Source organism: Sturnus vulgaris, chromosome 3, assembly GCF_052056855.1.
Source record: "Sturnus vulgaris isolate bStuVul1 chromosome 3, bStuVul1.hap1, whole genome shotgun sequence".
NCBI lineage: Eukaryota > Metazoa > Chordata > Aves > Passeriformes > Sturnidae > Sturnus > Sturnus vulgaris.
Window position 1 is genome coordinate 106447550 of NC_142245.1, and position 72089 is coordinate 106519638.

At 37.2% G+C, this 72089-nt stretch overlaps 1 long non-coding RNA gene across 1 annotated transcript; it reads left to right on the forward strand.

The window, feature by feature from the left end:
- The first annotated feature begins 21999 nt into the window (after positions 1 to 21999).
- On the forward strand, positions 22000 to 36074 carry LOC148224520 (uncharacterized). The gene is made up of 3 exons (XR_015802920.1): positions 22000 to 22060; positions 35640 to 35688; positions 35956 to 36074. It is a non-coding gene; the product is annotated as an uncharacterized LOC148224520 (long non-coding RNA).
- Positions 36075 to 72089: the final 36015 nt, after the last annotated feature.

Consider the following 72089-nt stretch of genomic DNA (forward strand, 5'->3'; position numbering starts at 1 on the left):
TAATGAAAGGGTGTTCTTTCATTATGTTGTTTCCAGTATAACAAACACATGCCTAATAACCAGATTTTGCTCTCAGTTTAGTATATTGAGCAGAAAAGAAGAAATCAAGTAAATGATGGTGAGAGAGAGAAAGAGATACAGGGAGAGAAATATGTATGAAAGCAGCAATGGAAAGAAATTCATGTACTAGGTGTTGTCTTCTGAATTTTACATTTGGGAAAAATATTTCTGTGGTATGAATTCGCAATTTCATTGTCAAGACATGAACTGTAGAAAGGTCTTGCTTCAGAAAGTACACAGTGTTTCAGGTTATGGAAGTATTTCACTATATCTTACAGGGAATTTAAAGCCATAAGGGACAGGACAAGAAATATGTCCCCATACTGAACTCAGTAACCTCAGTTATAAGCTAAGGCACTTAATTCTCTGTAGATATAAATATGGATGCACCACAGGTGAAGATCAAGTGGAATTGAAATAGCAGTGCTGGAGGCCAGAGCAATGGCAGGGAATCCATTGGATAAATTATACCATATGAGCATACAGTGCACATGTACCCTGTTCTACTGTGTCCCCACCAACCTCACCTAAGGGAAATTCCTTACTGACACGAAATCTGGAAATATTTGGAACTGGGCACAAGAGTAAGAGACAGTACTCAAGAATATAAGAAAAAAAAAGTTAATTTCACTGCAGAAATAAACCCAACTTCTGTCACATTTCTATCTGCCAAATATTTCTGATGGGAAAATGATTTAATTGTTATATAACTACTTATTGCCCTTGAGTACATATATAGGGAAAATGATACACATATATAATTTAGGCTATAGCAACCCAGCTTTGGGTGCAGGGGGGACAAATGAAGAGGGAATTCCCAGTATTATGCCACAGAGCCCTTCTTATAATGAGTGTCTTGAGGGCTATGAGTTTGTTTAACAAGAGGATGCTGATACATTCCTGTTCTCCCAGTAGACAACAGATGAAAGAAATTAAATATTCACAGATTCTAAATAAGACCTCATTCACTGACTGTCTCCTTTTGTTGCTCAGAGGGTGCCAGTGTTGCAGTAGGGAATATGAGTGGGAAGAAGCATGTAGGATAAAACAATTATAAGACAGTAAAGCTCTTCCTTGACCTCATTGCTGGGTCAGGGTGTGGAGCCCAAACTCCATAGCAAAGGCAGTGTGGATGCCCATTAATTTTGGCTGCCTGAAGAAATCTTTCTCTCTCAGTCTTGCCAGCAAGGCTGTTTCAACTGCATTATGATAACACTGCATTAGTTTTCACAATATTCTGCCAACTCACAAATATGGCTCGCCTTCCTGGCAGGAGAGCAGAGTCCTGCTTCCTCAGCTCCAAGCCTGTGCTCTCAGTAGAGAAAGCTTTATCTGGGCAGGACCATGGGGGAGCTTAGGCTGCTCTAAACCTGTGCCTCCTCCTGGGAAAGACCTGGGCATGGACTGTGTCCAGGCTGCCTACACAGGAACTGACTGCATCCCTGAAAATCGTTGGGAAAGAAAGCCCTTTCCAAGCGTTTTGCTAACAGTTTAGCAGATACCCTGGCTTCCCCTGGGACTCTGAACCTGCCACAGCAGTCACCCCAGCAAGGGAGTGGGGTGGGTGAATGTACGTGCCTTTGGTGGGAGAACACATGGCTCCTACACACTGGAAGGCTGTGGATTAAGGAGGTATAAACTCACAGGAGGAGACTGTGCTTCAAGCCATTAGTGAATTTCTTACTATATTTTTAAAATCAGTTTTATCAATTTCTGCTACAAGTCAGAATTAATAATTTATTGTGAACTTGTTGAATTATAACTCCCTTAACTTGTGAAGAGAGAAAAGAAGAATATCTTCTCTCTAGGGCAAAATCCCCTTCTTCTTTTGAGTCTGTTTCCTGGTCAGTTGAACAGTTTTTCTCTGATTTTTTTACCTGTGTGAGACTTATTTATTAATCCCGTGTGGACCATGGGGAGGCATTTTATAAATTATTCAATAGGATGTGTTGAGTAGGAATGGTGTCCATGTGAGTTTCAGCATTCTCTAGGGAGTGGTCTACAAAAAGAGGAAGATCTGATAATAAAAATAATTATGACCCTTCCAGGCCTTACTTACCTGGCTTAGTTACAATATTTCAGACAACTTTTAATGTGATTTAATCAATTTTTATGGTTTTCTTTGGATTTTTTATTGAAACCCTTTAATTAATATTTTTTTTCATCAGGAAATGTGCATTATTGACAGAATTCTTTGTAAGAACATGAATGATTGTGTATTTGGAGGAAAAAGAGAAAAAAACCACCTTCTGCCTAAATTCAATTGGTGGGGAAAAATGTTCCTGACCATTGCTGGTCTAATACTACCCAAAGCAAGACCAAACTCCCACAGCCCTTAAATATTTGACACTGAATTCTTTGTTACTTACTGTGTCCTCAGTAATTGATAACTGTCAATTTTCATCTCACTGTGGACGATTTTAAATAATTTGAATCAGTTTTGACCTTTGTGGTTTTGCACTTAAGGTCTTTGCTTGCCTTTTAGTTTGAGAAGGATAAGACTTTCACATTGCTTTTCAGTTAAGATAAACCCAAGGTGCACCAGCAAAGGATGGGGGCTGACCTGCTGGAAAGCAGCTCTGTGGAGAAGGACCTGGGTGTCCTGGGGGACAACAAGCTGTCCATGACCCAGCAGTGCCTGGTGGCCAGGAAGGACAAAGGTATCCTGGTGTGCACTGGGAAGAGCACTGCCAGCAGGGACAGGGAGCTGATCCTGCCCCTCTACTCAGCCCTGGTGGGGCACTCCAGGAGTGCTGGGTTCAGTTCTGGGCTCCTACATACAAAAAAACCGTGGAGCTCCTGGGGTGGGTCCAGTGGAGGGTGACAAAGGTGATAAAGGGACTTGAGCAACTCTTGCAAGGCAAAGCTGAGGGAGCTGGGACTGTTCAGCTTTAAGAAGTGAGGACTGAGTGGGCACCTTATAAAAAACTATCAGTATCTGAATGGAGATCCAAGAGGATGGACCAGGCTCTGCTTGGTGGTGCCCAGCAATACGACATGAGGTATCAGGCAGAAACTGATGCACAGGAAGTTCACTTGAACATAAGAACTTCTTTACAGTGCAGGTGAACATGCACTGGAACAGATTGCCCGGAAAAGTAATGAAATCTCCTTCCCTGGATATAATCAAGAACCATCTGGGCACAATCCTGTGCCATGAGCTCTAGGATGACCCTGCTTGAGCAGGAGTGTTGGACCAGATGTGGTCCCAACCTTACCCATTATGTGATTCTGTGAAAATATCAAAGCAAAGCCCACCTGATGCAGATAAAAATCCTTCTGTGCAGAAATCAAACAAAACCTGTTGTATTTCATGTGGTTTGTTCGAACTGCTGTCTTTGTCCTTCTCTGGCACCTGGAAGTGACTCAGATCTCAGTTTGAGTTTGTGGAGAGCCTCATGAACCTGAACCTGAACACACCTATCAGTGAACATGTCCTCACTTTAAGGTTCATAGCAAAGCCAATATTATGCATAGCTACTTTTGAAATGTCATTATGAAAGAAAGTACTCTGGCCCTTTTTTAGTTGTTTAAAAGATCACTCGTTCTAATTTTTTTTAATGACATATGCAAGAAAAAAAGCTTTCCCAGAGAGATCCTACCAGGTATGAATATATATGCTTGCTCTGATGAAATTGGAAAATGTTTATTCCTCTTTGGCTCAGCTGCAGAAACTTCCAGGTATCTACAGGAGGATGTCATCCTACAAGTAATGCTTCATTCACTTGGGCTTAAGAAATTTTTATTTATAATGCACTATAAATGCATTTATTCATTTATTTGCATTTCCCCAAACTGAAAGTTGTTTAAAATACATAACATGGAGAGTGTGGAAGACAGTGAGATATGCATCTTTGGTGCTCATCCAGACATCGTGCTTCATCCCAGTGATGGTGACATTTGCCACCATAGATTAATAATTATGAAGTGCTTGGAGATCCCTTGACATAAAAGCCTTAATGTAAAAAATGCAGAAAGTTATTACTGATAATGTGGTCTTCCTGAATACTTGCTCCGCATCAGCAGCATTATATTGAAAAAAGATGTTCTAAAATTTGGCTTAATGTAAGAATTAATTAGCTTTCAAAATCAGTTTCTGGCCAAGGCGAACACTTGGGGGTTGCAGGTAGGATCACTTGCTGGAGACTGGCAAAGAGGCTCCCTATAAGCTTAATTAGAAATGCTTTGCCAACTCATTGCTATTTGCCCATTATGCTCTGGCTGAAAAAGCAGAGCAGGAGAGCTGTCAAAACACAAACACTTTTATATCCAAGCCAGTTACTATATTTTAGAGTGAGGCTAGTCAGGAGGAGAGAGTTCATGACCTCACAATAAATAGCTTATAGGAACAAGCCTAATTGTTTGTTTCCCTTACCCTGCCAGCACTGAGTCTCAGTCTGGATGTCACTTTGGAGAACGCTGAATTTTATTAACAGAATAGATAAAATCAAATAAAAAATCTGTTTATAGTATGCAGGGATTTTTTCCCACTCCTTGAGTTGTAGTGTAATCTGTGTACTGGTCTATTCACAGCTTGTATTTGAATCAGTAACAAAGGCAAATGATGTAGGAATTTGCCCTTGATATTATTCACTAGTATATTTGATATATTTGCACTTGATATGATGCAGGGGTTGATTTGAGCATTTTCCATTGTTGTTAATGGAAATGATGTTCATAAATCACCCACACATAAATGGGGAAGCAACTACTTGAGTCTACCAAGTCTGTAATGTGTCCAAATCTGATATTTTAATATTTCAAGAGTTACTTATTCCTCTTAAATATAACAATCACGAATGATTCGTCCATTTATGGTCAGTTTGGTGCAGTTTCTATTGGGAGATGGATTGAGCTTGTTTGTTTTGTGTTATGCTTTTCTTTAGCCAAACTCTCGAAAGATCTTTTAAGGGACCCTACTGAATGTCTGGAAGACTCTGGCTACAACTGTGTAAAAAAAAGTAAAGAAAAGCAAGCTGGTAACTTCTCAGACACTGCAGTTTATTTATGTCTGCTGTTAAATAGTCAGGAAGGTTTCTGGCATGCTGGAAGCTTGTGTCACCTGGCACTCTACCAAATAATTTGTGGTCTTATTTTGAGAATTAGCATGAGCTGAGGGCCATTCTCAAACAGTTGCCTGGGTGCAAACATTTTGTTCTGAAGAACAGGAGAGTTTAATAATATTGACTCAGGCTATTTCTTGTCAAGTGAATGATCTGGAGAAAATTAAATTTTACTCACATCGACTTAGTCTCTTTGTGTATTGTGTCACCTGTGTAATTCCTAAGCTTTGCAAGACTGAGTGCATCCTGTTGCCATTAATGATGTCTCCATTTGAGAACCTTTTACAGAGTCTGAAAATGTCTTTCCAGAAAAAATACAAGTAGGAATGGAGCCATAGTTATTACAGGCTCTTTGCTGTACTAAATCTCCTTCCCAAACCCCCATATGACCAATTAGTGATAATGTTATGGGGGGATGAAGTGGATACTTTTCTATTAGATATTAGCTTGAGAAAAGCAATGCATTTCAGTCCCACACTCAAGTGTCACAGAAGGATGGAATTCTGTATAACTGATGGATAGACAACACTTCCTTTAAATTAATGTCTTGAATTTGTGTATTGGATGAACCATTAAGATGATTTTTTTTTCTGTGTACAGCAATATCCATGTTTGCTTTCAAATCACTGACTAAGACATAATCGATTTTGTTATCCCCAAAGTAATTTATTGTCTATATTACCCATTTTAGCAAAACTTCAAATTATGTGAAGGCTTGGCTACCACTGATAGTTTGGGAGATTCTGGTTTTGGACTCTAGGGAACGCATCTGGTGTTCTTGCTGCTAATTTATTTATTAATGCTTTAGTCACAACGGGGACTAAATATTTAAAGTTTGTGACCTGCTCCATCTCCAGCAGCTTGAAGCTTTTAATTCTATTGTTATTTTCCACATATTGCAGAAAAAGAAAGTACACTTTTAAATAGTTTTTTTCCTCTCCCTTTTGCCCCTCTGTGGTTCTCCAAAAGGTTAGGTTTGACAATAGGAATATAGTCACAGATACTCTAGGCAACAAATGAGAAATGTTCTTTTGTGACCTTAATGTTGGCAAGTGATAATAACCAGTGAACCATGAAATACTGCTGCAATATTGTTCATGACTTTTCTGTTTTCTAAGATTAATTTTATGCTCTGAAATAAAGTGACAATCATTGATTATTCTGTTTTACATAGCTTCCACTGGGAAGCAAATATGAAAAACTTAATTTTCTAGTCCACTTGCAGCAGTGTTCCTAGAGAAGGATCACATATGTGTGTGTATATATATGTATGTATAAGTATTTCTTGGTTAATGTATAAAATACAATCCCTTTGTCTAGCCTAGGTCAGAAATGTCTGGGTTAGCATAGAATCATCTAATGTTTAAAAGTAGAAACTATTTTTCTCTCCTAGGGGTTAAATACTTATAGTACAAATTATTAATACACTATGGGTGTGAACTATGCAAGAATATTTAATTTTGAGCTACTGTTTTCTGAGAACATATCATGCTTTCCTAAAGAAGCATTTTCCTTTTTCTCTCTAAAATGTAGCAAACAGGAATTTAGCCACCAAAACCTTCATGCTGCCAGCTATTTCTATTCAACAACTAGATTAGAATAACATTTTCATCAGAGGATGCTTTTATATTTCTTGTATGAAGCCCAGTTCACCTTCCCATGTAAACCATTATCTTTCTCTCCATAGGCTGTTGGTAAGCAAACAATTTTAGGGCTTGATAGTGCAAGTCTTCCTCATCTTGAGTAGCACTTACCCATACCAATGCTTCTATTGACTTCAGTAATATTGCTGCTGTGAAATACATCAGGTGAGTAAAGCCAAGAAAAAGAAGTGTCTTTAATTTCAAGGTCAAATGGATGAGGGAAAGTAGATAGCAATATTTTTAAAGTCATTGTGGTCTAGGTTTATTTTCCTTTAAAACATACATGTGGTTATGCATTAGGATTTAATAATTTAACTAATTGAGGGCCAGAATCTCAGAGAAGGTGAATAAGAATAATTTTTACGTTATATTTCTCAGTAAGGTATTTCAAGAAGATATCACTGGTCAGGGATTGTTTATCTTGGAGTGGAATCTATTGTGAACATGATGTGTATCCCTTTCTCTGGAAAACTAATGAGTTTCCAAACCTTGGGGCATAAAATTACATTCTAGATCTTTTGTTGGGTCATCTCAGCTAATAGAGGCTTGTTTCAAGAAAGGGTGGATTAATTCAAAAGTAAATTTCTACACTTCTGAATATCAGACCAGAACTAATGGAATTACTTAAGGAGAAGATTAGGTGCCTGGCATCAACGACTTCCAGCAATAAAAATACTGATCTATCTACATTTGAATTAGGGGCCAAAGACCCGGGGCTTTGGTGCATCCATATGGAACATTGTGCTCCCAGTGTCTCTCACACTGACAGGTATTAACTGGTGGATCAAATAATTGCTAACAATTCTGGAGTCTTAAAGCAAGTAGATTAAAAGGAAATCCTCTGTGTTAATATTCAAGTAAGTAGCCTGAACTCTAATGTGATGTGCTGTACCATGGCTCAGTTGGGTTCCAGCTGTTCACACATGGCAGCCTGTTGTTTCCTGGTTTAACAGTAATGCCTTTTCTGGAGTGTCCTGATTAGATAATTGTTAAAAGCAAGAGTGAAATGTTGGTTATTAGTTACCAAAGTCTTGGCTGTCAGGAATTAGATGCAGTGCTGCTGCTACTAGATGTGCAATAAATAGTGTTTGTGTTAAGAGTCAGAGATTACTTTTGTTCAAGACATCCCTACTTATTATATCTCTACTTGAGGAGCTTTCTTGAAGATTCACAGTAAAGCCCAAGCTAAGAGTAAATATAAAACCAGCATCCTTGTGGGATTTAAAACAAATAGAAGATAAAATACTCTTTTTTCTGTTTTGTTTTTTATCTACTGAAATGGCCACAACTTGAAGTGGATAATTTACTGAATTGCATTTCATTTCCTTGTAATATAGTACATGACATAAAAGCAAGATTAGGTGCTGGGATTCAGAAGCAATGAAACAGAAGTCTGTGGGTGCTCAGTGGATATTTATACACTTCTTTAAAACATGCTTTATCCAAGGAAATTCAAAAGGAGGCTGTAGGCTGTTATTCAGAAAACAGTTTTATGGCGTTATCATGGATTATGCAATCACAACATGCAGTGGTTATATGTGAACTACTCAAGTTTTACTATGTAATTCAGCAAGTCTTCATAGTGGAGGTGTATACAAGAGAGACTAGTAAATGTATTTCCTGTATGGAGAATAAAGAATTTTGCCTTAAAGCTATTAAAATTGACATAGATAAAAGCACATTGCACAGACAGTTTTGGAGGCTGAGAGCTCAGTAAGAAAGAGACATGAATCAAAAAAGAGAGAAATATTTGCTTATCTATTTACATTATCCAATTCATATTAAGATAATGTTCTTTGTTTTTGTGTTTTGTGACAATTTATGTTGCCATAAAAGCTCCCGGGTGTTTGCCACAGGATGTGTGCAGAATTTGACCAACTGCCTCAAGAGAAACTTTCAGGTTAAAGTCATGGATGTACATTTATCTCAAAGTGTTTACATCTTCAGGCATGTTTTCAAATGTCTCCAGTAAACTCAAACCCTGTTCTGGGCCCCATGTCCATTTAGGGGTGGGTTTAGCCCTTCAGCTGCTAATTCCTTTGGACACTGAAGCTTTCATCCTGCAGTGCTGTCTAACAGCCATCCACATCCATTATCCTCCAGCTCACAGATTTCAGCAGGAATTTTGGAATTATGTACTCGCAAGTAATAACAACCTTCAGTGGTAGAACACTTAAAGAATACAAATATCATTTAAGTGTTTGTGGATGGAAAATAAGACCCTGAACAAGTGTATCAAAGAAAATATAGTACCATTTTTGTTTGAAAATCTATTTCTTTGTTCCTGATAGTAACCTGTTCTGCACTGTACATTCTCTATATGAAAACTCCCACTCCTAGCAAACAGGAGATAAAAACTAATTAAAGGATAGATTTCTTGCTCAAATTTTAATGATTCATATAGATTTTTTTCTGGTATATAAGGAAGTTGTTCCTAGACCTGAACAAAAATGAAGTAAAATCAGGAAATTATTACATTTCCTCAGCTAGAGGTCTTTTCTTTCTCCTAGGAAGAAAGAAGTTCTATTTTGCTGGAAACAACCAGATTTCTCTGAGTGGCAAATGAAACTTGTTAGTCACAGCAGAGGGCAGAGCTGAAGGTCAGAGCAGAAACTCTGGCTGCTGTGACACATTTTCATGAGCTGGATCATCTCTCTGTGATTGACAAAGCTGACACTTGCAAGAAAAGGAGTGAAGGTGAAGGGGCAGCAGATTTCCTCATGGTTCTGGGGAGGGGGGAAGGTAAAAAGGGACTGATAGTAAGGCCCTCTAAGCATGAATATAACATCATAAAAAATAAATATCTGGCTAAGTGGCAGAGTCCAAGGTTGAGCCCTTAGAGGGGCAGGTAGAGGAACAGATGCTTTCCAATGGATTTTAATCATCTCCTGCCCCAATGGCTTTCTCTGCCACCTGCTGAGGTTCAGGGCATTTGTTTCAATGGAAATACAAGGGAATTAAAGAGGCTTGTGGTGTCTGGGAAGGAAGGAGAGGAGTTTTTGCCTTTAAAATAATTATATATTAAGAAAAGATGTTGCAATCAGGTTTGCCATAAGACAAGAATATTGCAGCAGTATGAAATGAACTTCCAGTGTACCCTGGAATCATCAAGCACTGTCTTGAATGATCAGTTTCTTTGCGTTTCTTTGATTTCACCATGAGATTTTCATTTCTCCTTCTGGTGATATGTCTTCCTGCCATAAATTTATGTCCATGTTTTTCTCACAGCTTCAGCCCATTCTATATTGGGAACAGAATCAGCAGAATTCTCCTGTTTAAACGTTGTCATTTAGGTTTTTTTTCTACATGCCAGTTTTATATGCAGGCTGGAGAAATATGACCTAGTATAAATTACTAAATGTTTGATGAATATGTGTTTGTAAAAGTGCAAGCAGACAGTAGTCAGTGTCTCATTTTCTGCAACCATGCATGTAGGTAAGAAGGTGGGAGATGGTGTAAGCACAGTGAAGGACAGAATTGGGTTCAAAATTGTTACGCACACACGCACACACACAGACACAGACACACAGATGTGCATTTGCTAGGATTTATTTCCACTTCCTTCTTTCCATGATCTCATGTGCTGACATACAACAGTTACAAGCCCTTTTTCCACAGGCATCAACTCTCAAGTATGTGGCCTTACCTGTCACTGTTACTCTTTCTTTCAAGAGGGAGAGCTGCGTCTTCTCCCAGGTCTCCCAGTTCCATCATTCTCAAATTCAATTACTACCCACTATCATTTTTATGAAAACTATAAATCACTTTTAACCTTAAATTTTTGTTTCTTTAAGGATACCAAGGAAGAAGATCTACAGAGTGTTGCAGAGGGAGGTAGATATTGTTTTCATTTTCCACGTGACATCTTTTTCTGTAGTATTATTTGAATGAGTTTCCCTACTGTATCTTTGGTTCTGTATGAGTAATTCTCTGGAACAGGGGAGAGTATAGAAACCTTCATTTTCAGAGGGCTGGGGGATATTTTTGAGATCCACCTGGCAGGAGGGGCTAAGGATTTAGAGTGAAGACTGACATGATTTTCAGTCTCAGCGAGCTCCACTCATCCAAGGTCTCTCACATTTGCTCCTACAGTTGTGTGAGGAGTTTCTTGAGCTCGACTTACACATCCTTTCTCCTTCAGTGGGGTTTGATTCAGGCTAGTGCAATTTTCAGCTTGGTACCTTTCTAGATTATTCTCTAGTTTTTCTTGTTATTCTCAGCTCATTTTTTGTCACTGTTGTTTATCATTATCTATAAGCCCTAAGAAACACAATTTCAGCAAAATAAGACAAACTTCTAAGACCTGGAGCTGGCTGTCTGGTGCAAATTCGGTTGAGAAATATGCTACTGCTGCTCACCAATCTCAGACTCCTCCTGTAAATCTTAATAAAGTCGCAAATTTGGCAAGGAGGGATACCCTTGGGATAGCTTTAATGATTTGACAGCACTAAACATGTAGAGGACAAGTAGGATGCTTTGTCTCCAGACTTGCAAAATGTAAAGCGTTATGGAGCCTTGTCAAGTTGCAGATTTTAGATGCTATAAATAAGGATAATGAGGCATTGAAAACAGAAGTGGAGAACTTCAAAACTCTTTTTCATCAAGGCAAATATTTTTTATATAATTAACCTAAAATTTCACAGAATGAAAATAGATCAGAAAATCTACAAGTCATAGGATTGAAATAAGGGGAGGAAAAGTAAGGACTTGGTTGGCAGATTTACTTGCATTTTGGTTTTGCAGGGACAACAGTGAACTTCTACATCATGAACGAACTCAAGATTTGCATGCATATCAGAGATTATTTTTCTTTTTTCACTTGTCGATTTGTTTCGCAAACAATATAGATAACAATATCACCTGTGTGCTTCCTGGTGAATTCCCTTTTTATTACTTTTTATTTTTAATTATTTCATAAGGACCTTGTTTTGTCATAATTTAGTCTTTTTGTCAAAATACTTATGTATGTTTTTCAAACAGCTTCTCTTTGCAACTCTGCCTCTTCATTGCAATTGCCATAGCCATAAAATAGAATTTTCTAAAACTGGAGAACAAGCTGATATGCTTCATCCAGCAGAGCTGCAGGCTATTTTTCATGATTGTACATATATTGTGTTGATTATGATGAATCCAAACGATTTTTAAATAGGAAGCAAAAAGCGGGGAGAGGGGGAAATAGTCTGCCTTCTGCCAGCCTGCAGAAGCTTGTGAAAGAGATTAAAGATGAATATGTCGTATGAAATTGTTACTACTCTGACTTATACTGAGGTGGGTAAGCATTTTCCCTCTTTTACTGGGCAATGGCTTTAATATTTTCTTTAAAAAATTGTTAAAAATGCATTTGTATTGCAAAATATTGAACATTTTAAAGCATGTTGCTATTTTTGTATATTCAAATTACTTATTATGGAAAATTACTGCACTGTAGCTACTGCAAATGGAGCTTATTAAACAACACTTGCCATTCTGAGCTGTCCTATTATAATGGCTCGGTAAGACGGGAGCACGTACACCACTGCATCAGAAACAAAGGGGAAAAGATGTTGTTCAGCAAACTAGAGGTAGAATAAATGAAAGAAGAGAGCTCTCATGTCTTTAAAGACAAGGACATTCCTATTTCTTAAAGGGATTGATGCATTTGCTTGTACTTAATTTCCTTTGGGATTATCATTACAAGCAATTTATGCAGATGCCACAGACAAACAATTGTGTAACCACAGGGCTTTGTGGTCTTTATGTTGTTGGTGCTTTGTGTCTACAGGCTTGGCCACAGTGAGAAAGGCTGGCTGCAAGCTACAGCAGCACGTAGCATATCCTGATGTCCTGGGGTTCAGAGAATATTATTATGGAACAGAATTCAGCTGTTGAAACTGCTACTCATTATTCCATCAGATTGTTTAATTTCTCCAGCCTCCATTTGCTGCAGCTAGCATTTAGCAAGAAAGATTTCCCACTGCCACTAGCCTTCAAGAGAACTTTATACAAGGAAACTACTGGTGGTTGCTGCACAAGCAGAACCCAAAGAAGATACTGGGAATTTAAATTTCTGGCAGGAGTTTTTAAAATAGATCTCATTTACAGTGAATAACCCCAACATTAACATGACTCAGCTTTTAAAGTGATTCCATTAAATTACATTAAATTCAATAGCTAACATCCTTTCTGAGAATAAAAATATATTAGTTTTAATTAGCTTTCTGCCAAAAATGAAATAAAATAAATAGAAACAAGTCGACTTTTATTCTTCCTAGGAGTGCTCACAAATGCACATCAGCTAATCCGCTTTCAAGTCACACTTTTGGTTAAGTCAGGTTCATTTTCCTGATTGCCCCTATTTAGACAGGTCTTTGGAAATGGGCTCCAGTTGCAAACCTCAGGTTAGGATGTGAATATAAATCAGTGAACTCTAAGCCTGCTATTGGGATACTGCCTGGGTCAGACCAACATAGCTTTGCCCAGTTAACCTCTTTTACCCTTCAGCAATGCCTTTAGCATCATTTTACTATTATTAATGCTGCCCCTTTCTGTAACTTTTCAAGCAAAAAGACACTGGACTCTTCTGAGGTAAAGCCCAGCTGTGGCTAATAGCAGGGCTAGTGGTACTGCTGCTGAGGAAAATAGCAGTGACAGCAAGAAACACAGATAAAATTGACACTGAGACTCTGACACAGTAAAGATTAGCTTCCAGTGAAAATTACTCCCTCGTGTAAACCAGCAGCGAGACCATCAGAGGGATCATGCCACCAGCATCTCCCCCATAGAAAGAGAAATCAAGAAATTTTTTTTTTTTTTTTTTTTTTTTTAGAAGGAAGCTGATAGTCTGCCTCCACCCCCCAGAGGCTCAAATCTGACATTTTAAATCCTTGTTTTCATTGCTGCAGACACATCCAGCAAATGCACATCACTAGTGGCAGCAGCACCTTGCTCTGTCTCAGAAACACCTCTGCACTTTCAGACAGGCAGATTTCATGCCCTGGGAGTGCCTGTTGCCAGTCTGTGAGCCAAGACACCTCCTTGCCTGCACTCAGTCCTGGCTCAGCTTTTGTTCTCTGTGTGCAGCATGCCAAAAGCAGAGTTTTCCAACAGAAAAAACCGTCTGGGGGACAGGACATGGATAATAGGGAGGTCTGAGGCTGTGCAAGCAAGTGCATGGGGATGGGAAAGAAATAGCATAAGGATTCATCTCAGCTTGGAAAGGGAAAAAGTTGAATGGTACAATGGGATTTTGTGTTTTCCATGAGAAAGAGAAAAAGGGGCATTGCTGCTGGGCATCTGACGAATTTCTAGACTTCTGGTGTAGAGGAGGATTTTATTCTCATTTCTGGCCTACAAGAATTCAGGGTTGAAAAGGTAATAGATGACTTCAGGCCAAAGCTGTTTTCTCCAGAGATAATAGAGGCTGAGCTCAAACAGAGATGTCTTCCAATCTCAAATTCCACACAACTGCAACCAATTCCTCTGACCAAGTGTAGACTTCTCCAACAGACCATCTGAATAACCCCCTAACAGTGCTGTTTGTCCTCATTTGATATAAAAGGGATTTAGGATGACTAGTTTATATCCAGGCACAGATACTGCAGGCAAGATGACTCATACTGCCTATCATTAACTCCACAGACGTAGAAAGATCTAACCAATTCCCAGATTTGCTCTGAGGACAAGAATAACAGTGGTGAGTCCTGTGGGATCACACATGCTTAGGGTTACACAAGTACAGCACTACTTACTCCCACCATTGCAGATCTGTGTATGGAAAGTCCACACAAGTATCAATAAGAATGACAAGTGGGAATAGCTTTAAATTGAAAGAGGGCAGGTCTAGATTAAAAATTAGGAAGAAATTCTTTACTGTGAAGGTGCTGAGGCACTGGCACACATTGCCCAGAGAAGCTGTGGATGCCCTATACCTGGGGCTCCATCAAGGGCAAGCTGGACTGGGCTTTGAGCAACTTGGTCTATGAAGGTCCCTTACAACCCAAACCATTCTATGATTCTATGATTAAAGGATTTTTCCAACCAAAAAAATGCGATTCTATTATGTTTTGTTATTTCATGTGAAGAGAGCCCCTGAGCTCAGTTTGTTACACTCCTTGAGCTCAGTTTGATGATGGTACAGACCAGACCCGTGATGTCACCACTGTAACTCCTTCATTTTCCTTGCATAAATGCTGCTTTAGATCAGTGTCAAATGTTCTTTTGCAATGAGCATCTTTATTTGTCATGATGTGCCTGGTTCGTGGTTGCAGCTCTGAAAGAATAAGGAACTGCGTGAGATCTGAGGTTATTACGACTGTGAGAAGCTTGTGATAGAGTCTGAAAATTTGTAATCGCTAATTAGTTCCTGTTCTGATGACCCTGAAGCTGAAACTTTTAAAAAATAAATCACAGTTATGTAGCTGATACATTTCAGTGTTAATAGTAAATGTCATTCCTGCTCAAAATAAAAAAAAAACACAATAGATTTTGCAAACCTGTCCAAATATCTTTGTATTACAATAATATGCATAACTGCTTTCAGAGAAGAAATTAATGTGGTTTAGTCTCTGGAGCCTACAGCATGGCCTAGTCAGGTTGAGTGATATACATAAATAGTGCAGATACATAAATGCAAGCACAGTTATTGACACGTTCCCTGCTTGCTCTCAGGGGTGAGGTAACTGGGTTTTGACACTAATCTTTTTTTTTTCTTTTTTTTTTTTTTTTTCTCAAGCAACAGTCTAATTACATGTATTTTATTCAGTTCATCGGTGGATATGCTATTAAATTTCAGATTCCTTTCATATAGTCTCTCAATTTGAACTTATTCCACTATGCATTGCATACTGACATGAAGACAAGTTTGCTTTTGCTGCTGCTGTTTGCTTCACTGGATTTAGCCCTCTGAATTTCATACCAAAAGTTACAGAAATTATGGATGCAGAAGCTGATTTCAAGAACACATGGGCAAAAATACATAACATAATTGCACTGATAAAAAAAGATGTAAAACAAAGCTAAAAGAAATTCTGAGAGATGTTCCTAGATATGCTATAAAATAGGATGGAAATTGATACTTAATGTATAAGAATCTCATTAAAATTTTATTTTTTAATTTGAAAAATGAATGCATTTTTTTCTGGTATTTTAGGCTTTCAAGCTTTCAGTGGTTGGACCTTGACAGATTTAAAAGCAAGATTTGTGCAAACAGACCAGATATTTTTAAGTATGTTCTGAAATTCAGGATGGTCTTGTGCTTTACTTACTAAATCCTCAGTGCTCAGCAGAGCTTCTGTTCAGTTGCAAATTTCCTCTTCAGAACTAATTTAAAATTTTTCTGCTTCTCTATCTGATTGTTGTTGTTGTTGTTGTTGTTGTTGTTGTTGTTGTTGTTGTTGTTTTAAGTACAGAAACAAAACTTATTTCTCACCTTCTTTTTAAGTCTTCAGTTCTTCTGGAGAAAAACGGAAAAGATGGTTTCTGTTCCCTCCACAAAGACTCAAAAATAAAAACGAATTTGAACGGATTCCTGAAATATAATTTTCTAGATCTCATTTTTCTCTATAACTTCAGACTCCACCTCTCTTAATTCTTATCTGTCAGTCAAATGTATCTTCTCTTTCTTACCTAATTCTGTGAGGAACTGAAATATACAGTCAAAGCATAGTAAGTCAGATTTTTTTGCATTTCTCTCTTCAGAAAGATTTATAGTTCAGTACTTCCTCTCAGAGAGCAGCTGAATTTGCCTTTTCCTACACCATACATACTTATTGTGCACTTATTGGAGTGTTTTCCATGTGTAAATTCAACAATGTTTTTCATGGCAGTTGTTTTGTGAAAAACTACACATATATGTGTTTATATATTTATATAATTGATGTAAACCAAAATCTAAGAGTTTTTCATGTTTGCTATGATATTAAACACATGCAGAACATTAATCTGATTACTATTTGTTTTGACTTTGCTTTGTGAGAATAAACTTCTGACAGTAGCTGTTGCATCTTCCTGACTCAGTGATTTAACATCTCAGGAAATATTTGCATAAGAACCTGTGTTGTTGGCTACCTGGAACTGATGGTACCTTGGAATGAAACATCATAGGTGACATCCTTTCCTGTGAAAAGCACAAAGTAAAGCAAATAATCCAGCTGAAATGTAGGATAAGTTAAAAAATTATTTATTCTCTTTTTCTATGAAATGGCTGCAATATGCTGCCTTGCTCTCCTGTGGTTTATCGAGTGTGTGTCATGAAGGAGGAGGCAGATATGAAAGTGACACTGAAATCCCAGGTTAGGAGTAGTGAAGGTAAGAGTGATTTGTGATTGTTAGTTCTCATATCCCAGCTCTAATTCTTGGGGAAAAAAGTTACCCATATGTACTTTCTACCAAAAACAAACCTCATTTCAGAAGTCAGACTTCTTCTTTTTTTTCAATTCCTTTTTTTTCGGACAGGCCCATCTGTTTAAACATATTTCCAGTGACCACAAAAAATTTCCTGAGCCTTCACTTGATACCTCAATCAATTTCTAGCTCTTCTCCAAAGGGTTAATGACGACTCCACTTTGGCTTTAGAACTGCTGATGTCTCTTTGACAAGACAAAAAAAAAATAATTTTACAGCCAGGAAATAAAAGCTGTCACTGAACATGAATGCAAAGTGGGAAGTTAATATTCAACTACTAAGAAATCATTTACCTATTGTGACTGAAGCACTCTATGAGGAGTGGTAGGGCATAGTTCAAACCTTGGTACATAACCTTTTATGCAATGAAAATATATGTTTCATAAAACAGACATTTTGAGAACTCATCTTTAAACACTTAAAGACTTACTATGAGAACAATATGTGAACCTCACTCTTGATGGAGAACATGGACAATGAGATCCAATTAATTTTGGGATGATGGCAGTTTTGGACTGCTGGGATTGAGGGACAGCACAATAACAATACAAGAATAAAATTCATGTAAATAATTCTCAGGGGAGCTTTTGGCTTATCATTTTGAGGATTCGAGCAGCAAAAAAAGAAAAATATACAGTGCTAGCCATGGCCATCATTCAGTACCACTATCAGCATAGAAAATCCCTTTCATTCATTTTGAAGCAGTTGCCATTCTTCTTTAAAACTGGTTTCTCATGATAGAGAAGAAGATCGAGGACTTGATTTGCAGAAAGATGTGCACATAATTTCAGGAATAAAAAGGCCATCCATTTTAGCACTTTATACAGACATGGCCATATGGTTGCATTGTCAGCATGGTGAACTGCATCTGGAACTGAAAGAAGCCTCTGCCCAGCTGCCCTACACATACATGTGCAACACCTGCATTTGTATTCATCAGTAACAGAAGAGTGTGTATATCTATAAAAGCTGTGACTGTATATTTATAAGATCTATGTTGGCATTTCTGAGTTATGGCTCCTGTATCACCTTTAGGCCTCTTTAGATGTATTAGCAATAATATTTGAGTCCTAACTGACTTGCAGCTATGTCAGAAGGCATAGAAAAATAAGGCAAACACCAACTTGTGTATAAAGCTATCTGATAAATTGTCTTCATTTTTTTGGCCTTCTTTTCTATCATAGTAATCGGATCTTTGAAATTAGATTAACCATTCTTAAACAGAGTTAATGTTTATTTCCAGATTTATCCAGTTCTTTACTGCAGAATTAAAGCTTAACTTGAATGACAGAGGATTTTACCTGGCAAAGTTTCTCAGAAAACTTCTATCAACATTGAGATCGCTTGCTTAGACTATAGATTTTCTCTCTGAAATTATACAGCTGTATACCAGTCCATTCCAATAACTCAGATGTGTGAGCACTAAGTTGTGAAGCAGACAATTGAGATCTCAGAGGCAAAAATGAGAATCCCTAACAGTGTTTCTGAGGTGTTAAAAAGAGATTTTCTTTGATGGCATACATGTTGTCCTACGGATAAAGTGTTGATATCTCTTCACTTGTACTTAAAGTTTGTAGGTTGTCTTCCAACCGTGCTTTGCTGTAAATTCAACCGAAAAAGATAAAGAACAATTTTTTTGTCCTAACCATGTATCACTGCATTCAAAGATTTGCAGGTATTGAACTTCTATGCCCAAATATCCAAAGGAGTGTGCCAAATGTCGCATTTGGTGCCTTGGCTGGGAAATTCAAATTAAACTAAGACATATAGTAACCAAATGTAAAATTTTATTCCTACAGTCTCTTTTTGTTATTGAAAAGTAGATACTAAAACATAAATAAGAAGAAATCAGGCCTTCCCCCCCCCCCCCCCCCCCCCATGGAACAGGTTAGCAATGAAGGACAACAAAAAAAGAATTTGATTTTTGTCTGAGGTCCCATTTATTTTGGGGGAATGAAGTTATCCTTGTTGTCAAGCAGCTAGTTTTTCTGGTTATTTTAATTAATCTAAAACCTAAAAGCCTAGTGCATATGTCTATTTTATATCATTACTAGTTTCCCTCAAGTTTTTCTCAAAGTGATCTCTAGATGCCTAAATGCATCTCTTACTGATAGGAGTTTCAGTGGTTTTTCACATAGATCACTCAGCAGCATTGAACCCAACTTGGAAGCTTAGAGTCTCTCATTGATGGCTTTTTCTCCATATGTCAAATTGATCCATTGAGTTGGTTTTCTGTGGCCTTGCCATTTTCTAAAAATACAGCACATTCCAGCTGTGAGAGCAAAATCCCTGTCCCAGTGGAGTTAATTTTTGTCTTTTTAACAGCCTATTGTAAAGAGACTGTATCAAAGGCTTCCAGGAGGTTCCAGTAAACTATTTTAACTGGCTCTTCTTCACTGACTCTTTTGTTAATGCAATAAAAGAATTCTGGTATATATAGGGCAGGACTTGCTTTTCTCCAAACTGTATTAATCCCTGCTAACTGCTGTTCATGTGTGCAGTTTGGTTACTCTATCTAGCTTTAATTAGTATTTCAGCTATTTTACCAGGTACTAAGGAAAATCTATTCTGACTGCAATTGCTTGAATCTATTCTTCTTTCGATCTGGATACATCATTTACTACTTCCCAGTCGTCTCCAGTAGAGCTGATTTTAATGAGCAGCTGCTTGTGGTTAGCGTATCCTAAGACAATACTTTGTGTTTATTTCAGCTATTCCCTGCCCCCTGGAGAGACTTAATCTTCACTTAAGACTGAATGAATATAAATGTGATTGATTAAGTGGACAATTAGTGTTGTTTATGAAATTATTTATCAAGTGCTTGCAGTTCCTAACCTAGGTCAGGTTCTGCTTTGGGATACCAAAGGTCTCTTTGCAAGGACAGCTGGTCTGACATTTGAGGCCATGCTCAGACCTGGGGGCTTAGGTGGACTCTGTTGCCAGCCCTGGTAAGCACTTTCATACAGGAGAGTCGTTTATCTCTCCATATCTCTGTTCCTTTACAGGCACCATCATGCTCGCCTCATTTACCAATGAGCTGCCAAACCCTCTGGTTAGAAGGGTTTTTGTGAGACCTCTGTCTCCTCTCCCTTTCTGACAGCTTGTCCATGCTCAGAGCTGGTGTTCCTGCAGCAGGGGAGAGCTTAAAATGGAATGCATTTTGTTTAGAGTCGTATTTCCTGAGTTTTGTCCAGCCTTAACCTAAGCTTGGTGAAAACATGGAGTCACTATCAGGACAATGGAGTGGAACAAGGTTTTCTCTTATATAGCTCTTATGAGAATTTTCCTCTAACACCATTTCTGGAGATTCTCAATGTGTTAATTTTGTTTCAGTTTTCTACATGAAGCATTTCCTTTCTTACACAAAACAAGTCCTCTAGGTCACATAAACACCAGGATGATGGACACAGGGACCTCACCTCATGATAATGAAGAAATCATCAACACCAATTCAAATTCAGATTTTCATCTCAATCTTTGGATAAAATGAAAACAACAACATTAATTGCTTTGGCAGTGAGATTTTTTTTCTCAGGCAGTAAGAGGGGGAAGTGCCAGTGAATTTTAGTTATAAAGGTTAGAAGACAAACTGAACAACAATAAAGTAAATTTATAACGAGCTCTAAAGACGAAGTACGAGCCTTACTGAATCTACCTTTACTGCTTAATACCTAACATTTTATATACTCTAGAGAGAGGATTTAACTAGAGTGTTAAAAAACTATGTAAATACTCCCCCAAACTCTGCTTTTTATGTAAAGCACCTTTCCATACTCATGACACAAATAGGATTTTGCATGTATGCCTTCTGTGCAATGTTTGCTAAAGATTTGCTTGTATTTTATTCAAATACTGAGTATGTTTGTTCCAGCCTTTTCCCCTGTGAGTTCTAATGATTTTTATTTTCTCAGTACAATACCTATAATAGTGCATTGGTCTCATGAAAGCAGCAGAGGGTTGAGCAACTGAAATATCTCTTTTCTAGCTCTAAGGGCAGCGTGCCTGGGAAGGTCATTTTTGCAACCTACCTGTGGATCAGCAGATGGCACTCTTGCAGGCAGTATATCAAGTTAGAAACCCTATTTGTAAAAAGGAAAAGGAATATATAACTCTCTTTACACTTCTGCGTTTTTGTTATCTCACCAGGTCACACCATTCTGTTGCCATATTTTTGATTCCTACTCACAAATTTATTTTCCGGCTTCTTGTCCTGCTCTCTCTTCAAATCAGTATGTCTTTTACATATGTTTCTAAGTCTATGACTTTCACATCTCCTTTTTATTTTCTTCTCCTTACCTGAAACTTAACATTGTCCAAATTAAACAGAAGGCTTATTTTACTCCATTTTTTGCCTCTGGCTCAGAATGCCATTTTTGCTTTCTTTGTTACATTTCAAATAGGTGTTAAAGCTGGACTTTTTCCTTTCTTTCCCTCCTCATTCCTGTTTTTTCCTGGTTCCTGTCTTGACCAGTACTGCACAAAACCTCACACCAGGTTGAGTTTTGAGTAGCAAAACCTCTCCACTGACTTCTCTCAAGCCAAATTAAGTGCAGTGTGAGTGCAAACTCGGTGCAGTGTGGTGCAATGGGCGAAGGCAGAAAAAGACCAGTCCTGTCAGAGCAGCTTGGAATTGCAATTTCTTGTTCAAGAGGAGCAGTGTGTCTGGCAATAGGCAGCTAGAGGGACCGTCTGTGGCAAAGTACCTGACTGGCTCTGCCTGGGATGGGGTTAATTTCCTTCCTAGAAGCACACAGAGTGCTGTGCTTTGGCTTTGTGACTAAAACGGTGTTGATAACTCAACAATGTTGTTTTGGCTGTTGCTGGGCAGTGCTTGCTCAGCATTGAGGCTTTCTGTTTTTCCTGCTCAGCTTCCCCAGCCAGTAGGCAGGGAGGAGCTCCCCTTCATTATGTCAGGTATGTAGCTCTCATAACTTTTTTGCTGGGTTATATAAATTGTGACCCTTGCATTCTCACTCTGGTCAGAGTGGGACAAACTCTTCTGTGTATTCCTGCTGATTTGCTCCCACCTTCCCCATACCATCAAAGTAATTCCTGTTCAGTGACATCTTTCTTGATGTTCCTATTTCCCAAGCCTCCCTATGCTGCTCTTCCATGTTGTCCTCCATTTGTGGAACAGGCTTTGGTTGGTCACTTCTTTCCTGCCTGTCAAACAGTCTGTCAGTCCTCATCTTTGCTTTGACAGGTCTTTTCTGCAGTGATAAATTTCCCCCATTAGAAACTAGTGCAGAGCCTGCAATTCTATATAATCATATGCAGACAACACATCATCATGTACAGGAGTCTGAGCCACTTCCCCTTCAATGGCTGTTTCTTTACATTTTCAGAGCAATGCATGTAATTTAGTCTGTGTGACTCCTATCAACTGCAAAGAGTTAAATCCACATGTAAGTCTTCAAAAATCTGGGGGTGCCTTACCAGGTCTTAGATAATCCATCACTCTAATCAGCCCGATAAATCTGATTACACATCTTTCAAATAAATAATGATGGGTTTAGGTTTGCCTGGAGCTTTTACCGGTTTTCAATCTCTATCTATCAGCTGAAATTTCATGTTCACTCAGCAATTGTTATTCTATTGTTAGGAATTCTGATATTGCTGGCTGCAATAACATTCATTTGAATGCTATGGATGTAAAAGATTCTTTGTTTCTCATGCAGAGCTGTTAAATTTTAAGACAGCATTAGTTGAAAAATTGTCATTATTAAGAGAGTTTTTATATCAGATTTTTTTTCTCATTCTCATTCTAAACAGGTTCTGGAAACGTTTTTGGTTCAAGTTAAAGTAGCACTTTAAAAATTGATGACACTATGCAAAAAAATTCTCTATCATCATCTAAAACTCATATTTGACGTTGTCTAAGTTATAAAACTACTTGATATCATGACCTTTCCCCCATTTTTTTTCAAATTACCAAGTTTGAGTTAATTCAATTCAGATTGAGCTGTTTCACCTGTAGCTCCTGTATGTGTCCAGAGCTGAGGTGTGTGAAATAATCTGCAAGCATCTGTACACATCTATACTTAGACATGACTTTTAGACATCTCCATTTACAGAATCACTGCTATAATGTTTTTAGTTTTACATTCAGAAACAAGTGCATTCACCTCTCTGGTACTAATACCAAGCACTTTACAAACAAAATTGATGTTACTGATGTGAAGGAGACATATGTTTTGCAATCTAATCATGTTTAGTAAGAGAAGCAGAGTTCATCCTTTGCCACATTATAGCCTCACAAGAAAAAAGGCTCAAAACTTTTCAATATTGCACATATTTGTGCAGTACCTGACTCAGGGGACATAAAGGTGGGAGGAGAATGCCATTACCTTGAAAAACAATGGGAGAGCCAGAGTCATGGGAGTGTCATGTATGTCAGGCAACGAGGAGCTGGCTTCCAATGCAGACTGTTCTAGTTTTGTATCCAGAGATGGCAATCCTGGGAAGAATTTGGGCCTCTGATTGTCAGTCTCATCCAACTGGCATAAGAAATTGTTTAGTGAAAAGATGCCTCTTGCTCGTAGTACTGTCAGGCTTCGGAGCAACTGAGAACAGTCACTAGGAGTGCACAAAGAATTCCTGATGAGGTGCACCACTAGTGACAGTCTTGGCTGGGGCCTTTATGGGTTATAAAATTATAAACGTTATTATAAATGGTGAAGTCAATGAGAATCTTAGTATTTACAAGGAGCTCTGAATCACACCTGCAGGCAGCAGATCTGCAGAGCAGCTCACCAGTGCTGCAGTCAGGGGAAAGCAGGCACTAAATCAGTGACACAACAGTGTTCTGTGGTGCATGATACTGTTGGAAGCATAAAGCTCTTATATAAAATGTAAATGTGATGCCTGGAGACTCGTTATTAATAAAAAGCAACAGTCATTTATATTTTTGAGATATCAGAGGTATTGACTCTAACAGTCTGGGTAAAATCCAAACTGGCAAATACTTATCTGAGGCATACAAAGCATTCCTAATGAAATGCAAAGCTGATAGCAATTCAAGTTTTTCAGTATTTTATTACAGACATCAATATAAGCTTATCTGAGTGGAGTAAGTACACATACTTTCAAGTAAAATTGGACGTCATATCCCAAGAAGGTGGAAGAAACATCGAATCTATCTGCCTCGCTGAGTGAAAGTGATCACATTTTATAGATAAGTCTTTCATGTTGAAAGGATGTGAAAATTCATGTTCAAATAGACATTTGTATTGTATTTCCCCTAAAATGCTTAAAAATAAAAAGATGTGAATTTGAGCAAGATAGAGAAGGTATTGGGGGAAAGCAATATAATTTTAAAATAGGAGAATATATCTTTTGAATTTTAATTAGATTCACACAACTTTAGAAGGTTCAGTATTCTCTATATAACTTCCCTCCACATATTTCACATTCTCTAAATCTTTCCATTACTTTCTGGGAAACTATCTATTGTGGCAACCAGAATGGATTTAGATGTCCAGATAAGCTGTAGTCTAAGTCTGCCTATCCTCAAAAGCTGAAAACCTAGTAACACCTCCATTTTAGAACATTAATTTCTCCCAGGAGCCTTAGCACAGTCATCAGTGTATACTCAGAAATAAATCAAATTAGACTTGGATATTTATCTGACATTTAAAAACCATTGATAGTCAGGAACTGAGGATGAGAAGGCACTACTGAGTTTTCCAAGGAAGATCATACCAAACCTAAACAGCACAGTGTCTGTCTTTCCTCTACAGATGAGAGTAACTTTAGTCAAACAAGAGAAAACACTTTTGAGGCTCACCTCAACGTGAGCTGATACAGACCCCCTGCTTATATTTTCCAGAAGACAGTTCTAACCTCAGTAGATAAGACTCATACTGCATTAAATGCAAGATTTCTGGAATCAGGGGCACAATTGGCATGGAGATGATGACCTGCCAAGATTTGTTCTCAGCAGAAGAAAAACTTTCCATTTTATTTCAGTTCTTTCCTCTTTGACAAATATTACCCAGCCTTTGTCTGACCTTCATCACAGATGTAATTTATTAGCATTTATAGCAACGCAGATGGGTCTGCCAGTCTTTCAGGGAAACTTTGTCATTCTGAATTTTGCAAAGGCTGAAAGGCTTTTGGAAATTAGAAATGTCACCTACAATGTCAAGTTGAGTTAAGTGTCCTTTTGTGCTCATTCTCACTTAGTCACTTAGCCTTGGAGCTTTCACTCTGTGCTGTCCTTCTGCAGCTGCAGTGGTGCTCACGTTGACAGGGAGAAATGACAACATACATAAAGGATGAGCCCAACGAGGTTCTGAAGGCAAACAGAAGACCAGTGCTTGCAGAGACAGCAGCAAGAGCTTTGAAATAATCTGATTCACTGAAAGGTTTCAAGGGAGGAAAATCTATGTGTGCAGGGAATATGTTGAAATGGTCCTGGTGCTGACAGTCTGAATAGGGAAGGAAATGAAATTTATGAGTCATTGAACATCCCAGGTGAGTTCTGGTGATTTGCTGATCAGCACAGCTGTTCCCATGTGCTTTAGGCACTGTTCTCCCACTCAGTACTCTCTGCATTTTCTATGCAGTATCTCCCTGATACTTCTTAGGGTTAACAAATTCATACCCAGCGATGTGGTTCAAAGACAACCAAGACCTCAGGGTTCGGATGAAAAGATTCCAGAAATGCAAGTAAGAGGGTGAGGGAGTGATAAATCTAAATGAATGCAGGCAGACAAAGAAGCATTCTTATTTTAGTTTTAATAATCACATAATGAGATAAAACACTAAGTCTAGATCTGTACTGAGTTCAGAGGTCTTGGAAGTCCATGTTCTAACCTTGGTTTTGAATCTCTCTGGAGGTAAATCTGGGATCATGACTGGACAACAGAAAAACTCTAAGGCAAGGGAAGACACAGAGCTCGGCCCTGTGCTGTCCTTCAGGGGAAGCCAAAAGGTGGCCACTTCCATTGTGTAAGAAAGTCAAGGATGTCAAAACTACTTCTGTTGCCAGAGTACACTTTGGTTCCTGAAGAGGTTAGGAATCATGCCATCATTCTGGAACGTTTTGTTGTGTCTGAGCTCAGTGAAGAACCAGAAACATACATAATTTCTACTGAAAACCTAGAGTGCTTAAATATTTATATCATATACATTTTTAATGTAGAGACCAATTTACTGAATTTAAGTTCAGTGAAAAACACGTTCCTCACTGGGAAAAGCTGAATAGCCACAAAAGAGAGGGGTGGAGGCTTTTACATCTCCTTGGAAAAAGAGCTGTTTTTCAGCCAAATATGAAGCAGCCTCCAGTGTAACAAAAAGCCATTTGTTCACATGCTGAAAGAAAACTCTCTGAATAAGGTGATGGGAAGTTAGTCTCCTATTTAAGAGGAAAAGAAAAGAAAGAAAGAAGAAAAGCATTTTGGGTTAAAAGTTTCAAACTGTTTTGTCATTCACAAGTGGCTTCAAGATTTGGATGGAAAATTCTTGCTTTTCTACTTCAACACCTGGAGATAAAGGAGGAAAGCCACAGGGCACAAAATGACAAATCTGTGTTTCGAGAATTGAATCTCTTCCTTTATGTCCCACATGTAAGTGCCTACCCCTGGATTTACCCAAAGGTCCCTAGAAGTCAGTGGAGATAAATAGGCCCATCTAAGTGCTGAATTATCACACTAAGACAGGATGAATTTCACTTTAGAAGTGCATCTCTCTCCTGACTTATCTGTAAGAGAGCTTCAAGTGGTTAGTTTAGATACAGCAATAGGATCAGCTTACTAATTTAGACATGCACATTTAGGAATCTTTGTGCAGACATGTAAGTCAACTCTGAAACACACGTGTCCATCACATGCAAGGGTCCAAGGCACCCATTGTGGCCAGCAGAAGTCTAAGCAGTGCAGCTACTGGAGCGTGGGGGTAAGTTCACATCAATCTAAAGTAGGTGGGAATTCAATTGTTTGCATGGCTGTGCCTGTTGTAGTCACAGCTGTGACTTTCCATCTTGCAGCAGGCTGATTCTGCACAGGATCTTCTGCAGGTCCTGTGTTGTACCTGTCAGCTGAATAAGGATGTCTTGGACACCACAGAACATCTCCAATAGCACTACAGGTCTAAATTTATACAACTGACCTCTTCTCACAGTTTCTAGCAGGCTGAAGCCTATTGAGCACTTGTCTATAAAGCACAAGGGGAGGTGAGGCCCCAAGTGTCCTTCTAGGCACCTTCATTTAGGTGTCTTTAACCCTGAACTGAATTCTTACTCTATGCTTTCTCAGCTGAATCCCATCACGGGAGCTTGTTCCAAGTATTTTGTCTTCGAGTCCTGGTTTCACAAAAAACATTCTGGAAGTTTTTGAATGCTTCAATAAAGCTGAAACCCCATAAGACTCCATGAATTTCAGCTTTAGGTCTGTGAGCTTTGGGGTTAGACAGAGCTCTGTGACAGTGCAGGTAACCCCTCACTGCTGGACCTGCTGACCAGGCAGGGATCTGCTCAATTAAATAGCTTTTTGTACTTCAAGTAGATGAGCAGGCAGAGTTGAAAAAGATGGAGAAGTGCTCAAAATTACAGTGGCTTTAAGGAAGGAAACCGGGCCAGAAAATATTTGTTTTTGTAACTGCTCTTCAGAATGAAGGTGCTGGCATATATAGAGCTTTAGTTGACAAGAGATTTTCTCAGAGGCAGAGCCCTGACCCTTCTGCCACAAGTCTCTGTGCCCTAGGAGTGCACAGTGGCAGTACTGGGACAACAGGAACCAGAACTATCAGAAAATCCACTTACTATTCATTAAAGAACTACTGAATACATGAAGTTCTGGGATGATGGTTTTCATCTGATTTAGTATTTTTCTGTTCTTTCCCAGGAAAAGAAAAAATAAATCCCATTATCTTTAGTTTTCCTTGGGGAGACAGAGACATTCTCTTAATCACAGAGGTTTCCCTTTATCTTAGAAAGAAAATATTAGGAAAGCTACTTTGCTACTGCTGCTTCATCTCTATCTGCCCTGTCTTCTGCACTGAATGTCTGAGCTCTAAATTTGCTTAGAAACATATACATACATAAGTAATGCAGAAAAAGACAGTAACATGACTGAAAGCTGGAACACAGACAAGACAATTGGTTTCACTGTATCTTTGTCTGCTAAGGTGCATTAATCTTGCAAAAGCAAAATTATATTAATGGTAATTTGAAAGAAAGAAGTAGGTTACTTTCAGACTGATTTATTTCTCTGGGCAACTTCACTGTATGCTGGTGCATTTACAGCTACAGTCCAGGGACTGTAATGTATGCAATTGCTAGCAAGCCAGGTAGCCAGACACATTTTCAGGCTCGATAGACAAATGTCCATTTTTCCATGACTTATTTTTTCAAAATAGTTTCTTTTTATTTTTAACATCTGTTGACAAAACCCTAAATATAGGAATTATGCTAAATCTTTGCTCTGACTACAATGCTTTTGTGATATGATCTATTGCAGAAATATCAAGCTGAAATTGGATCAGGAAAGCATACTTGCAATTTTGAGCTATCAAAACGATGTAGTGTTGTTATACAGTATAGTTTCAGAAAATATAGTGACAAAAAGATTGCTGTGGCTATTTTTAAGTTGAGAGAATATAAACGTAGAGGATTGCAAGGATTTTTTTTTCAATATTGCAATTTGAGACTTTATGTTGACCAAAGAAAATATATTTAATGGGAGTGAAAAAAAGTAATTTTTAGAAGAATAACTTATAAGAACAGTTATTTAGGCTAGAATATCAATAGTCAGAGTTATTTCTCTTCTGAGGCAAAGATTCTGAAATGGACAGTGCATACTTTGGCAATGCTCAGCACTGTAATGGAACCATTAGAGTAAATCACTACATTTGCTTCCCTGAGTACCCATGTAAATGATTGTGTTAACGTCTCGTCCATCAGCTCGACAATATTCATTATGAAAATGTGTGTTCCAGCTCCAACCCACATAAAAGGAGGTCTGATGAAGGAGATTTTGTGGAGTTCTGTGCTGACAGATCCCATAGCAGGACTGATATGTGTAACTGAAGAGGGCAAATTATCACTGGAATCAGAAATTGGCAGTAATAGGTTTCCAAAAACAGGGTGACTAGATCTAACTCACTACTTATTTACCTGTACATGGATCTGTTTTCTTTTCCAATGCTCCAAACCTATAGTTACAGCAAGAGCTCACACAGAGCTATTTCAGTCTGTCCTGATATCTTGGTGCTTAAAAGAATGTGATGTTCTATGTACATGAAAATTCAGTTTAAATATAGCTAAAGCTATAATGAAAATCATCAAAGAAATGTAAAGTTCCCCATAGAGTCACTCTTAAGATAAAAATCATGCTAAAATTTAGTCAAGACCTGCATTGCTAATAAACCAGAATGTCATTTCACAGTAGAATAAGTAAAATGGAACAGTTTTTAATCCAATTTACATTTGAAAGAACATGTGTTAGATCTGCTCTTAAAACTTGGCCCATTCCCACTCAAAATGCTCACCAGTCTGTTACAAACTGTCTCAACACCACATTCCATGTTTTACTTTGTGTAACTACAAGGTCTGGGTAAAGTCTAGTCAGGATTTTCCAGTTCTTCATGTATCCAAATCTTCTGGGAAGCAGAGGCTGCAAGGAAGCGTTCCCCAGGTCAGCCTTTGGGCTGTGAAAATACACTCTCATCCCACATGCTCACTCTCCCAGTTGGAGAGATCCTCCTTAGAAGATTCTGCTTTAATTTCTGCCTGGACAATGCAGGAAGAAGCCGAAAGTACAACAAAAGGCTCAAGTTTAAAATTCGTCATCTGGTTTGGTGTGAATATCTCTTTTGGACAACATTATAACCTTGCTTTAGATTAGATGAGATTGGATGGATTGAGCTGATGACATAAAATGAAGCACACACATTGAAAACAAAAAGGAATTCTCAAAAGTGTTTGTAATTTGACTGAGATGTGTTTCACCATGGCATTTCCTCCTGTAGTCCACTCACTTTGGGCCAAGATTTTGCAGAATGTGTTGCAAAATGCTGTTTCAAAATTTCTGATTGTTGGACACCAAATATTAGGACTACTGGTAAAAGAAATAGACATTTAATTATCCTACCACACATACTGAGGGACATGAACTTGAGAGAAAGAAAAGACAGCATAGTCTGCATAGTATCTTCAATAATAACTTCATTAAATGCAAATAGGACTTCAGGGAGGACATTCTTCATGGTAGGGAAAGTTATGACAATATGGTCTGGAGACAATTGTGCAAAAATGTGTTGCAACAGTTGAAGGAGAATGAAAGGAGATCTTAGTCCTCATAAAATCTAAGTACTCTTAGCTTTCTGCCCCTTGGTTTTCCTTAACAATATTTTAAACCAAGCATTTTTTTATCAGTTATAGAAACTGTGCTCTAAAAAAGTAAAAAATAATAAATCAAATATCTCACTCTTAATTCCCTAGTTTAGCAGTATGATTTCTTAAGACATGCATATAACCTCCTCTTCTTGCAATGCTAACTGAAGGGGGAAAAAACACAGGAACCTGGTTTATTCTGGAAACAGCAGGTAGTTTGATCTATTTTTACTGCAGATCATTTCCCAGGACACTGTGATTCTTATATTTTTAATCAAATGTGTGAATCGAAAACTGTGGTGTGACCTTTGGAAAAGACACTGCAGGACATCAGCTGAAGCTGTGAATAGTTTAAGTGCAAACAGGAAGTTGACTCAGTTGTTCTCTAACAAAAGACTGCAGTAATTTATGGAGTAGAAATTGCAGTTTCAAAACATTTTTAATTGCTGCATTTGATCTGCTATGCAGTATTGTGTGACAACAGCTAAGAATGAAATGTCAGTGCCTATGTTTCAGCATAAATTTGTACAGTGTGAAAGCAGAGAACCCTGTTGATTCCAGCTTTTCTTTCTCTAAGTATTTCAGATTTACCTGAATTACTTTCAGGTTAAATGAAGAGGGAAGAAATCCTCAGTCTTGCAAAGCATTTAAGTAGATGCATAAGTTTGTTATTGTTAAGTCTACTTATGATGAAAAGAAAATTTAACATGTAGGGGAAATAAAATGAGAAGGTATTTCACAGTGACCTATGTACCTAGGAAAACCCTCTTTGATAAATGAGGCACTCTTAGGATAAAAATGTATTAATACTTATTCTCTTTGCTTTTTGTTGATTATTGTGGTAACTTAAGTCTAAGAAAAATTCAAGAAGTTTCACTTGCAGGCGTGAAGTTACACATGTACTTCGGGGTAACTAATTTATCTAACTTGAAAAAAAATCCCCTTTGTCATATTTTATATGAGATTATTTTGGAAAAAAAAAAAAAAAACAGGACTACAATTATGGGTTCAAAGTCTCCTCAAAAGTTTGTAGAACATAAAACTATTTCTACAGCATACCTTTAAAAGTCTCATTCATTTACTTCCATAGAGGACAATATTCCATATCAGTGCTGCCTTTTGGCAATGTCTGTGATATATAACCACAGACTTGGGCATCCAAGTCTTCCCATAAACCATGACAATGAGACATAAATCCCCTGTGAACAAACTCCTGAGTGATTTCCAGAGATATCCACTAGTTTTTAATGGCATCAGAAACGTGTAATCCCATTGCCAATTTTTATGCAGTAAAATAAGTATACCAGATAATAGATATGCTATTAAAAAATAAACTGATGCTGTCCCAAAATGTGTTATCATTTTTTTAAACAAGGAGGGAATTTTGAAGATAGTTGTCATTAATTATAGAGAAGATGATTACTTCTCTGTGGCTAGACAAACTTTTATGTTCCTACATCAATCAGGAGCTATGTTTTGATAGGACCATCAGAAAATGCATATGAACATCAACTATGTGGGTATTTATGTATTGATGCGTCTTGTCATTCTCAGATTTCCCAGGGGAGCATGAATCATTTAAGTTTTTCCTTATTTTTCCTGATGTCTGTTACAAAAAATGGCTTTTGAAACAACCAACCAAAAAAAAAAAAAAATCAGGCTTTTCTTTACTGTAAATGTTTGGTCCTGTATTATCAGTAAGTAAATAATGAGAACTTCGGCAAGAAATTTTGCCAGTTGGAATATTTGAAATGTAACACTATAGTTAGGACCAAAAGTTTTTCTACTTGTATAGAAATTACTTAGCTTTCAGTAGACAAATTTTACTGGAATGAATTATGCAAAATTAAAGAGCCTTTTCATAGATATTCTACTAACATTTAAAAGAGAGAGTTCAATTTCATTACTCATTTTTTGTACCATATTTTTAAATTCATTTTAAATTTACAGTTTTGCCAGTGTTTTGCAATTAATAAATTTGGAAAGCTCTATCTTTTCATTATGGTGTACTCTATTGTCTCTGTAATCACACCATCTAATTTCAGAAATATCTGTTTAAAACTGTAACAAATCAGTTAAGAATGCTGCAAGCTATCTATATACAGTAGTATCAACATGAAGTTTGTTTTAGAGCATCTTTCTTATGAAAATTCTGTAATGATAAGAAACTCATGAGATAAATTTTTATCAACAATTTCAGATGTTTTCAGTCTTGGATAAAGGATTTTAGTAATTTCTTCTGTACTTGGTCGTAAGGAAAGAACTGGAAGCCATATTGGACACTTTCTGCAAAGAGAAAAAGACAGTGAAGAAAACTGACAGCCAGAAAAACAAGATGAAATACTTAGTAATTTTCATCTCATAAATAATTGTCATTATGCTGAGAAAAGGTTTTTCTCCAGATGAATAAATACAAAACAATACACCTGCATGTTTTCCATGAAGAAGTCACAGCAATAATTGCATGCATTGTCAGTAGTCAGGATTCTCATTTTCAAAATCCTGACTACAGTGAGAATTTTAATAATGAAGTAAAATGAAGAAGGAAATGCAAAATGCAGACCCAAGCCTTTGACTGTCCCCTCGTTTTAAAGAGATCACTGCCAACCAAGGATTACTGTTTGTGCTGTTATGCTACTAAAGGGAAAGTCTGATGACTTGTGGCTTAAGACTGCTTCTCAAGGGTTGCATGGACCAATAGAAATGAGAATTTTCAGAGCAAGTAATCCTTAGACCAAAACATCTCCTGTAAGTGTCGCTAACAAAATACACATGGACTGCAGTGGGACATAGTCAGTCCCCATCCTAGTGGGTGTTTTTCTGTTGTTCTCTTTTGGCTTGAAGAGTTCAAAATCAGAAGGCAGAGGATTTAATCTCAGTATCAGGCTTGGAAAAGAATACCAGTTTTCCATCAGAGATTTCCAAATGAGGTTGAAAGTCCTTCTGTGTAGATGCTGCTACCATTCTGGACACATCCAATTATTTCAGTACCTTCCTTGTTTATCTTTCTTTCTTCCTTTTATTATTTCCCTCGCATCTTAGTCATCTTTTTCTGCCCAGAGAAGTCAGAATTGTTCAGTTAGAAGGAAGGATCTGTTCAGAAAAGCCATCTGCACTTCCATTGTTGAATTCTAATAAGGTCTTATACTGGAAAATAAGGAAAGATCAGTCTAAGGTCGAAAACCATTTTTAGTGGTCACAGAAGTTTGTGTTCTTTAATCCTATAAAGTTAGCAAAAACCACATCATAGGACAGGGTAAACATATCAGAATTGCCTGGACATTTTCCCAGTGAAATTAATTTCTAAGTAATTTTATTTTCAGAGAAGTGATTTACAGTCTAAAAACTCCTTTTACCTCTTGTTGAATAATAGACTTGAGAATCCACATGTCTGGGACAGGTTCACCAAACTTGAGTCCATGAACTCCCTTCACACTTTTGCAGGAGCCTTCAAGCCCCAGGTGCTTTTGCTGGAGCAGAGGTTCCTGAGTTGCTCTTCTGCCCCTGTGTCAGTGATGTCTGGAGTCTGAAGCAGCTCTGTTTGAGGGGTGGATTTCCTATAGCCAGAGAGTTCCCTGACTCTGAAATACTCAACTCTATTTAACTTGCCAAAACCTTTGAAAACTGTGAAAGATCAGTTAACATTTTTGGAACAAGAGACTGGGAATAGCTGAAAAGTGTAAGCTCAAGGTTTATTTTAGAGAGCAACACCATGGAAGGCTGATTATATTTTAAACAAGCAAATAAACAGATAAAAGCAAAGCAAAAAACCTCAACACAATAAAAAGCCAAAACCCAAACACCACATAAAAAAAGAAGGAGAAAACTACTGAAGACTACAAAATATTACTTTTTTCATTATAAAATATGGTACATAAAAAAAAAAAAAAAAAAGTGTCACTGGACAGAAATTCCATGTTCCAACTATTTCAAGAACACAGCATCCACCAAGGAAATAGGATCTTTATGAATAATAGTGTGTGACTAGGAAAAGAGACTGCTTCTGTGTGCAGTCAGATTTACCACATTAAGTCCTCGAGTACCTCCCATCACAGCGAGATCCTACTGCTTTGTTAGACACTGTAGAATTGGAAAAGATGACTTTAAGGTATCTTGTGACAGTTGCCTCGGCCATCAAGCCCCCCAGTGAAATACCTTTTCAAAGAATATCTCTATCTCTATCTCTCCTACTGTTTCTAAATGTGTTGTTTATATTAAGAAATTTATAATACTGACATTTAGCATTTGGTAGTGAAATACAATGTTCTTTAAGTTAATTACCCTTCCTACACACAGTGACAAGTACTATAAGATATTGTCTGTAGAACAGCTGGGACATTTTGTGGGGTTTTTCAAATCTCCTATGAGATGTGAACAACACAGTGTGGAAATGCTTTATGGCAGTATGGAATGATGTGTTTAATTAAGTGCTGTATACATCCACTCTGTGCTCCCTCAGCCCCATTACAGCCTGTTCCTTGCTATTGAATGTGCTTTTTTACATTAAGAGAGATTCAGCACTTGCAGAACAACTTGAAGCAGTCAATGACTTATGGACTGGATCCTGCTCCATTGAAATAATTGGAGTGACTTCCATTGACTTCAACAGGAATTGGATCATGGCCCTTAGCAAGTAATTTCAGTGCAGCAAACCTGCACAGATTGAAGAAAGGTTCTTGAAGCATGTGAAAGTCCCAAAGTTGAAGATTTGTTAAGAAAGCTTTTTAAATAACTCTGAATAAGTAAAGAATCTGAGTATATGAACCTTTCCTGAACAAACCACTTAAATTTATTCAAGTAATGATGCCAAATAAAGAAGATAAAATGGTAAATATTGAAATACATAGTGAAACAAGTAATGATGTTTTATATTGTTTTTCTTTTTACATAAAACATTTCCTAGATTTTTGTCAAAACAAAACAAAAAAACATAGAAACTTAAAGCACCCACTGAGAGATGAGTCTCTGTACTTAGTAGTTTTAGAAACAGAAATAACAGGATTTAGCCAGCCCAAAAATGCAGCCCTTAGACAGAAATGAGAGAGGAGCAATCATAGGCTGTATCTTCTGAGGGTCTCAAGTAGACCTTCCCTCCCTCTGCTGTCTATCCCTTCCTCTTGGGACTCCTTCATGTTTATTTTGACTCCTTTCTTTGTGCAGCTACCAGCCACAGCTGATTCTGCAACTGCAAGTTGGTCTGACAACCAAGGTAAACCAGAAATTATTAAAAAGCTGTTAAATTATTAACATTTCTGTTTATCGGCCTTTCTACCCCTAGAACTATATAAAAGTATTTGATCCATTCCTGTGTACTGACTCCCTCTGACTTCTGAAGTAGATGCTGGGGCAAAGTCAGGCCATACTCAATTTTATACTGGTCCTTTGTAGTAATGCAAAATGTACCACACAATCCAGACTCACTGCTGGAATTGCTTTCCTGCTTTCACTTAATTCCTCTTGTTTTATTGCCAAGTAGGTCTGTGAAAGAAAGAAAACAACTGCGAAAAGTCCTAAGAAAACCAGACTATTTTTACATGATGACAATCCCATTTTGAATCATGATTACTCTCTTTTGGACAAGAAACAACGAGAAAGGTAAATATATTGCAAGTCTTACTTATCAGAAATACCTAAATAGTATAGAACATCACAAAATGATTAAATAAAAGACTGTTGCTCCAACTTTAGGAAAATGATTCAGCACTGAAGCATTTGACTGGAAAACTGAAACAATTATTCACAGATGGGCACAAATTTTGAAATGTTTTTTTTTTAACCATAATGCCTGAAATAGAATTTTCTTTCTTCTGTAAAAGAGGTAAAATAAGAAATACACAACCGTCTGAATCTTTGGACAGGCTTGTGTCTTAGTACAGTGGGATTGCATTTTCACAGAAAATATTTACTATGCGAAGGTCAGGTCCCTGGGAATGGTGGAGACTGCTTGGGGGATATTTGAAAATCAGTTTAGAAGAAGAATGAGAACTGCTCTATCCATTAGACAATAACTTCCCTAAAAAAATTGGCTAAGTATCTCCCAACAAAGCATCTGAGCTGCCTAAGCTTACCTCCAAAGTGGCATCTCATTGGAGCAGTGCACAAATCCCATGTCTTAACCTAATCTAAAACTCATTGTGTGATGCTGTGCACAACTCTTCTCTGTGATTTATGTGTCCACTGTCATATAAAATTGGTTCTGTAAGGTTTGTTGTTGGATTTTTGTTTGTTTGTTTTTTCTGACATTGCAGAGTTTGTTAGCACCGTACAGAACAGGGTCTAGAGCCTCATGGGTTTTGCATCTGTCCACCACGTTTCCCTTCCCTCGGAAATATTCTCCAGGGATAGAAATCAATCTCAACTCTGCTGAAGGGTGACATGAACCAGAAGAGAGAGACTCCATTGCAATCCCCTTTTGCAGACACTGTTCCATTTCTCCTTCTCCCAGGCACTCTGTTCAGTGATGCTGCATGTCACAGGGACAGGGAAGATCAGAGCCTAGCACAAGGGGGAGCAGGCAGCCACCCCAGCCAGCCACCCTCAGGGCTGATACAAAGGACATTGCCAGTGCTTTTCCTCATTTCTCTTATTTTCTCTGACTTATCTGAAACTGAGGTCAGATCTTACTGCCATGTCTTACTTGCACTCAGATCATGTGAGGTCGCTTCTTAGCAAGACTGTTACCCTGACCCAAATTTAGAAGAAAATTGTTTTTCTTCCTTAGGGATTGGACACAAACAGGTTCTGGCAGGAGTAAGGGAAGAGTAGGAGGGGATAATAATGAAGATATGGGCAGTAAGTCAAAAAAACAGACTTGCTGTAACATGGAGAAACACTCTTCTAGTGTTGAATGCAAAATAACTTCCTGTTCTCAAATGTAAACACGACATTTGCCTCTCAGGGAGGGATGGAGATTCACAAAGACCTCAGGCCATGCTCAGCTGCCATCGCAGCTCCCTCCATTCCTGTATGCTTGATATGCTCAGGATGTGAAAGAACAAATAGAGAGGTCAACCCAAATGGCTCACAGTGAGGTCCTGGCAGACCTTGCACAATTCATATCGACATGGATCAAGTACAGAGACCTAATTTTGTTTTAGGGCTTCTTGTAGATGAAATAAATGTGAATTGGTCTGTAAGTTTCTCCCTATACCAGTGCAAAGGTCCAGTTTTTGTCAACTGGGAAGCTGATTTTAGGTGCATTGTACCAGGACTGCATGGGCAGCATCTTGGAATTTTTTATTTCACTCAGGTTGCAGCAAAGAAGTCTATGGTCTCCATATTCAAGACAGCAAAAGACCAACAAAACATGTTATAAAACATTGTTTCTAAAAGTAAATAAAAGTTACATGCAAATAGTGGAATCCATCCAAACAAGGAGGACTCCTGATAGCTTAGATGTTGATTCCAATTTTCTGGTAAATTAGAAGAACAAAGATGAGAAAGCAATGGAGCAACAGTGGCATGTAAAAAACAGCTTTAACAGATGAATAAAAAGATGTGAAGATGGGATATTATGCCAGTTGCTATGCTTGGCAGGGATAGTTTGACAGTACTGCTGGGGAGACAATAAAACAGAAAGGAAAAACAGTTTTCATTTCAACTGCCAGGCTTACCATATTTCAGGGTTTTGCAATGATGCTTCTGTATTTCTGTGCCTCTTATCCTGAGAAATCAGAGAAGCAGAGAAGCAGAGTGGACAGGACAGATACAGAAGAGGAGGGCAACAGCAGCATTTCTGGCACCAGCTTTGGTCCTGGGAGCTGGTTACAGCACGAGCCTTGTGGCCTTGGTGTAGCTCTCAACCTTGTCCTGCTTTCTCTTTAACTCTCCCTTTCCACCTTTTTCTGTTTAATTAAAATCTGGTTTATTTTTGCCAGACCTCTCTATTTATTTATTTATTATTCAATTTTCTTAATTTTTTTTTTTGTTTGTTTGTTTGTTTGTTTGTTTTTATTGTTGTTAACCCTGTGACCGGAAAAATAGCAAATAGCAATGTCTTAAAAAGCTTGACACCAGTTCAAGTCTGCCAGGTTCTTGGAGTGGCTGATAAGACTTTCTGCTGTGCTTGTCTTTCTCCAGCAGCAAGGTTACAAATCAGAGTACAAATAAAAGCTTTTGTTATTATTAATTTTTTTGGAGGGGGATATTTTCCCTACTTTCTTTGCATATGTGCTTGTCCTGTTTTATTTTCAAGGAAGCAGTCCCAGATTCCAATAAAAGAGACAAGTACAGCTCCAGCCATCTCAGCTGCTTTTTCACTTTATTATTCTCTCCCAAAGGGGAAGTTAATATCATCTTAATACTGTATAAAAAGACACTATCAACCAGGGAATATTCCCCATAAAAATGCTCTGCAGCTAACAGAAAGGGGAATAATGGATGCTGCTAAAATGAAAGTCTCCTTGAACACTTACATAACAAATAGATTATTTCCTTGTCTTCTGCATTTTTCATAAAAGATTTAAGAGATTTTAATACTGATGCTTTGCTGTAAGATTTAGCGGCCACATTTCTGCAAACCCATTCCCAAAGAAGGTGTGCCCATTCCGAGCTCTGCAAAGAGAAGTTCATGGGGGCACCCTTGCACCCAAAATTCTGTACTTCAAAATGCAAACAATTCCCAGAACACACCCTCCAGCCAAATTTGTTTGGCTATTTATTTTGATTTCTAAGGGTATTTACGTTGCATATATATGTAATTTTTGCAAGCTTGACACATGAATTTCTAACTTTTCAGAGGAGAAGCACAAGACTCCTTCAGGTCCTTAGCTGGGGAAGGTGTTACAGCCTGACACTGTCCTGTGCAGAGTTATTATCTCCTCTCAACGTGGGCTGGTGCAGCTGAGCAGGTCCCATTGTAGGGTGGCAGTTCATGGGCCAGAGAGGTTGTCAGGCATCACTGGTGTCTATGGTGTTTCAATTCAAAGCTCTGCATTATCTCTAATGGCATAATAGCAAAGGGCTCCTTGGGATGAGGGGAAGTGAAATGTGAGGCTGTGTCACTGTCACTTGTGACAGCATGAGATTTTCCTACTGCGCAAAAACACAGGTTATCAGCTCAAACCTGAAATAGAAAATGCTGATATTTAAGAAAATGTGTGATATATACACAGAAGCTGCTGGAAAATCAAGAAAAAACCCATCATAACAGCTCTGTTTTTCTCTTGTCTAAAAGATGTAATGCATAATGACATCTCTTTTCTTCATCTTCCATTTTTTGGAAGGTCAATAGGAAACTGCACAAGTTAGATTTCATCAGTTAAGAATTGTTCAGTGCTGAAATTCTTTCTACAGGAATGTCTTTCTCACAGAAGGCACTACTTTGTCCTTTGCACAAGGGCCAGCAGCACAAATTGGTAGTGCATAAGTAAAAAAGTAGGAGTTAAAAACCAGTAATTTGATATTTTTACAGGAGGGGAGTTTTTCCACAAATAAATAACAAATGTTTTATTCAGCCAAATCAATCCTGTAGAAGCTTTTATAGTCCTGTATCCTGTCTCCAGCGTTAACCAAAACTGAATACTGAATGTGTGCAAATATGATTTACATGCATAGACACACATGCACAATTGTATGCATGCAACATCTGTGAAATTCCCCACATCTGACATCCCACATGGGAGGTGATCTGCAGGTCAAGGCCTTCCATGTCCACAGGGGGATCTTTCACTGAAGTATTTCACAGTAAAAATAGCAATCACTGGGCGTTAATGATGTGCTCAGCAGACATGAAAGGCAGTGTTGATGTATGATACATGCAAACCAGAACCAGAATAAAATTAATTAAAATAAAATCAGGGTTCAGTTATATAAGTGAGCATAATTCTATGGCATTTGCTGGTGGAGCTGGTGGATAGGCAAAACTATCCATCAGTTCTTCATCAGAGGAAATAGGAAAATTTCAGCTGATGGCAAAAATATTCACAGAATCTACTGAACTAGATATTTCTCTGTGTTGGAGAGAGATGGAGGAACATGTAACTAAACAGTGTGTTGAATCAGATGCCAGGAAGAGTTCATTTTTTATGTTCTTTTCCCTTGGCCTTTTTAAATTGGGAAGGGATCCCAAAGGTACCCAGCCATGTAATCTACAGCAGAGAAATTGCTATGGGCCCCAAGACAAAGCTTAAACCACAAGATGGGAAGATGAACTCATTTCTTTCCATACTCACTGGGCTATTTCTGGTCAAGCTGTGCTTCTGCAGGTAGGAGCTGTAAAGGATTCCAGGTACATGAACTGCCATCTCAATTGCTTATAAAAACACTTGGGGATTTGGAAGCAGCTGTCTCTGTGCATGGATGCTAGTCTTTCCAGGATTGCTTCCTTTGTCATCATCTCAGTCCCTGAGAAGACAAATTAGCAACAGGAACATGTATTTATGTTAACAAATTAGATTTATATTAATATAGTTTTCAAAAGCAAAGTTTGCATATAGCCAGCGTATGACCTTTCCTCTTGAACTGAGTCAGTTATTTCCCAAAAAATCAGAGCATGGAAAAGATGCTTGAAATAGGGTCTTAATATTTTCTTTTAAGCTGTAAGGTCTTGTCACTTGCTTTGGCAAAGGATTCCAACCCCTCCCTCTCCTATGTATCTTGGGGCTGTGAGACCTCAGCATTCATGGTAAGTGATCTCCATAAATTGCTCAGAGGGAGTAATGGAATTTTGCAGTGGTCTATTTTCCTCTGCAAGTCTGCTGGCAGTGTGCACAGCACACGGCTCACAGTGAGCTCTGAACCCACACTGGAGGATAGCTGGGACTGAGCTGTCTGTGCTGTATGGGACCAGCAACATCCTTATAGAGGCTGGACAAAGATTTAGCACAGCAAGCCTAAAATAATGGGACTGAGGCTCTGTAGAATATAAATATGGAAAGTGCAAATAATTTATTTTCCTCTAAATTTCTACAAAATGCATACATGCCATAGATGGATGCAAAACTCTCCAGGCTGCAGTTTGAACACTAAGATGGATATCCACTTTTCGTGGACAGTTGACTATTTTCCTGTACTATGTATTAAAAATGGGACCAACCAAATATATCACAATTCTGGGATTTTTGGGATCCCTCTTTTACTTAGCAGGTCTTGTGTTTGAGCCCCACATGGCCACCCACTTTTACCCTGCTGGTGGAATGGGGGAGGGAATCAGAAGAGTAAAATTGAAAAAGCACATAGGCTGAGATAAAAATGATTAAATAGGCAAAGCAAACACCACACATTCAAGAAAAGCAAAGTAGGAAATCCATTCACCTCTTCCCAGGGGCAGGCAGGTGTTCAGCCATCCCTAGAAAAGCTGGGCTCTATCTCATGTAATGGTGACTTGGGAAGACAGACACCACTCTGACTGCCCCCTCTTTTTCCTTCTTCTTCCCTGAGCTCTATGTGCTGACCATGATGCCATTTGGTCTGGGATGTCAGCTGGGCCAGTTGGAGTCAGGCTGTGTCCTGCCCCACCTCTTTGTGTTCCCCCAACCTCCTGGTGGAGTAATTTGAGGAGCACAAAAGAGCTTGGCACTGCATGAACACTGCTCAGTAACAATTAAACATCAATTTAATATAAAACATAATCTTTAACAGCAATAATTAAAACTGTGTTATGAGCAATGTTTTCAGCACAAATCCAAACCATACTCCCATAAAAGCTACAATGAAGAAAATTAACACAAGTGCAGTCAAACTCAGCACTGGAGGTCCTCCCTTTCTGGGACCTTCAGTTAAGTAAATTAGCAGCTGCATGTGTGGGCCTCTTTTCATGGACCCTCAGCACAGGGGAACTCAGGAACAACTCAAAAAGTTCACTGAGCTGATTTAAGAGTCTCTCTGAAAAGAAGAAAAATCTTTTCAGGTATCTCAAGAGGACCAAGTTGAAATCATTAGGCTGTGAAGTGCTGGTTGTTGGTCCTTTCAGAAATACCAGTGTTCTTTGGGGGCCTTAAGGTGAAAGCTTCTTCCTGAACAAAGCATATTTTGGCTCTTAACAGCACAAGGTCTGTCTGCTGTGCTAAACACAGGTTACTGATCCTAGCTCAAAATAGATATTTTGGAAATTATATAATTTATACACAAAACCCGGCTTAAAAATGTGTGATGCTTCCATATCTGACTAGAATCTAATTATCCTTAAAAAAAAAAAAAAAAAAAAAAAAAGAAAAAGCATCAAGGTATCCAGCCGTGAGTAACCTGTGACTCATTTTTGTAACACATTTTTGCTTGTCTTATGTGTGTTCCATTCAGAGGGAAAAATATTCTGTAATTGTCCATTACTATTACAAGTCAAACCAGGCTGCTAGAACACCTGAATTTGATTTTGTTTTAAATTTTTAAAGGATCTTAATTTCTTTTTCTGTCCTTTTGTTTTTGGTTTTTAGAAGCCACATTCAAAATAATTTAAAAATATAATTAAAATGCAGAATTATGCTCAACAGAGTTTGTTAGAAAATGTGGAATCCTTCTGCTCTGGTTTAGTTGCTCTCAGGAATATGATTTGAATGATAGGTTCCATATGATGAATTTAGTTTGACAGTAAAGCATTGAAGTTCTGTTTTATTGTGGTCAGCTCTTCTGTCCAAGTTCTGTTTAAGAGAGTAAGAAACCAGACTGTTCAGATTTTAGCAGAAGGCTCCAGTCTGTATTTTTATATCTTCATCCATGCAGACTCCTATTTTGAAGTCTATCAAACTTGTCAGGGCTGTCTTTCTCCACAGCTCCGATATTTTCTCTTGAAAAAGCCACCAGGAGAATATGGAGATGAGAGTCTTTCCTTCACCAATAATTTCACTGAAAATTTAGTGCTGACAGGAAACAAGATAAAGGTATAATGATGAAACTGAGCTTATTGTTCAGTCACATCTGATAAATCAGCAATGGTAATTCAAATCTCCAGAGGTATAAACACTTTTAAACCTGGGTACCAAGAGCCCTCACTATGGAGGGACCTCTCTGGCACTGTGGCTGTGCTCTTGTGCAAGTTGTACAGATATTTATTGGGTGCTTGATGTGATGTCTTGGTTGGTGATGCCTTATCTAGTATCAAGTAGGCAGGGACAATAATTTTTCTTAATTAAGTTACTATGCAACCATAATGCAACCAATGCTCTCAGTCAGTGGTTGAAGATTCAGGACACTGAATGAAATTTTTAAATATCTCTATTATTGGGGATGCTATGAGCCAAATCCTGCTAATTAATTTTTTATTTAACCTCATAAAAAGTAGACTACTTGAAGACTAAATTAGACCATCATGTGGTTTCTAAAATCTTCTGGGGAAAAATGAGAATAGAAAATACATAAAATGTTGTGTGTATATATATATATATATATATATATATATATATATATATATATGTATATATATAATTTTAATAATTATTGTCAATTTCTTTTTTACTTCAATTTTTATTTTTTTATTTTTTTATTTCCGTTTTGGAAAAGTGGAATGAAAAGGGAAGAAAAGCAGTAGAGATGATGAAAAGCAATGTTTGGGAAAGTCACTGGGTTTTTTTACCTCTTCATTGAAAACAGAAAAAAAAAAAATTCCAACCTCAGAAAAGGAAAGTTTTTTCAAGGAAAAAAAAATGAACCCAGCAATCCACTAACACAAGAAATTTCTATATCTATATCTGTATTTTTATTGGATTTTATTCAGATGTCAATTTGTCAGCTGAAATTGCTGTCCAGTTCAGCAGCTTAGTGAAATCAGGGAATGGAAGAGAAAATGAAAACAAACCCCTCCCCAGAACACAAAGACTATGTCATGGCCTATGCTTATTTTAAAAGATCAGTCAAAGAGAAAGATGAACAAAGTGGAAAAATTTGCTCAATCACCTTTCAAAACTTATAATGTTATGATTTCATCAAAATTAAAAAAAATTAATAAAGTACTCTATTAGCAGTTGAGATATGTATCCATGCTAGGCAATATATCTAAGCATTCCCCTCATATTTCACCATTGACTAAGGAGAGTGTATTTTACAAACATTCATCTGAAGAAAAGAAAAAAATTGCTCTGCTTTCTTTCAAAATCCAAAAAGATTAAGATGTTTTCTTCTTGTTCCATTCCTACCCTCTTCTTTACAGCACTCTTCAGCACTGTTTGTGTTCACCTAAAGGAAATAGCTATTAGCTAAAATAAATATTTTTGAATTGCATTATCATAATGCATTCATACAACTACCAGAGGAATTGAGTTCTAGAGTAACTTCCAGAGGCGGAATAAAAACCCCCTGAATTAACTATTTTTTGGAAGATGCCTGATTTTATATTCCTTAATTGTCCTTTGGCATAGCTGCATACACCAGAAAGCAATTAGCACAATGAATGGTGCCCTTTTCTTTAGTTATGTGCTAAATTCAAATATTTCCTTTAGAACCTTCTCACAAGGAAATCATACTTCAAATATTTATTACCTCACAATTTTAAAGAATACTGTAGTTCTGAAATTCTAAAATATTTGGACTGGTTAAGTAATCAGCATACAGTAGTGGCAGACACTCCCATAGCCATGAAATTCTCACTTCTGCAACGTGCCTGTGGCATTTGTACTGAGAAACCAAAACCTGTCTCTTTACCTGAATTAAGATTACAATCTTTTGGTGGCCATATTTTTTGCTATATATTTATGCAATATAAAACTTCATCAATACTGATCCTCTATGTGTTATTGGACTGCAAATAAATAGAAAGAAAAGCTATGTTTGAAAAATATAAAGTTTACATTTCTCTCTCAGAATAATAATCTTAGAATAAAATCAATTCCGGGTCAGTGACAGAGGGATTCTGTCTGCAATGTTTTACCTGTGATTCCAAGCTGCAGATAAAAGGATAAAAATGACGTGGGTATATACTGCCCAGAGATTTAAACATTTTTAACGACTTGGTTTTCTGAAAATCAACAAAACCCTCAAAACAAATAAAAACTTGGGGGGGAATATTTCTGTATAGAGAATGCTTCCTTAAAAATTCACTGGTGATGATTTCACCAGGAACAAAACTCAAGCAGAGTTTTCAAATAGGTTTTGCCATGGACAGGGAAACAAACCAAGTCTCCGTGAGCTGATGCTCTGTTCCTGCTTGGAGTTTGTTATGACCAAAATGGTTTCTGTGGGCAAAGAGGAAACACTCCTTATTCATGAAGCCAAGTAATTATTCATGGTGTGAATGAAATCTTAATGGTCTTATCAATAATTAGTCTTAACTAAGATCTAATTATTATATAAAACGAAAGAATGCTTTTATGATGAAAAACTCTCAATAGTAAAAATAGTTAATATTGTTACGCACATACTTCTCAGATTCTACCATTTTTCCTGGAGTTATGATCACCCTTCCATTCCCTGCTTGTTTCTTTAGCTCTGTAACCAGGATCTTCTTGCTGTTATTTTTACATGTTTGCTACAACTCTTGTTTCTCTATTGGTCTCTAATTCCATGTTACAACTGAATATATTATTTATGGTGGCTTTTCTGTAAACTAGATAGTATTTTTCTTTTTTCTCTTTTTTACTCCTAAGACCAACATGTTCCACCTCCACTTTTGCATTTCTTCAATTGACATGGGTTGTTTATATAAGTGGGATTTCTAGTGCTAACCCTATTCAATTACCCCTGTACATGTTATCCACTACTCAAAGGCTTTGCTATCATCTTGGGTCTGAAGTCCTCTAAACTACATTATTAGAGTCACAAATACCTTATTCTGCACAGAAAAACTACTTGCTATTCACATTATGAAAATATGATTCCCCCATACAATAATGAAAACAAATCAGAGCATATTAGACATAGCCACTTGGCCAGAAGAAAAAAGTGCCTTTAATGTCATAACTTAACACAACATTGTCCTGACAAGTCCTCAAACTGCAAATTCAGTGGAGAACCTGTGGCTGATATTAGGAAAAGCAGTACCAGATTTCTGGGATACAGGTTTCCAGGTGTTTCAGGATTCAATCTGTGCATCTCAGTGTTCTTGATCAGCTTTGCTTTTTCCATACCCCCATGAAACAGGAATGCATTGTTGTTCCATTATCTCCCCTACTGAAATGCTTTGTACATTACATTACTTTCTAAAGGTTAAACACAAAGTCACTTGAATTAAAATGGAGTGTGATATACTCTGGTTGAGCATCTTCCCAGTTAAAATACATTCCTGCACAAAGTTAACTGAGAATTTCTCTGCCACCATATATCCTGATTGTGAAACTTAACAATTAGCTATTCATTTCTAAGCTATGCTTTTTTGTCTTTATTTTAACATTGCCTTAAATTTGACATGAAAGGTTTTAATGAAGGTGTGAAATACTTGGCAGTTAAATCTAGCATATGCTGTAACACCTGTTAATTTCAACTGTTCATTTTAAGCTGTTACTTTATTCTTGGCATTTAGTCTAATTCATGCTGTGATTCTTAGTTTGAAAGAAAAAAAAAATCCAAGCGGCTTATATATTCCCTTCTACAGCAACTTTTACTTAATATTTTGTAATTCTGCCATCTTTTTTAACGTTGTACATTTGTATGGAAAGAATGTTAAAATCGCGATTGCAACCTCATGCCACAAAAGATTAAACTGCAAGATGAGAAAACATGGAAGTTAATGACTGAAGGTCCATCTTGAATTTTCCTAGGAAACCTGGGATCAGCTCAAATCATGGGAGGCTTGTGGCAATCTCCACCATTTAAATTTGACTTAAACTGATTTTAATGCTTAGTTATGGCTGACACAGAAATCTGACTTTTGCATTAAAATTATAATTTTAGCAATAAGAATGTGATTTAACTAAAGTTTATAAAGCTTTGTCTTTATTTTAAGATGATGGTCAGCATTGTGCTCCTTGCAGTGTTAGTTAGAGGCAGCTGGATTAGTTGTGTCATGAAATCTGGGACTGTTCCAGTCAAAATCAGTGAACATTCAAATAAGTTAGTGATCCAATATTCAATGCTGATTCATAAGGGTGCTTCAAATACATTTTATGGAGTAGCCTAAATATGTATCTCCCTTCTGTGTATATGTCAAGTACTTCATTATTCTGGGGGTATAATGCCAAAAGATGAACCACCTTTAAAATAGGCTTCATAATTAGGTGTGAATATGGCTGTAAGGTGGCATTTTATCATACAGAGTTAGTAAACTTTAAATACATAAACAACATCATAATAGAGTCCTCCTCAAGGTCATTATCACTTTTTACATTCCACAGCTGCAACATCTAGGACATTAATAATCTGAAAATCCAGGTGTCTCTTCCCATTTCTCAGACTACAGGGACTCGAGACATTTCCAACTCCTTGATTAGGGGAATCAGTGTGTATTAGCTGTTGAGAGTGAGCTCAGAACAGCAACACGGAGCTACAGTATAAAGTCTGTCTTAGTAAAATAGGATTGAAGAAGAACTCATGCCAATCCTTTTACTCCAAGACAAAAGCAGCTCCTTTCACTTTATGATCTGTTGAAGACTGGAGTGTGGTATATAACCAAGGAAAGCAAACCAGCAAATATCTGTGTTTAAAGGATAGGAGGCACTGCTTCCTCAAGAAAAAAATACATTTCCTTGATGGAAGTACTCTCTCCTCTTTCTCTCAGTAAGTGGCATATTGCATGTCAGGAACATTTTCTCCTTCTGATTCAGTTGGTTATTTTTTCTTTTGTAGATGGTTAATTCATGCATGAATATGCACATATGTATGTCTTAAATATTCAGCTCAAGAAATATTCCCTGCAGTAGAAATACTTGGCACAAGTGAACAGACAGGGATTTGATGGGTGGACCACTAAGTGGATGAGGAATTGGCTGGATGGTGGCACCTGAGTGGTTGCAGTCCATGGGTTGATATCCAAGTTCAGACCAGTGATGAGTGGTGTTCCCCAGGGATCAGGGTTGGGACTGGCACTGTTTAACATCTTGTCTGTGACCTGGACAGTGGGGTCAAGTGCACCCCCTGAAAGGCTGACAGTGACATCCAGCTGTGTGGTGTGGTGTGGTCAACACACTGGGGGGAAGGAATGCCATCCAGAGGGACCTGGACAGGCTTGAGAGGTGAGACCAGGCAAACCTCATGAAGTTCAACAAGGCTGACAGCAAGGTTCTTCACCTGTGTTGGAGCAATCCCAAGCACACAAACAGGCTAGGCAGTGAATAGAGAGCTGGATTGAGAGCAGCCCTGAGGAGAAGGACGGGGTGTAGCCTGATGACTCAGTGTGACCTGGCAATGCACACTCACTGCCCAGACAGCCAAATGCATCCTGGGCTGCATCAAAAGCCAGGTGGGCAGCAAATTGAGGGTGATGACTGTCTTCTCCTCTGCTCCACTGTCATGAGACCCCACCTGGAATACTGCATCCAGCTCTGGGGTCTCCAGCGTAAGAAGGACATGAATTTTTGGGGCAAGTTCAGAGGAGCCCACAAAGATCATCTGAGGGCTAGAGCATTCAATGTTCCTGTGATTTTACTATGGGTATAACTAGTTCTGGCCTAGTACTTTTCAAAGAACTATTTTGGAAATCCGGGGATGCAAAAGGTTCAGTTCCATTCTGAAAACAAAATACACGTTTAAATATTGAACATTAACTTTGTTTGAAACTGTGGTTTACCATGAAAGATAAGCTTTTTGAAAATTGTCACATTGAGTGTTGATTTATTCTGAAAACAAAAAAGAAACACCAGAATGTGAAGTCCACCATGCAAATTAAATTCCTAAAATGTCCCAAGCTACCATAATGATTCTCCTTTTAAAATAACCACAATCTTTGTCTGATGATAGGTCTCACAAATCATAGTTCTCAGATTTCATTACTAATGAAATTTGTCGTCTAGGTTTGGCAGCTGTGATTGCCACGCAAATGTGAACCACTAATTAGATTGATTGTCTATTTGATGCCTGCTGATTAGCTTATGAAAACCCTCTGTATTCCTGACTTCATGATAAAATGTTCCTGACTTCATGATTGCTGATTGATGCTCAGAAAATCTGATTACTGTCTTGAATAGCCAAGTAATGGTTCTGTAAGCTTTCCAAGGATATAGATATTCACCTGACAAGGGTAATAGGCTAGGGTCTTACATTTAGGTTTGCAATTGTATGTTTAAAGTTCTTTTAATTAGTATATTTATGATACTTTGAGCTATGAATAGTAATTGTTTAGATAGGGGTCCAAGGTCTGCAGGGAAACCATTAGGTGTCTACTTTTTGACTTTTGACCTGGAACAAGTCCAAGAGATTCAGAGACTATCAGAAGCAAATTCTCTGATTTGCAATTACAGTAAGAAATACACCTAGTGACATTCCATTCAGCAATCAGGTTATTTATGGCAGAGAACAGAACATTACGTGAGATTTTTAGAACCATATTCCATGGTGAGTTCAAAGAGAAGAGGCAATACTGTTCAACAGCCTTATAATTATTGTCCTGGGCTGTTGGACACTCCAAAATTTACTATTGCATGATGTTTTGATCCTACACTATTCTGTGAAAGTGAACATGCTACACTTGAACATGCATTTTGTATGTGTGTCTTATGATTTCACAAGTTAATTTTCCACCATTTCCTGTAAGGTCTTCTTTGATATTTAAGCTTACAGAGTAAGCAAGGATTTGGTCCAATGGAGGTATCATAAAGAAAACTGAAATCTGAAATTAGGCATACAGTGCTCACCTAAAGGTACTGCAAATGATGTTTCTTTCGCTGTGGCTTGGGCACAAATTCATGTAAAAATAAAACTGTGTTACATTGATATCTATATTAACAACAAATACACTCTGATAATCATCATATGGTTGTTTAAAGCATATAAAGCTCACTATTACCCTTCTGAAAACAAAGTGATGGTATTGTGCTTATTACAAGTCTGATTCGGACATATTTGGTAGAATTAATCATACTCACAAACCAGATACTGTCCCAGACAATTTCAAGTCTGTAGAACAGATATCCCAAAAGTATTGCACACTGAGGATGGTAGGACTGAAGGGATAAGAGTGCAGAGATAAGCAACTGAGCTTCTCTCTCTGGAAATGGCTCTGTCATTGATTCGCTATGTGAACTTGGTCAAGTTGTTTAAATATTAGTGTCTCCATTTCCCATGTGTCAAATTGGATATCCTTGGTGAAACACAACAAATGAAAGTTGCTATGTAATCACTGACAACCTTTACTGCTCTGATACTTGCCGCCAGCATAATTTTGTATGGCTTCAGTGTCTTGTTAGAAAATGGTGTCTTGTTAAAAGAGAGTTGCATGGTGCTTTTATGGCTTATAGATTGTCAATGACTATTAAATTATACTGGAAGATATACTTGGTTGATATTAGTGACATTTTCATTGACTTTATTGGATTTATTTTAAAAACCATTAACTTCAAGAAAATGAATAAAGTAGTACGATGATATTATGCCTTACAATTCTGTATAAACAATTATATGCAAATTAATTATCATACCAAAGATCATGGAGTTGAAGTGGTACAACCTTTCAAATAAATCCATTGCAATAATCTTGTTAATAGCAAAACACGTTTCAAGTCCTTATTGTCCTTTTAACACTTTATTGTATATGTGTTATGACTATTGAATGAAAAATATGTTGATATTTGGGTTTTATTATGACAGAGAGCCAGTTATGTGTGAAGCCCAAGACACTTTAAAAAGGCTGATTACATACATTGATTGATGATTGGCTTCAAAATAGTTTTCCTTCCCTAGATGAGAAAAGTGATGGTTTTGACCCAGCTCATTCAATCAAAATGTTAATGCAACAGAAAGCATGGCTGCCTGCAGATTCAACAAGCCAGGAGAGAATCTAAATTATGCACTGTTTGTCTCTAATGTACGCTTATGAATAAAATTGTCATTCATTCCCATCCTCTCTGCCATTGCTGAGGCCCAAAAACATTTTTGTCCCATTGCTGTCAAACAAGGGATTCTGAAGGAAAAAAGGAGCTGGTTTTAGTATTTAGTATTTCCCTTGAACGGGAATGATTTCTATCTTTTAAAATGCTGTTTTCTGTAGGAAGTCCAGATAGGAATAATGCAAGTGATTGGAATGCCTTCTGCACACAATTTCAAAAAAAAATTGTTGCTCAAAACATATTTACTGAGTTTTCCACGTTACAAAACACTACACAAGTTACTTAAGAGTTTTCTTCAAGTCCCCTTTCCTATCTTTCTTTTCTTTACCTTTTTCCCTGATGCTATTTACAGATGAGTTAATGTAACTGTAAATCTTGTCCTCACAGGAGCAGGAGTTTTAACTTTCCAACTGAAACATCTGTGAAGATGGAAGATAGTATTTTAATCTAGATAGGAAGTAGAATGGAAAAGTTAGAAATGAACAGGAATATAGTGAAAGTGTCTTGTATAGTAAATATTAGCTGCTAAAAGATTTTTAGCTTCCTACCAGCACTGAGAGATGCATCGGTTAATGTTGCCAATTAGCCAATGTTTTTATTTGGTGTTACTATTTTCTGTACTTGTCCATGATTTTGCATACTTTTCCCTCTATGCAACTTTTGTGTTTTTTTCTGGACCCCACAAGAGAATGAAAAATCAAATTACCAGACTTTTAGGAAGAAAATCTAATCAGGACAGAGAGTCCTCAGACAAGAATTTCAGGTATAAGTGTTTTGACTATAACTTTTTCTTCACCAATAAATATGTATTTTGAATTTCCCTTATATACATCATTTAATAAATAAAGTTTGATCATCTGTTGTCCTTAAGGGAGGTAGAACAGTAAAACAACTTGAAGCATCCCTAGGCCAACAGTGATTGTGGGATCCCACTGGAGTGGTCAAGAGCCATGCTCAGAGAGCTCAAGGGAAGGACAAAAGTGAGAGAGGAGAGATGGCATTGCCTACCCATCACAGGAAGCTGGGCTGGATAGACAGGTGGCTGCAAGCTGCAGCTCCAAGCAGCTTCTTTCCATCCAAAACCAGTGACCCAAAGCCCCCAGCACGGCTGTCACATCAGTGATACCTGAAACAGCCCCAGTTTGGGACACTGGCAGCACAAAACACAGTTCACCTCTCCACAGTCATGGCTTAGAAATCATTTCAGCTCGGCTAACTCAGTGAAGGCAAATCTGCCTCACAAAGAGAGTTTGAAACTGAACAAAGAGGCACAGAGATCTCCAGGAGAAAACTGCCGTATTTGGCAGAGTCTGTTGACAGGAGCTAGTCAAGATTTTTCCAGTGTAACAGGTTGCCAGAAAAAAATGCCAATTTAACAACACCTAAATGATTTCAAGAATGTACCAATTTAATTTAAAACCTGGATGGGAAAATTACCAAAATGAGACATTTTGATAAGGTCAAAACATTTCATTTTGACATTTATTTTATGTTATCATTTAATATATAGTAAAAGTAAAAAAAAGATGAAGCAACTTTTTCAACTTTATCAGAACTGCAGTTTTCTACCTTATCAAAATGTAATGCTTCAGAGCAGTTAAAACAAAGTTTTCTGAAACTTTTTTGCCTCATAGGAAAACCTTAGATTTTGACTTTTGTTCCTCTTTAGAAATGAAGGCACATTTAATGCCTGAATTTTGCACACAAAGAAGTTCCATTTGGAAGACAGTTCTAACATAGTGTTCACCTTTTGATCTTGTAATGTATTATTTCTGAATCAAATGAACTGTTGAACAGCTCCTGACAGCAGATGATGAGGCTGCATTAGACCTAAAGAGTAGAATTCAGTTTTTGATTAAACTACCTAGATGTATGAGGGGGCTGTCTTAAACCAAATTCCCCCCAAATGTGTGGAATTAAAATATAAATATTCATAAATAGATAATAAGATTATTAGGTTTCAAGATTCCCAAAAAGAAAGAATCCTGCATGATTCCTGGGGTCAGTGATGAGGAGCTATATATACCAAATTAGTGATGTGGTTTGAAATATACTTAACAAGGGGGCATTTAATTTGGAATGGTCAGAACCTTCTGTAGGTGGCAGTTACCTATGCCAGGTACCTCATTTGGCAATATTAGCTTAATTTTATAATGTACAAGGATTTTAATTCAGTTGATAATGATCTTTGTAACAATACCAAAATTTTGAAAGATCAGTGACATGCACGTGTAGGTTTTTTATAATGCAATTAATAAAGTCTGAGGTTTCAGATACACATTATGTTTCCTTTGAAATAATTTTATTATTCCATAGGAATTTTTCTTTTTAGACTTATTAACATTGCAGTTGGAATTCAGGCTGTAAATCAGGTGATCAGAGTCTATAGTTCACCACAATGTCTGCCAGTCATCACAGTGATGAATTACCTGGAAATTCTTGTCCATTATTTTTCTTGTTTTCACAGTGCTGATCTTGAAAGCATGGCTCTGCTGTATATATCCTTCAAAGACCTTCAAATCTGCAAGCGTTCCTCAAACTTGCATAAGATAGAGCAGCTCTTATTTCAAAAGCAGCCAGTTGTTGTCTTCCCTTTTGTAAAACATGGGTTTTTAAAGCTGTTATCCTCTGGAGATATGTAAGGAAAGAAAGAAAAGGCAAGAGATCAAGAGATATTTTAGGGTTTTTTGTCTGAACTGGGAGAGGAATGCTGCTAGATATTCTGGGCATCCACAGCATAAGGATCAAGTAACTCTGTTGAAGGCTGTGGATACAGCAGATGTAAGGCTCTTTTTCCTCAGAACTGCAAGTATCCAGTGAAAATCCCAATGCCTTTTTCAGCCTTTTGACATTCCCAGGAGACCATGGGAGACTGTGTCATGTAAAACAAACCACTGCATGATTCATTTCATCATTTCATTTCAAGTAGAGGAAAATATGCCTTCTGATTTCTCAGCAAACCATGCCCCTAAGTTCAGGGAGTCACAAAGAAATAAAAACACTCTGTTTTCTTTCTGCCAAGTTGTATCTTTGTGGTTTATTTTTTTGCCACCTGAATCTTTTGTGGCTTGTACTGCAGACAGCAGAGCTGGGGTGATACATCATGTCAAATCATACAGAGATGCTCATGATGTCCAGTCACACATCATTGGCTGCAGCACACTGTTAGGAGGAGGTATTGCATGACAAATTCTGTGTCTATATCACTATATGTATGCATGAACAGGTAGAATTGGGGGATTCACTGATGCTTTTGAATCAGCAGCTGCTTGGATAAATATTTTTTTTTTCCCTCAAAGGAGAGCAAAACTAACACTGAAAGGAGAAAAACCAAGAACAGAACAATACAAAAAGTAGATTTACTACAGAGCTATCACCAAAACTGACTATCACAAAAAATCTAGTGGAAGATGTCCTTGTCCATGGCAGGGGATTGGAATGAGGTGATCTTTAAAGTCCTTTCCAACCCAATCTGTTCTATGATTCTTTCTCATTATTTTCAACATTGTGTTTTCTCTTCTCTTCTCTTCTCTTCTCTTCTCTTCTCTTCTCTTCTCTTCTCTTCTCTTCTCTTCTCTTCTCTTCTCTTCTCTTCTCTTCTCTTCTCTTCTCCCTGCCTGATATAGCTGAAGATTATATTCTCATCATTGCATATCTCATTTTGAATTTGTTTCTAATTTCTTCCTATCTACACACAAATCTCTCTTGAATGACCTTCTTGAAGGGATTGTCTGGGCTAGCTGGCTAAGCTGAGTTCTGCTATCTCTTGAGCTGACAATCCACCACGAATACATCATACAGGCCTGATAACTCCCAGCAGGACATTTGGGACTTTCATGATGAATTGGGCTAGAATGGAAATTGACACCTGAATCAGTGGACTTTAGGTTGTTTAGGTCAGCAGGTAACCATGTTAAAAACCTGCCCTCACACTATCATCAGTTTTCTTCATGTGAGACTTCTATGCAATTTGATTAAAAAAAACCCAACTAAACAAAACATCAATAGCAACAACAAAAACAAAACACAAAAAAACCAAACCCAACCCAACTCAACCCAACCCAAACCAAATCAAACAAAAAACAAACAGACAAACAAACCCAGTAAAAACCACATGTGGGATCTAGATGTGAATCAATGTTTTTTGTAGAAGTCAAGATGGATCCTGAGGATATATCTCAACAAGCTCTAGCAATAAAATATAAAATCTCTGCAAATATCCTCTGTTTGCAATTGAGGCAGTATATATCCCCAGAATACCAAAAGAGTGAGTAAGAATGGGTAACCCCTAGGAGGGTATTTGAGTATGGTCTTGCAGTAGAGACACTCACAGAGAGCAGAGAGAGGCTAATTTGGCTGGTAAAGCCTGAAAACAAGCATTTCATTACCTCTGGAATGTACACATACAGTTAAGAGGATTCAAAGGTCATATTTGCTGTTTTTCTGTTATTGTTTTGAAGGGAGAAAAGAAGAGAGTTTAGTGAAACTTGAAATCTTGTTGTTGAAGCCTGATACTATCTCCTGCTAGATAAAGCAAAATAAATGGACATAAACAAGGATAGAAATGAACAACAAAGGCAGGTTCTATCTCTGGGAATAATATTGGTTGCTGTTTGGGAGTGGGAGAAGCAGGCTATGCACTCTGAGGTCTGACATGCTTGCTGGGTTGCTGGGCAGTACAGACAAGTGCTTCCTTCTAATTTGGTGTCAGGTTAGAGGCACCAGAAAAGGTGACTTTTGTTCTAAGAAAACAAGTACTACGTGGCTTAAAGGATGGGTGAATACAAATACGTGACTGAAGGACAACTGTGGAAAAAGGGAAGTTTTATGTTACAGGTGATATTCAAGTTTTAGCACATACAATAAAGGTGTTGCAGCACCTAGTTCCCTTCCTATGTCCTTTTGCAGCCAGGATGCATTTCATCACCTGCCTGATGAGTTCAAAGTAGTATTGTAGAAGATCCCAGAACTCTGGGAGACAACAACCACAATGACGGTAATAAAAGTTGATTCTTCCAACTTGATTCAGTCCCAATAATCCACAAATATAATCCTAATTAGGACACCAGTCTCATCTTATTACAGTCAAATGAATTTCAATTTAAAAATTTCTGTCAAAAATTTCATCTTATCTGTAGAACTTCTCAGTTCATTATTATATCCTTGACATTACTGGGAACTTGGATGACTTCTGATGGCATTTTTCTTTTACTGAATTACTCTTTTATTTGGAAGGATTTTATAAATAGCTTCTCGCCGCACACACTACAGCCCAATCTAGGATTTCATGCCTTTAGGTACCCCAAGGACTAATAATCAGTGCCAAAGGTTAGCTCAGAAAGACACATTCAGATGATCTGATGCCAATACAGGGCATCTAATCAGGACAGTGGCTAAAATAGCAGCAGAAATCTTGCAGCAACACAAGGACTCTCTTTGGGCTCTCTGTGGGCTGCTTTCTGCCTCAGTGTCGTACTTGAGCTCACTCATGTCAGAGCTGTTGGGATGGGGAGAAGGATGAGCTGAGAAAAACCAGTACTCAGTTCCAGTAGTTGGGAAAGCTTTCTATGCCTCAGCCTAAGGAAAGGGGAGGAGAAGCACAGTCAGAAAAGGTCAAATGCACAGCACACACTTGGAGCAGGGAGGGCTCTTTCTCTCCAGGAAAAGCAGAAGGATTTTGCTGTTAGATCAGGGAAATAATCTCTCACTTTGTAAAGGGAGAATTTGAGTCTTCTCCAGACTTGTCTTGCAAACTGAGAAGCATTTACTGCTGTGAATTTGTATATGATCATTTGTGCTAAAGAGTTACAGGTCATTGCAGGTTGCAAACATTATTTGCTACCTGCCCTTGAATGCCACTGGCTATTAAGGTTGCTGCACTTGAAAAGCTGACTTAGTCATTCAGGTGGACTGGCTGGTGACTTACATGTTTGGTTTCTGACAGCATTATTACCAAGTAGATTGGTACTAGAATAAGGGTTAAATATAGCAGGATTGATCTCTGATCCAATAGGGAAAAGAAAGGAATAAGAGATCGAGCATCATATATTCTAAAAACAAGAAGAAAATAGCAGAAGAGTAAATCTGTATACTACATGTAATAGGACTTTGTAAATGAGAGACATGAATGCAAGTATAGAAATACATAGCATGTCAGGTGAAAGTAGAATTTGTTAAGGAATACAGACTTTGTCAGACTAAACCAAACTTCTTGTTATGTATTCAAATGGATTTTTGTGCATAGGTGTTTACAAGCATCGTTTAAGAAGTGGTTCTTGTCTTTTGTGGAGTGAGAAATGAGACGAACTGTGACAGCATTCACGAGGAAAAAGGAGAGGTTAGAATGAAGCTGAATTGGCAACCCCGGTTTTTATTTTAGCTACCTGTACAAACGTATGAGTCCTACTAAAACAAGAAAAAGCTAAGCTGAATTTGAAACTAGCATATGGTTCATTGTTTGCCCATCCAAATGAAGTTAGAATGCAGCTTCAACTTGTCAGATTAAGTTATAGAGGACATCCAAGATTCTATTATATTCTTATTAGCTGTCCAGAACTTAATGAGCTCAATAGAGATAGATTGCTTAATAAGACCCTTCAAAGTGTATTTTTTCTGTCAGGAGATGGGGAAGTAATTTGACCGATCTTGCTGTCCAGGAGTTCAATTTTTTAATCACCTAGATGATGAAAAAGACTCTTTCCCAAGAACATCTACAGGAGTCAGATTTTTCTGTTATATCTTTTATATACTTGTATATGTACCATAATTACACTCCATTTACTGGGTCATGGGAACTGACATCTAACTTTGAAATTAAATGAATAACAATGAATTCACCTCTAATAGTTTCCCCATTATACTGACCTTGCAAAACTACATTGTGATTTATTTTTTGTTGTATGAATTTACCTTTAGTCTTACTAAACACCTGTGTTGGGCAGAATACAAAATAAAAATCAGATGAAAATAACTAAAGTGTAACTCTATTTGACACAGATCACTAATATGGCCTTTTTAAACCACTCATGCTCTGGTCAGGAGTGTTTAAGTTTATCAACCTATGAAATGGAAGACCACAAACCTGAACTCACTCTGTGGGCCCTTCCTGAATCTTGGCAGACAAACCAAATTTGTAGTTATGAATAAATCTGTATGGATTATGTTTCAGAGTCAGAAAGGTGCATCCAAAGTCGTGTGCTTGTTCCTTCTTCCATGACAGAAAATTCCGAGACTTTCCCCGTATCAAAGGCTCTTTCCTTAGAGACAGTTTTAAAAAAAAGTAAAATAGAAAAAAAAAAAAATAAAAACAACCACCAAAATATTATTCTGAACCCTTTTAAAGTAATAGTCCTGGCAATATTAAACTACTGGGTGTCTTGTTACAGTAACAATTTTTCTCTTGCCATTAAAAGCAAAAATATCAGATAAACTCTTGTCCTTGAAATGTGCTATTTAGAAACAATTCATTATTGCACCAATTTTTATATAGTTTTCCTTTGTTTTATGATGACAGAAAAATTCAACAATTGTGTGTAGATAGAGATTAAATTTAGCCTTAAGGGAAATTTAACCTTAAGTGAGACTGAAATTTTCCTGGGATTTTGATTTAACACAGTGATGTTAATGATATTTAAATCTCCCAAATGACAGCAATAGTATAAAGTCAGTTAATTTTTTGAAATTCAAACTTTTCAGATCAAGCCATTTTGGACAGATAATGATAACATCCTAGACAGATCTGTTCTTTTAGACACCTTCTGGGCTCCGAATGTGAAAGTATGTAAACTAAGCACAGCTCACACACAGGATTCTGATTAACACTTGAATCATCTTTGACCCATTTGTTTCAAAACACCTGGTACTGAATATATCATTAGAGAAAGAGACTCCTCCAACTTTACTGTAATTTGGAAGTGATTGTCACAGGCAGAATGTCACAGTTCTGCCAGGGGATACCCCTGGGTGAAAGTTCTCTTCAGATTGCAGCCAAAGCCATGACTCACATTTTCTAAGTAGCATGGTAAATTTCTACCTTCCACAAAAGCATCATGCTTGGTCTCATCTCAAAAGTATTTTTTTTTTTCTTTTTAAACTCTGAAGTGAATCCTCTTTGATTTTTTAAATACGTTATGATGAGACACTGCTTGACTCTTGATATTGATATAAGTAAAAAAAAAAAAAAAAAAAGTTTGCCAAAGAAGACAAGACTACCCCAGTAGCTATTCTTTCTAATCTACGCTAGAAAGTTTAAAACTGTTTATCAATCAAGCAGGCAAGACTGGAAGGCCAACCTCCTTTTCAGACTCTTGATATTATGATCTTTGTATTTTTCCTACAGCCCAGCAAAGACCACAGTTGCTGTACTGGACAGCATAGAAAATCAGGCCCCCCAAAATCCTCCCTGTGGCAGCACTTTGGGCTAATCTGTGCATAAGGCATAAAAAGGCATAACATTTCACTATGCACTTATGGCAATTATCCACTGGAACAAAATTCTTACGTGTCATCTAAGAGGCCCTAAGGATAAAAGTGGAAAGGTGTCCAAGAGATGACTGTCAAAACTCAGGGTTCAATTGCTTCTTGTCAGAGTCTAATTTTATCTTGCATTATCTGTTATAATATCTAATCAAGCACTAATGGCACAGAAAGTGCTCCCCACACACACTTGAAGAGCTTTGTGTCCTCTTTAGCCTCTCACAGGAGAGTTTTCAAGCCATATTTCACATGCATTTGCTATTTCCCCAAATCATTTGTCTTCTATCAGAATAAATCTTTTGATTTTTGACTATTGATAGAATATGTTACCAAGTTACCTTTACTTTTTGTTGGATTTTGCTTTCCTTTTTCTTCCCTGAAATAGATATTACGGACAGTAGCAAGAGAAATAATTTTATTGGAGATTTTACAGCTAAAATATTTGTACTTGGCAACCAACAATAGAGGGATTAATCCTCAAGTGGGATTAATGCTTCTTCTTCTATGTACTTTACAGACATAGTAAGAGAGTTCTCTTACTATGAGAGAGCACCAGAGAGTTTTCAAAAAAAAAAAAAAAGAAAACCACAAAAAATCCCAAACCAAACCAAATCAAACCAAACCCCAAAAAACCCAGTTAAAGAAAGAATGAAAAAAATGCAAGCAAGTTTCTCTAACTTTAACAACAGGAAGCTTTGTGGAATAGATATCAAAGAACCACTGAGAATTTGGTAAAGATAGAACCTTCAATAATGAATAATATAAATTTGGGTGGCAAAATATTAAATTTTAATTGTAAAGGTAATAATGTGGAACCTTATAATTGTGGTACTGGGAAAAATAAAGGTAATTACTTTAAGGTTGAAGTAATAGCTTGTATTGATAATTTTGATTATTACTCATGTAAATAATTATTTGGATATTTTTGGTGCTTAGAAGAGCAAAGAGGTGACTCCTGTATTTTGTAATCTATTACATATCAAATATGTGAGATATAAACTATGAAGTAGGACCAATCTGTATAAGAATTAAAAAAATAATAAATGTCAGAGATAAAGAATGAGGGAGGCAATGAAAGTAAATTAAAAAAAAGGTAGAATAAAGGGGAAAAAAACCTTTTTGAATTTTTGATTTTTTTTTTAATTTTTAAAGGTGCTTAGAGTGCATGAAAATATTTTTTTTGAAAGTTATTTAGAAAATTCAGTTTTTTAGTATGGAAAAGAGAATATTAAGGACTTAAGTGCTCCAATAAAAAACAAAATATAATTTTAAAAAAGAGAAAAGTTGCTGATAGTTTTCAAAGTTTCAAGGAAAAATGTACAAATACGGCCAAACATTATGTCAGACTGCAAGGGAATTATACCAAATCTGTTTTAAGAGATTTTTTTAAAACAGAAAATTAAACAATTATCTGAATGGTAAGGTTATTATTGACACTGTCTAAAAAATTTATTTATTTGAATTCTTCATAGTTCTTTTACTCTCTATTACGTTTCTTTGCCAGTTCAAGGAACTTATGGAGGAAAGGAAAAACTGAGGCCAGTGGTAAAAGGAAGGCAAATAGAGAGTCTACATGCTTATCAGGAAAAATGTTTAGTTCTACAGATGAAATGAAGCTCCCATGCAGGAATCTTTCTTGCTTGCTTTTCCTACAGTAGTTTCTCAAGTGGCTATAAAATATTACTGGTACAGGTCTTACTCTTACCAGTCTCCACTGTTTATGTGCAATGATATGTCCAGAGTTACAACTATTTCACCACCATTCGTGTCTCTGTTCTGCAAATCTGACAGATGCAGATGCGGGGCTCTATTGGGTTTGTGTGGCGAGGTTTTGGTAGTGGGGGAGCTCCAGGAGTGACTTCTCTGGGAAGGTGCCAGAACTTCCCACATCCCTGCCAGAGCCAATGCCAGCCAGCCCCAAGCTGTACCTGCTGCTGGCCAAGGTCAGACCCATCCCATCATTGGGATATCGAGTTCTACAAGGAGGAATTGCAGCCTGGGAGAGGAGTGAGAATACTTGGAACAGCCCTTCAGAAACCAAGTTCAGAGATGGGAGGAGGTGCTCCAGGCACCAGAGCAGAGATTCCCTTGCTCTCTGGGGAGATTGAGTGGAACAGATTTTCGGTGTTTTACCCCGGTCAGAAACAGCCCGAGAGAGCCTCTTACTCACTTGCTCCTGGTGGGATGGGGGAGAGGATGACAAAAGTGAGAACTTGTGCATTGAGACAATTCAATTGATAAAGCAAAAGTCAGGTGTGAGAGCAAAGTGAAACAAGGAATTCATGCCCCCCTTCCTATGGTCAGGGAGGAATTCAAGCAATCCCTGGGAAGCTGGGCTCGAACACATGGTGATTTGAGAAGACAGGCTCTCTATCCCAAAATATTACCTCTTTCTCCTCAGGTGGAGTTGGCAGAGAAGTTCAGACTGAAGAAGAAGAAAAGGGGTTGTTTTTATTTCTCATTATCCTATTTTGAGTGACAAAAAATTACTTTTCCTGAGTTTACACTGTTTTGCCCTTGACAATAAGTGATGAATAATCTCCTTGTCATTATCTTGCTCCATAAGTTTTTAATTATATTTTTCTCCTATCCAGAGACAAGTGTCTAGGTGGGCACTTGGTGTCCAGCCAAGGTCAGTCTATCAAAAATTCAGTGAAGTCTCTTCAAGTAATAAAGAATTCTCATTCCAACAGAGATGTTAGAGCTGAGCTTTTAAACTGACCAACCCTTTGCAGAGCTCAGAATAGGTGTTTTCAACAGACACTCTATCACTGATTAGCTGCAGGGAAGAGAATTTAGTGTTTCTGGAGAAGATCATATAGATTCAGGAGTTTTCAAATGAAAGTCTGCCAGTTTTGAAGCCTGCAAATATATTTTACCAAGCTTTTAAAAATTAAATTCAATGTTAGACCAATGGTAATGAAATGCTTCTATTATTTCTACAAAGTTGTCTCAGCTTGAAAACTTGAGACAGTTTGGGGTTGTGTAGTGATCTGTTTTGAAATTCTGAAAAGGTGTGGCTGCCTTCATTCCCAAATGGGTTGTCAGAAAAGCTTCAAACAAAGTTTTTGTTGTGCTGAGGCAACAGTAATTTTAGCCTTGCTTTATTTCTGACTAACGTGGCTCCCAAAGAGATCTCAAGGTCCAGAGAAGACATGAAAATAATTGGTGGGTTTTAAGGAAAAAACATATTCCACCACACTGCACCTCCAGAGAGTGTTGTCTGCGAAGTTTAGTAGTGAGTTGAAGTTGTGTTTTTTCTAAATTTTGGAGGAAAAGATGAGTTAGCATAAAAGAATGTGTGTCTGATAACCATACGGCCAGTCTGAAGTGCCTTTTATCTGAGTTTGTGGTTTCCCATATCTGTATGCTGTTGAGGAGATAGTTAGAATTTTGATTACTGAATAAAGCACCTCCAGAAAGTGCTATATGCAAATACTGAAGAGCGTGGGTCAAAGTTTTATGTTTCCTGGGACTGCCTAGCATATTAACAGGTCTAGGGAAAAATGACTGTGGTTAAAAATTAATAGCACACTGACAAGTATGATTTAAACCTATCCAAATCTAAATCAGTCAGCCCTAGTAAAATCCTCAAATCCTTAAGATATAACCCATAGCCAGTGGTGTCAAAAAGTGCTATGAGGATTGGGAAATTAATCTGCATTTCTCTCACATAGCAGTTTTGTCCTTGTGTAAAAAGTAAGCGAGGGATTTTGTTGCCCTTCTGTCTTTTATTTAACCTCCATTAGCACTGCATGTAGTAAAATGCTACTGTGTTAAATAAACATTACTTCTTTGAAAAACAAATTAGATTGCAAATAATATGTTAAAAGCTGACTGAATTCTTCCTACCCATTCAGTTGAGATAAATCTCCTTTTTCTTCTGTCAAGCAATTGTTGCTTAGAACTTACTTATGTTCATCAGAAAGTTGGAAAAAAAATTTTCAGACACTGGACTAAACTGGAAATTGATTGCTTCCTCTAACTGGCATTTATGGTGTAGCCGGGTCATCGTAATACCATGGCACTGCTTCTGTTTTCTAAGTAGGTGACAGAAACTTCCATGATTGGAAAGCAACAAGGGAGTTATAGTTATTTACAGAGAAAACGTTTGGAAGTTTTAAAATGTTTCCCCCGTTCAGCTGCTGTCCATGTTAATCAATCATCTGACCTCACGCAGTACAGCCAACCAATCTCGGTTCAATTATTAATGAAAGTCCTTCCTGAAAATTCTCCGCCACCTCTGTATATAAAAAACATTGATGGCACTGTGCAATACAAAGATTGCAGCGATAAATCAGGCCATGGAATGAATGGCAACAGCCATATCTGACTCTAGATCCAAAATGTCATCTATTTTGTTATTTTCTTGATGGTAGCACACTGTATGTGTTAAGTGCTTTTCTTTCAGGAAGGACAGGCGAAGATCCTATTTAAAGGAGTTCAAGTTGAGGACAGGCCAGTAATAAAAAGATTAAGGAGAAAAGAGGCAATAGTAGATGATTCATACAAACATCAGCTGGGTACTTTGCTGCAGAAGTGTTGGGGTTTTTTTTTTTTACAGAAGTTTAAAGATGGAGTGGAGAGAGGTCCTTACTGGTAACTTCAAAACACTTCAATTGCATTAGAAGTTTATTTCACTGGCTGATTCATTGTAATTTTAACCTGCAATCACAGCCTATTCCCAATTGTTGCATTGCTATTCATTAATTGCAAATCACTGGCTTCTGTCTGACAGCTGTATTTTAATTCTATTCTGGTTTGGACATATCTTCTGGCTGCTTCCAAACCAATATTAGAGATCTGATTCAGAGTGGATGCACGGTTTTGAGGTATTTCAACTTTCTCCATTTTCTTTGCTTTGATTTGGTTTGCAAAATGATTTTGGTAATAGGAAACAGACTTATGCCAGAAGGCAATAAATGAGAAATATCTGTCCGCATGTCTGAATAAAGTTTGCTGTCCCCTAATGGAGAGCAGAGGGAAAGAAATAATATCCAGTCACTGAGACAGCTTTGAAATATTCAGAGAGTGTGCTTGGATCAAGGGGCCAGAGTAAATTTATCTAAAGCATACCCTTGAATCATTCCAAATTACTTCCCAACATAAGCATATCCTTTCTGTGTCCAGTATGCCTTCAGGTAGCTTCATTGCTCTTGTTTACCTAATGCATACATTAAATTAATAATGCTTAATGAAGATGGAAAGATAGAAATGATATTAAATTTACTGATATAAAGTGATTTGAGAACTTTGGAAATTAGTCTTGTAAAGTAGCAAATCATTACCACATGAAATAAATGCCTTATTCTTTTGAAATCCAATGAGGTAAATAACTATTTTGATATTAAATATTCAAAAGCATTTAGTATTGCTTAATAAAGAAAGCAATAAGAAGGAAAGATGGAGTTCAAGTAAGCTATTGCAATGCCTACGGCAGCTCCAGGGTTAGGCAAAGAACTAGTGTGCAAAGAATTCTCATTATATAGAGAAACAATATTTGCATTTTTACTGTTTCTTTTGTTGAGTGTTATATTTTTAAAAAGGTAACCTATCAGTATTAGATATCTGATTTAGAAATTTAATTTAAATTGGTTTCTCTTTCCTTTTCAGTTCACCCATTTTTTATTGGATTTTATAATAGCATAATTATGTAGTAAAGAAAAGAGCAAAACTGGGTAATTATATGCACAATTATTTTAAAAATACAGTAACAATAGCAAGGATGAGCTGAAAAATGCTCATTCACTATTATAGTGTCAAGGCATAGTCCACATGCCTTGTGGACTTAGGAACAGCCAGAGGATGAATATTAACGAACAAAGATACCTCTTTAATATTCTAGATAATAAAAGACAGACAGACAGATACTGGGTGGGTGTGTATATATATCAATATATTCATAGTTACCAAAGAAATTGCAGTGTGGTTGGCTTCTTGCTCCCTTTCATAGAATGTGTTGTGAGCACAGAATCAGAGTGGGCTACAGATCTTTCCCTCCAGCCACCTCACACACACAAGAGACACTGAACCAGCAACCTTCAGATTCCAGAACAAAAGCAGCAGCTTCAGCTTGACCTGGAGAACCAATACATATGCTGCTGTCAAAGAAAACGTGTTGCCCAAGTGTGTCATATTTATCACATCTATTCTTTCCTGATCCAGGTGATCTCATCAGTGCTTGGAAGCCTCAGATGAGACTCTATTTGGCATTTCTATTTTCATAGCTAATAAAAATTCTGATATTTTCTTCACAAACTGGAAATAAACCACTGTTTAATTGCACATCCAGAGAGCAGACTGAAAAAAAATCATCTGAAGCATTAATTCAGTGGAAACTTGAAGATGGGAGTGGATTTTAGCCAGAGCCTTGCATTCTTCACTTTTATACTGTAATCTGACTTTCAGTACAAGATAATTATTTCACTAGACATCAATCTTTACCACATCCAGAAAGACACTGAATTTTAATGGCTGAAAATGAAGGTTTTTATTTCAGTTCTTCTACAGCTTGGCCCAAAAATATGCTCTAAAATGTGTAAGCCATGATAATTCTTTGTAGTCAGACAGCCAGTTGTATTAGTCATCTGAGGCTTAAAGCAAAGAAAAAATTTAAATAGCACATTGATTCCTAAGGACATTCATTTTGAAATTTGTATCATGTAATGTCAAAATACAGAATTTAAAAGTTCTCAGAACTTATTTCAAAGCCATAAATTTCACTTTGCTAAAGTTAAACTATAATAAGAGTGGATTTACTGTAGGTCCTTTCTCTCCCAGATCATGTATTTTCTCCAGGTAGTATAATGCCTTATAAGAGAATAAAAATAACATCTTTCCACAAGTAAGTGCTTATTGAAGGCTACTTAGAAGTGTAAATTGTTCTAGATTGTCACAAAAGCTTACAGAGTTCAACATCAAAAGTTTCTTCCTTACAGAGAGATTTCTCCTGTAGTTTTAGTGGCAAAAGAATCCCTTTCATTCTGTAAAGGGTATGATCCAAATAACCTACTCAAAATACCCCAAGGGAGAACACTAATTACATAGCAATGTAAATATATTGTTTCAACAAATAGGTATAGTATAAAGCTTCTACCATCGACATAGATGTCTAAATAGAATTCAAAATGTTTTCCCTTTCTCTGTGATCAGATAATATTTAAGTATTTTAGTTGCTCAAGGTCTTTCCAAGTTTTTAATATAATTTTCATATTATTGAAAGAATTTTTTCATTAATTTTTAGTTTCTCAGAAGTGGAGACATTTTGCATTAAAGACTGCACGAACAACTTCATAGCTAATTCACCTGGGGGCCCTGCACCTTAGTTTATTTTTATTCTAATTCAGCAATAAGACTGAGACTAGGAATAATTTAGAGAAGGAACATCAGAGATACATTCATCAGATAAACATACATATGCATGTACATACATGTGTGTGAGCTCCTCTGTGTCCAAACTCAATTCAGTTTTGTCCTCCTGTTGGAAGTTCAGCTAAATTTTACCAACCTTTTCTCAGATTTTCTGAAGTTGTGAACCAGCTGCTTTCAGGTAAATGTTTTCCCACTGTGATCTTTGGCGGATTTGATTGTTTCCGTAGAGTTGCTGTTGTCTTCTAAACCCCTTTACTTTCAACTCCTGATACCTCAGTCTCGGGGAAAAAAAAGCAGCTGCCACTCTTGGCATTGTTTCCCAGAAATGAAAAATGAGAAAAGGGGGAGTGGTGAGAACTGGTCATCATTTGGAGCTGATAGGAAGGAAATGTTATGTACAGGTGGGAGCTCCTCATGTGAATACAGGGAATTGGCAGGTGACAGTCAGGGCGACATATTGGTGAGTTCACTAAAACTTGGGAAGAGGGAAATTTCACAATGAGTGGGGTGACATGAATACCTTCCTGCCATTGGGATTATTAGCCAAACTTTAATTCATCTAATCAAACTCCTACACACAGGGTCATCAGAGAGAGTTCATAATAAGGAGAAGATAAATATTCATAGTTTCCCCAAACTCCAAGTCTTCTCCCATAGGAAGAACAAACTGGAAAAACTAGTTATTTTGGAGCTTTTGGAGTTGGCAGTGCAGTGAGAGAGTACAAGGACCATTAGTAAGCACATCAAAGCAAGAACTGCATTAATGGAAATTATGCTCAAGACATCTGGTTCTGTTAACCAGCCAACTTTTTTAACTTCCTGCAAAAAAGCAAAAAAAAAAAAAAAAAAAAACAACCAACTTAGTGACTCCAGAAATGACCCTTACTCATTCTTTTCTCAGAATTTTACTTACCAAGACTGTCCACGTTTCAGAAGTTTCAGAAGGACACCAAATTATCTTTTGTTCTGTCAAAGCTGTACCCCATCAAAGCAGTTTCCTTTTGAGCACTGCTCTTGGTCTCAACAAGCTGAGGAACTCATTTTCTGAACAAGAGGAGAAAGAGAGGAGAGATGAGTAAAAGCAACATGGAAGGATAAGACAGGGGGGAAAAAAAAGAGTAAAGGAGATTGTAATAATCATTAAGTGCCTCTATATAGACATGCTTGCCCTGATGTTACAGATCCCCTTTTACTGTCATATTCTCAGACACAACACACTGAAAAGAAATCAGAAATTACTGGCTTATCACCTCTCAAAGAACACAACAAAGTCACACAAGAATTTGCAGCATATTTATAGCCCTTTTCAAAGGAAATATCTGATTGCATAGAAAAGACTTGTCTTATGTCCCGCTTCACCTCAGAATACACAAAGGGCTGTGGAGATGTTGACAATTTTGGATATTAGGAACTGTATTCATTTAATTCTCAGCTCTAATATAGAGAAACAGAAAAACAAATCCAAATTATAACCAGCTTTCTCTCCTCTGCTCATTCCATTACAAGGCTCATAAGTTGCTTAAGCATTCACTTTGCAGCCAGGTGTGACCTAAGATCTTCAATACATTTCTAATGATCTTTTTGCTTAGCTTGAATATTAAAGAGTGGTGGACTGAAATTTTCCTTATAATGTGCAATGAAGACATTTTCAAGGATAAAAGTTTTTCTAGTTCTTTATCATAAGGTTTTGTTTTGTGAATTCCTGTTAGCGTGTCACCTTATGCACTAAAAATATATATTAGCTTGCATAATGACCTGTATTCTTAAGGATGTCTCTGAAGTTATCCCAAGGAATTTTGGCAAGAATGTGGCAATTATGTATCATAAAAATTGAACAGTAAATGTTTCAATTGTATTCTTTGTTTTGTTTAATTTGAACTGTCTTCTTCTGGTGATTGTGATATTAATTTCTAATTTTAAAATAAAACTAATACTAAAAAGCCTCTGGAAATCAAATTAAAATTGATATTAAATATAATTTGCATAAAGATTCGCATAGACCATATTTTGAACTTTTCTTACATACTGGGAAATATTCAGTGTCATAAAATGGATAAAATAATCTCATTAGGATTAAAGTTATTTTGTTCAAATTCTTCTAATATTGTAGACAATCTACTGGATAAGGTTACAATAATAACAGGACTCTAAGTATTTGCATGTTTTCCACTCTTTTCAAAATATTAAACAAAAATGAGTCTACACTAAAGATTTTGCCTGTTTTTCTAATCTCTCTTCTTCGTGAACTTGAACATATTTTCTTGTGTTATTTAGAAGATAAGTAATATGATATAAAAAACATGTAAAAGTATATATGTAACTATATATATATGTGTATATTTATGAAAATTCACTTTGGAAACTCTCTTGCTTGCAACTCCACAGTGAAATGTATGTTAAACAAATTACAACTCTATTCCAGTTTGCAGATTTTGTTGTTGGTGTTAGGTCCAATATTCGTGGCTGTCTCTTTTCTTCTTGTTGAGTTAGTTTAAGAGTTCCTTCAATCCATTTAATAATACATCCAGTGTTACTCTTTCCTGGATCTTCCTACACTATCCTATCAAAATAGCAGGAGCAGTCTTCTGATTGTCTTGGTAATTTACAAATTGCAAAAAAGTCCATGTAAATTGTCTGAGGGATGCACTTGAAATATCCTTCAAGGTATAACCTAAATGCCTGAATCTGATTAAAAGCTCTTATTTTTTCTCTTTTCTTTCTCTTCATGAAGATAATGCTCTGGCTTCATAGTGACTATCTGTCTAAAGTTTAGTTTACCTAACATGGCCTTATTGTTTATTTACATTTCTAAGACAACAATTGCATGACAGAAGGAAATGGTGATGGATTTTCAGACCTCTCAGCAGTTAGTTTTGGATTCCCATGGAGTTCTCTTAAATCCTGCAAGGCTTGGGGAAAAAGCAAATAGAATATCCATGTTTAAAAAGGAGATAAAGAACTGCAGAAATGGAGATCAGTCAATCAGCTTTACTCATTTCCTAGAAGATACTGCATAAGGATAATCAGACAATTTGTAGGTATCTGGATAATAATTAAATGGTGAATAATAGCCAGTGTAATTTGTATCAAAGCAATCTAGTGTGTTTGTTTGTTTGTTTGTTTGTTCTTGTGTTTTTTGTTTTGGGTTTTTTGTTTGTTTTTTGTTGGGTTTTTTTGTTTGTTTTGGTTTTGTTTTGTTTCGTTTTGTTTTGGTTTTGTGGGTTTTTTAATTTATTTTTTTTCATACCACAGTAAGAGACTTCATGGATAGAGGAGAGGCAGTCATGCTAACGTTTTCATATGATTCCATTGCCATATATCTTAATTTTTTAGACTGGTGTTGGTTTGTTTTCTCTCATGCAGCATTCTTAAAAGTTTGATATGGAAACACCATTTGCATAACATCAATGTAGCATAGGTGCAAAGGTGCTTTAAAGCTGAATATAAAGAACAGTTTTCCATAGTTCATATGCAGAACATTAGGTTACACCAAAATAGTCCCTGCCAAGTTATATCTTGAGTGGAACTCATCAGTATTTTTATGAATAAACATTAGAATAAAGAGTAGATGTATTAAATCTGTCAGTAACTGAGGTCAAAGGGACTGTCACTATATTGGGATATGCAAATAAAGCCCAAAATTATTTTAATACAGGAGAGAGAGAGAGAGAACTCTCAGAAAAAAAAGTGCACCTTTTAGTAGGAACAAGTGCAAGATGCTATTCTCAAATGAGAATGATCTAGCATATGAATAGGGGATGGGAGAGAACTGACCAAGATAACACTACAAAAATGGATTTGGGGACTCTAGGGGATAAAAATATTGAATTTTATTTAAAATTTAGAAAGAAATCAGATTTCTTCCTAAGGATATAAAAACAGGAGTAGCATCTCCAAAACTCCTGAATAAATCTTGTCACTTTTCTTGGCAGAGGAGAGAATTTCATCAGGTTCTCTGAGTGGCACTGTGCTTCCATGGTTTTAGTTAATATTTTGTTATAAAAACTCTCATGACTTTATTTCAGTTATCATGATTTTTGCATACTGCTATTATTTTTCTTATGGCAAGGTGATTATTTTGAAGTTTTTTTTGTTTGGTTGGTTTGAGGGGGGGAAGGGTTTGTGATTGTTAGGTTTTTTTTTTTTGTTTGGGGTGTTTTTTTGTTTGTTTCTTGGTTTGGTTTTTTGTTGTTTTTTTTTTTTTTTTTTTTGCTTATTTTGGTTTGATTTGGTTTTGTGTGTGTGGTTTTTATTTGTTTTTTCAGATTTTAGATTGTTGTTTGTTGTGTTGTGTGGGGGGAGTTGGTTGGTTGGTTTTTTGTGTTTTTTTCACCCCACTATTTTGTCTGCAGTCGCCTGGCACTATTTTTAGCCATAGGTTTTGTCTCAAAGTCGGGACTCACACGAACTTGCTTCCCAGTGTCTTGTTCTCTCCTTTGCTCTCCTGATGTTAATAAGTAAGAAGGAGAAATGTGTGCAATCAAAAAAGGATTTCCTCTTACCAGCAGAAGTTCATGCATTGATTTGTCTCAGAAAAGACTAATTAAAACTTACAAACTGCTTTAGCTGTGAACTTTAAATTCATGTTATGTGGAAAATCTGCTTGCATACTCACAAGACTATTTTTCCATGATATACAAATACCAGTTTATCGTTCTTTTGGGTCTGAGGAAATCTAGGCAATTTAATGGCTTTTTATCATTTCAGTCAAAAATACGTAAGGATATTTATTGTGTATTCCCAGGCCATATAATGAGGTACACTCTTCTGTCACCTCTTAAGTCCTTGGATCTTTGAAAGTCAGAACAGATGAAGTATTTACTCTCTGAGGAGCCATGTAATAATTTTTAGACTGGCTTTGAGTTTTCCATACACTTTTTTTTCCACACTTTTTGTACTTTTACACTCCAATCACTTGACTATA